The sequence below is a fragment of the Lactuca saligna genome, chromosome 4, assembly GCF_052625555.1.
Source record: "Lactuca saligna cultivar CGN05327 chromosome 4, ASM5262555v1, whole genome shotgun sequence".
Lineage (NCBI taxonomy): Eukaryota > Viridiplantae > Streptophyta > Magnoliopsida > Asterales > Asteraceae > Lactuca > Lactuca saligna.
In genome coordinates, this window is record NC_136420.1 from 35,214,577 (window position 1) to 35,285,254 (window position 70,678).

Consider the following 70,678-nt stretch of genomic DNA (forward strand, 5'->3'; position numbering starts at 1 on the left):
AGAGATCACAGTCCACTGAAGAATACTACTTCTACAAGTCGTAGTGTTGCCCGATCATCTTCTGATCAAGTAAGTGTGTAGTCACTTTCTTCTAGCACATAAATATTAAGTATTTTCTATGAAATATGTGCTATGTGTATAACATATTGTTGTTTATTTGAGATGGTTGTGGAATGGATGAATTATATAAGTTTTAATTGTAACATCCCGGAATCGCAAGAGTAGAGTTGAAGGGCTGAAAGTGTAAGTTTTAGAGGATGACTCGGCGAGTCCATGGATGACTCGGTGAGTCATGTCGCGGTCATGGTCGCGTGTCAAGTGGCCTACTCGGCGAGTCCCTAGATGGACTCGGCGAGTAGGTGCTGTATGGAGAAAACCCTAATTTTCGGGGTTTAGCCCTATATAAAGAACATTATACTCCTCCACAGCCTCCCTTATTCCCCCCTTGAGTTCCAGAAACCCTAAATTCATGGAGAGATCATTTGTGGAGCAAATTAGAGGTTGGAGAGGTGTTGTTTGAAGAGATCTTGAAGGAGAAGTGGCTTGGATCAAAGGGCTTTACTTGGATTCGAGTTTGGCTACTATTGAGGTATCTTTTGGAGGTAATATCTTCGTCCTTAGGCTGTGCATTCCTAGTTTCTTCATTTTGGGGTTTGTGGGGAGTATGTCTTGGAATGTTTTGGAGTTTGGAGGATAGATCTGAGGTTGCTACCTCAGATCTGGAATATTGAAGGCCTAGAGTGCATTAAAGTTCCTGTGCTTGAGTGCTTAGTGGAGCCACCATGTCCCAAACCTTGGTTTTAAGGTGAATATGGCTTAAATCTCGTTAGATTCACGTAAAGTTTGCCACTTTACGTGATGGATGGATTGTAGGAGGTTGGATCTATGTTTTGGATCAATTGCATGGCCTGAGATGCTTCTGTATGGATTCAGATAGATGGCACTCGACGAGTCACATGGGTGCACTCGACGAGTTGCTTGAAGATGACCTGGGACTCGACGAGTTGGAAGAACAACTCGGCGAGTAGGTTGAAGATGGCCTTGGACTCGACGAGTCCATTTGGACTCGGCGAGTCTTGTCGAGGAAGTCCCAATATTCTGGTTGAGTCGATGAATCGGTGAGTCAAGGGATGACTCGGTGGGTTGGGTGCGAGTGGACTCAGAATTGTTGGACTCGACGAGTCTTGGGGTGACTCGGCGAGTTGGGTCACTAATTGAGGGAAGTTCTGAGCATAAGGACTCGGCGAGTCATCAGGATGACTCGGCGAGTAGGGTCAGTCAGGGGTTGACTTTGACTCGTCCAAGGTTGACCAGTTGTCTTCCAGGGGTATTTTGGTAATTAAGGGTATTTATTGAGTTGTATGTTTTGATGTTTAGTGAAGGAGTTCGTGCCGGAGTTCGGAGCAGCGGGATCTTATCTTTTCAGCCGGCAGTTTCGAGGTGAGTTATCCTCACTATATCAACAGGGTCTAAGGCACCAAGGCCGGCCCTTTATTGTATTGAGATTCGGTTATGGTTATTATGTTATTGTTTGATGTGTCTGCATCCTGGTAGCTAGGATGGTACATGCTAGGAGGCCTTGCTAAGGTCAGTGTTCCCGATATACAAAGTGATGCTATGCTAGTGACCGGTTAGGTCGGTAACCCGGTTAGGGTAATGATATGCTATGTGATCTGCTTGTTCGGTTTGTTGACTATGACTGTTATATGAGTGTATATTTTGTGCACATGGTTGTTTGGACTGGAGATGGGTTGAGGCGGGTCCTGCTTTGTGCTGTAGGCCAAGATACCCAGGGTGGATCGGTTGTTCCGAAGGCCCAGCGAGCGGTCCGGATAGGCTGTAGGCCCCACGAGGGCGGACCAGACGTGCCGAGGCTCGGAGAGTGGACCAGGCCGACTGAAGGCCCGATGCGGGCAGACCAGTCACACTGTAGACTCAGAGAGTGGACCAGGTGGGTTGAAGGCCCGATGCGGGCGGACCAACCCCACTGTAGACTCGAAGGACATGACTAGACCCGGAGGATGGATCCGTTGGACTGAAGGCCCGATACGACGGACCAGTCACACGGTAGACCCGATATGCATGGTTGTTCTATGTTTTGTTATGTTATGTATGTTTTATATGTTTTGGACCGGAAGGTCGTAGCCTGGAAGGGCGTATTCGTGGTTGGTATTTTGGGGGTATCTCACTAAGCTTTCGGGCTTACAGTTGTGGTTTAATGTTTTTCAGGTTCTTCAGGAGACTGTGGCAAGGCGAAGGCGCGATCGTACCGCTCCTCATGATTTTGTAGCAATGTGATTCTGGGAATACTCTAATGACTTGTATTGAAAACCTTTTTGTAAACATTTTAATGAAAATCAGGTTGTTTTGAAAAATTTAAATCGGTTGTATTTTTCGGATGTTACAAGTTGGTATCAGAGCCTTGGTTTGAGTGAATTGGAGGAACACTTGTGTGACTCCAGTCTCAAATCGAGGAGAGCTTTCAAAAAGAGAATTTAAAATGGTTTTCAAAATAAGTAAAGGAGGACGCGGAGGTACGATCAGCCGGAGCCGGTAAGTAACCCCAAAATACCATACATGACAATTGTTTTATTGAGCTTTGATAGAACAGCATGCTAGAGTTAGGCTAGGGATCTTCAGGATTTATTGATAAGTTGCCTGATTTATGATGCCTGCTAGCCTAGGGTTCCTTGTGAGAGATTTCTAGTGTCCCTCTAGTTGTGAGGATAGAGCGCTGTTATGTGTGTCGCTAGGGTGTTGTGGGAGTACTTCATGAAAATATGAGTTGGTGTGGAAGGTAGTATGGGCCCGTACTACTGAAAGCACGGACTCATACGCGTATCAAGGAAACCATGACCTCTAGGGTCGGGATGAGAGCTGGTTCCCGGGTTAGTGGAATATGCCTAAGATTTGGTGTTTTATTTTCAGTATGGAGATTTCAGGGCACGCTGGGAGTGGATCCGGGTCAGGATCAGGAGCCGGAGAGGGAGTTCCGGGTGGGTCTGTACAACCCGAGGTTGTCAGTCAGATGAGTACGCACGAGTTGGATGCGAGGATCCGTGAGATCCTGCATGACGAGGTTGCTGCATTGTTTCGGGCTGAGCTGCCGGAGTTGTTTGGGTCGATCAAGACCGCCATGGTGGAGTATTTTGATGAGCGCTATGCGGCTCTCATGGAGACGGCTGCCGCGGCGGCTACCGCAGCAGTAGCAGCGGCAGGGGGAGGAGCCAGTAGGGGTTTTCAGTATCGGGATTTCGATAATACGAAGCCTCCCACTTTTGATGGAGTTCAGGATCCGATCGTTGCTATGAGATGGTTATCAGATGTGGAGGGATGTTTCTACGTGTTCAGGTGAGGTGTGCTTTGAACCTGTTGAGGCTCGGAGCAAAGGATTGGTGGAGATTGACCACGGGGTCGTACTCGGATGCGCAGAGGGCTGCGATTTCATGGGATCGGTTCAGAGAGCTGTTCAGCACTCGATATGTTCCGCAGGTCGAGAGGGAGAGGTTGGCTCAGGAGTTCTTGGAGCTGAAACAGGATTCGGAATCGGTGACGGAAATCACCAGGATGTTTACTGAGAGGGCGATGTTTTGCCCTGAGTTCGCTTCGGAGCAGGCTCAGATGTCCTGATATCTGAGTATGCTAAAGAGAGACATCAGAAAGTTTGTGTCTACGCAGAGGTGCGAGACTTTGCTGGAGTTGCAGGAGGCCGCCAGGCGGCGTGAGTTAGAGATTGAGTTACAAATGCGTGAGCTGAGGCAAGCTCCGGTTCAGTCGCAGCCGGCGACGAAACGGTCTAAGACCGTTGATTCCAGGATGGGAGATCAGGGTAGCCACGTCTGTGGAAAGTGTGGAAGGGGTCACGCCGGGGTTTGTCGGTCCGGTGGAGCGTGTCGCAAGTGCGGAAAGGAGGGACACTATACGAGGGATTGTCGGCAGTCAGTGCCGATTCGGGATTTGAGGATATGCTATCATTGTCATCAGGTTGGACATTTGAAGGTCAACTGTCCACGGCTTGCTACAGGGCCGGTGCAGGCTCCAGCACCGGCTACGTTGAGGATCACAGGTGGAGATCAGGGTGGAGCTGAGCCCCCAAGGGCTTAGGGTCGTGTTTTTCAGCTTGCTGCTGCGGGTATGTTTCTTTCTGATGTTTGATTATTTATGATTGTTGTGGAGTATTGTTATCTGTTGGTTTTGTTGAATTGCGTTTCGGGTTTTCGTGTGGTATCCGTTGTTCCTTGAGGGTTTGGCGAGTTGTGATCGAGATTTCGTTCTAGTATCTTTTGTTCCCTGAAGGATCGTTATGGTTATGGATTTGTACTTCGAGCTATCGTTGATTATCTTTGTGAGGATTGGTGGCGGATGCGGCGTTGGTTTGAAGGCCAGTTAGATTCTGTAGTCTGAGGAATTGATAGTTGAAGATTGGGTTCCTTTCGAGCAGGTTGTGCAGCATGGGAACATGACTGTGTGAAAGTGGTTGGTGTTGGTGAAAAACATTTTGAGTGCATGTGTCGATTCCTGCAAGGTTGCTTGGGGAGATCGATGATGGCGACCGGTGACTAACTGTCAGTGTCTTAAGTGGGGGAGAATTGGAAATTCTCCGGATGATCGTTGGGCCTGAGAGGTTGTTTAGCTGCTTGGGAAATTCAGCGGTATTTCTATTAGTCGAGAGCAGGCTCGTATGAGTGAGTAACAGGCGTACGGGGCGGAATACAGACCTAGAGCAGTTGATTGAGGAAGGCATGGGAGCAGGACGGGTTCGAGCATGTATGATGGAGATAGAGTTCGGAACCCCTAGAGGGCTAGAACGGTATGTGCAGGAGGATTTCCCGAAGGGATGGTTCGGAGTGATGAATGCTAGTTGAGTGGTCCGGATAGACTGTAAGCCGGTAGGCGTACCAGTCAGACCGAAGGCTCGGAGGACGGTCCAGTCAGATTGGCTGAAGGTTCTGAGAGTGGTCCAGATTGACTGAAGGCCTGGGGAGGCGGTCCAGTCATGCTGAAGACTCTATGAGTATTGTTGGATAGGATTAAGGTTATGGGTTGCGTATGTTGCAGTGTGATTACATTGGGAGGTCTGGCCCCGGGTAGCAATCTTGAGCAGTGAAGGTAGTGCATGGGCTTGAGAGTCCCTGTGATGAGAGTTAGAGTAGTGGTGATGCATAGATGTTGGGTACGCTTTAAGGAGGTAATGTAGCGTGGGATGAGCACCATGGTGCCTGTCATGGTGACTGGGCGGACAAGCGGTTCCTTGGTAAGGAAAGAGGGAGGAATGAAATCCCAAAAGGGAGTGTGAATTCACGGAAGTGAAAGCGGCAGTGTAGAGTTATAATTGGAGTGGTCCGTCGATGGTCCTTGAGTAGTGTGTTGCGTCGGTGGAATAAAAGCTCATTCGACTTGATATGTTGCTTTGGGCGCGGAGGGAATACCGCGATGTAGAGCCAGGGAGAGGTATTCGGAAGGGATACAGAGAAAGAGTCTTGGACTCTCAGTGTGATTCTGATCAGGGCTTTGGCTACGTTTTAGCGGTTCATCCTGGAAGGATGTTCGAGGATATCGTCAGTGTATCAGTTTTTCCAAACCTGAGGGTGCTAGAGCTAGATCAGCATGAGTGTGTGATTGCGAGAGGAGAACTCGGGGGAGTTGCTCCGAAATGGAAGAATGGGTCTTTCGGTCGTCATGGGATGGATAGAGTGGAATTCGGATCGGGGATCCGATGGTTCGAGGCATTATAGCCACACGAGTCAAGTGAAGGATGAGAATTGGAGCAGTAAGGCATCATGGGTAATTCTCGGTTGTTGGGTGTGGTTATCGGAGGGTGCAGTTGGTGCCCGGTTTGAGTAGGTGGTGGGGACACCGTAGGGGAAGAGAAGTGAGCTTCTGGTTCTATGGTTGTACCTTGAGGGACTTGGTTCGGTCAAGGTCAAGTGGTGCGTCGTGGGAAGTAATTTGAAGATGAGATGCCGAAGGCTTCGAGGACGAAGCCCAATTTAAGTGGGGGAGAATTGTAACATCCCGGAATCGCAAGAGTAGAGTTGAAGGGCTGAAAGTGTAAGTTTTAGAGGATGACTCGGCGAGTCCATGGATGACTCGGCGAGTCAGGTCGCGGTCATGGTCGCGTGTCAAGTGGCCTACTCGGCGAGTCCCTAGATGGACTCGGCGAGTAGGTGCTGTATGGAGAAAACCCTAATTTTCGGGGTTGAGCCCTATATAAAGAACATTATACTCCTCCACAGCCTCCCTTATTCCCCCCTTGAGTTCCAGAAACCCTAAATTCGTGGAGAGATCATTTGTGGAGCAAATTAGAGCTTGGAGAGGTGTTGTTTGAAGAGATCTTGAAGGAGAAGTGGCTTGGATCAAAGGGCTTTGCTTGGATTCGAGTTTGGTTGCTATTGAGGCATCTTTTGGAGGTAATATCTTCGTCCTTAGGCTGTGCATTCCTAGTTTCTTCATTTTGGGGTTTGTGGGGAGTATGTCTTGGAATGTTTTGGAGTTTGGAGGATAGATCTGAGGTTGCTACCTCAGATCTGGAATATTGAAGGCCTAGAGTGCATTAAAGTTCCTGTGCTTGAGTGCTTAGTGGAGCGACCATGTCCCAAACCTTGGTTTTAAGGTGAATATGGCTTAAATCTCGTTAGATTCACGTAAAGTTTGCCACTTTATGTGATGGATGGATTGTAGGAGGTTGGATCTATGTTTTGGATCAATTGCATGGCCTGAGATGCTTCTGTATGGATTCAGATAGATGGCACTCGACGAGTCACATGGGTGCACTCGACGAGTTGCTTGAAGATGACCTGGGACTCGACGAGTTGGAAGAACAACTCGACGAGTAGGTTGAAGATGGCCTTGGACTCGACGAGTCCATTTGGACTCGGCGAGTCTTGTCGAGGAAGTCCCAATATTCTGGTTGAGTCGATGAATCGGTGAGTCAAGGGATGACTCGGTGGGTTGGGTGCGAGTGGACTCAGAATTGTTGGACTCGACGAGTCTTAGGGTGACTCGGCGAGTTGGGTCACTAATTGAGGGAAGTTCTGAGCATAAGGACTCGGCGAGTCATCGGGATGACTCGGCGAGTAGGGTCAGTCAGGGGTTGACTTTGACTCGTCCAAGGTTGACCAGTTGTCTTCCAGGGGTATTTTGGTAATTAAGGGTATTTATTGAGTTGTATGTTTTGATGTTTAGTGAAGGAGTTCGTGCCGGAGTTCGGAGCAGCGGGATCTTATCTTTTCAGCCGGCAGTTTCGAGGTGAGTTATCCTCACTATATCAACAGGGTCTAAGGCACCAAGGCCGGCCCTTTATTGTATTGAGATTCGGTTATGGTTATTATGTTATTGTTTGATGTGTCTGCATCCTGGTAGCTAGGATGGTACATGCTAGGAGGCCTTGCTAAGGTCAGTGTTCCCGATATACAAAGTGATGCTATGCTAGTGACCGGTTAGGTCGGTAACCCGGTTAGGGTAATGATATGCTATGTGATCTGCGTGTTCGGTTTGTTGACTATGACTGTTATATGAGTGTATGTTTTGTGCACATGGTTGTTTGGACTGGAGATGGGTTGAGGCGGGTCCTGCTTTGTGCTGTAGGCCAAGATACCCAGGGCGGACCGGTTGTTCCGAAGGCCCAGCGAGCGGTCCGGATAGGCTGTAGGCCCCACGAGGGCGGACCAGACGTGCCGAGGCTCGGAGAGTGGACCAGGCCGACTGAAGTCCCGATGCGGGCGGACCAGTCACACTGTAGACTCAGAGAGTGGACCAGGTGGGTTGAAGGCCCGATGCGGGCGGACCAACCCCACTGTAGACTCGAAGGACATGACTAGACCCGGAGGATGGATCCGTTGGACTGAAGGCCCGATACGGCGGACCAGTCACACGGTAGACCCGATATGCATGGTTGTTCTATGTTCTGTTATGTTATGTATGTTTTATATGTTTTGGACCGGAAGGTCGTAGCCTGGAAGGGCGTATTCGTGGTTGGTATTTTGGGGGTATCTCACTAAGCTTTCGGGCTTACAGTTGTGGTTTAATGTTTTTCAGGTTCTTCAGGAGACTGTGGCAAGGCGAAGGCGCGATCGTACCGCTCCTCATGATTTTGTAGCAATGTGATTCTGGGAATACTCTAATGACTTGTATTGAAAACCTTTTTGTAAACATTTTAATGAAAATCAGGTTGTTTTGAAAAATTTAAATCGGTTGTATTTTTCGGATGTTACATTAATGAGTTAAACTGTATATTTATTTTGTATCTACAAATATGTTGGGTGGATAAGGTTGTTGGTAGGTGATAAAAGATGGGTTGGACCATAAGATAAAAGGATAAAGATATAAACTTGTTTTAGATCCGGAAGTACGGATCAAATAAGGAGGTTAGTTTTAGATCCGGGAGTATGGATCATATCAGGAGGTTAGTTTTAGATCCGAGAGTACGGATTATGTATTTTTGAACTATGTGTTCATCCGATAAGGTATCATGTGCATAGTCCCTTTCATGGACATGATGTTAATACAAGTATTGGTTAAAGTATTATATATATATATATATGAAGTATTTGTTATTGCCCGAAATACGTGTTAGATATATTTGATGATATGCAACGTGCGAATCAATTATGGTTCAATATGTGTTAAGATGTGAATACATGATATTATTCCTTAAAACTCTGTGTTAAGTATACACTAGTTAGCATCGCCTAAATGGAGTTAGTATCGAAAATTGACTATAAGCATTGTAGGTTTGCCTAGTGATGGGTTAAGACTTAAAAAGGGATGTTTAGTTCAATTAAGTTTGGACATTGGGTAGCCTCTTATTAAGAGTACGTGTGTTGTGAGATTGATGATCGATGGAGTACATCCTACGTACAGAAGTACATTTTATGTACGAAGTCCTTTTCAAAGCTATGTGTCTTGGGTGCTGCTTGTGCCAGGGTACTATTATGTTCTCGGGTACGAGTCTTTCGCATATCAGAGTACTATAATGTGACAGAAGTACTATCATGTACAAAGTCTTTTTGACAATTTTGTGTGTCGGTTACGGGAGCATACGGGAGTACTCTAGTAGTATTTCCCCATACTTTTATTTTGAGAGAGCTTTGGAGTCAGCGTTTCTTTTATGAAGTGATCGACCGAACTTCATATTTCAGCATTTTCTTTCTCGAAGTAATTAAGGGAACTTCTTAGACTTCCTAATAAAGTGTGTCGGTAATAGACCACTGCTAGGTATCTCTGGTGTTATATTGCTATATAGGGTGCGTCTAGGGGGTGAAATACCTCATGATATTCAGGACACTGCTAGGCAAAGTTCGATGTTGGGATAGGTAGAGTCTGGGGGTATAATACATCATGATAGTCGGACCACGCCTAGGCATTGTTATCTAGATAACTACCCCTGACTTAAAATGTCTTGTGGTTCTTTCTTTTACGAACAAAGGTTCATGGTGAAACTTATTCCATTCCCCTCATTTGATGTCTTTATTGATTCTCGTTTTCTGCCAGGGAATTTCCGAAGCAGCTTCGTCAGTTTGTGGTTCATATTGATTCCTTAGGCTAGACCTCGTAAGATCATTTTATAGGGTCAGTATGTGGGGATCAACAGGATGGGATATATTGTTTTAGAAATATGATTTATATGTGTTTATAATATTAGTGGTTTTGCATGATCGAGATATACTTTATTATCACATTGTTTTAGCTAAGATCTTTCGGAATCTGTGTTCCTTAGGTGTTTAGGTTCACCAGGGATATTCGAACTAAGTGTTCATTAGATATTTGAACTTAGTCTTCATCAGGGATATTTAAACTAAGTGTTCATTATGTGTTTGTGAACTAGGTGTTCATTGGGTAATATTGGAACTAAGTGTTCATTAGGTGTTCTTGAACTAGGTGTTCATTAATTATTGTGAACTGCATCTTCACCAGAGGTAATCTAAGAACCTTGGCAGCATTAGACTTTGTGCCAGTTCCTTAGGGCAATCCTTAGGAATGAATGAGAGAAGGGTAATCGGTTCTTAAGATAAATCTTTAAGAAATAAATGGAGATAATAGGGGTGGGTAATTGAATTGATTGTTTGATAATTGAATATAATAATTATATTATTCTGGGTTGAAAACCCTATATGCTCACCAGGCTCCCAAGCCTGACCCTCTCAGTTTTCTTTGTATTACAGGTTATGGTACGAGAGCATAAGTTGGCTGACATAACGAGAGATTGTGGATTATAGGCCAATAGTTATGAATAACTGTTGTAAGGTCTATTTTTGTTCTGTTTATGCTTTTGGTCTGTATTGAACATGACATCCCGAGATTTTGCTATATAACGAAAATACATTTCTTTAAAGAAATGCTTTGATAAATTCTTATCATATTTTGTTTTGGAAACAAATTCCGCAACTGTTTTCTTTAAAAGATTACTCTGATTTTAAAAACAAAGCATAAACAAATCGGTATTTTCTGGCCGTGAAATTGGGGATGTCACAATATGAACTCACAGTTGGTTGCATGAATGTGTCGGACTGTGAAACTAGAATGAGGACCCTCGAGTTGTTGTACACAGAATTAACAAAATCCTAATAATAATTAAACACATATATGTATCTTATTAGCGAAACCATTAATTATAGTTTTGGAAAACACTTGCTTTTGGTTTAGGAATGTTACCGAGACTCGTTTGTATCGGAAAAAGCGGGTTTTCAGCTAAGTTCACGGTTTAGGGTGATTGCGGCCGTGAACTGTTCTCGGCCATGAACAAATTTCGACCCTTGAATGGTTTATGACCCTTGAAGGGTTTGCGGCCGTGAACTGATTTTGGTCTTTGAAGATTTTAAGATTTGAAGGTTCACGGTCGTGAACTCAAGAATAAGGGTTGTTTGATTTGATGAAATGATGAATGTTTGATGCTCCAAAACGAGTTCCAAGGTGGATTGGATGATTTGTGAGAGAAAACTTGAGTGTCCGATTGGTGTTTTAGAGAGAGAAAGTAGTGTTTTTAGTCAGCCTTGTAGAAATGAGGGTAAGAACATATATATAGGTTGGGTTCACTACCGGGGGTGGGTCCTCGACCTTGAACGATTTACGGCCGTGATCGGGTTCACGACCGTGAACACCAAACTGACAGGATTTTGCTGATTTTCGAAGAAAAACTCGGGTTTTCGCGTGATTTTGGTTCCGACTCTATATATAAAATTTAATTATGTAAATAAAACGATTTTCTAAACCAAGAATTTAACTAACAAATAAAATTCAAAATTTTATTTAAAGGAATTTGACTAACGTTGACGGAAAAAGGTTCGGGTTGCCACACTTGGTGGATGTAGGTATTGAGTAGAGAGCTGAGATTCAGAGTCGGGCCTTATCATTTCTGTTCGGCTTGTGAGGTGACTTTTCCTCACTGTACTTTCGGGTCGAAGGCACCAAGGCCGGCCCATTGGTTTGATAACCTGATATTCATTTATATGCTGAGTACGGAATAGATATGCATGTTAGTTTTGATATGCTAGTCTGCAAGATCTGTAGGACTACCTGTGATATTATCTTTTTATCTGTGTATGATAATATCTGTTATATGTCAACATATTGCGCGGGTTGGGTTGATGTTGTACTGCTCCGTGTTGTAGCCAATAAACCTTGGAGCAAGCCAGATATGAGCTCGGGACGAGAGGGCATGCCAGACTCATACTCATGGCTCATAAGCATTCCAAATACAAGCTAAGGGTCGGGAAGGGCATGCCGGACTCGAACTGAGGGCTTAGTGGTATTCGGTCTGGGGATTGATCTGGTCCGGGAGCAAGCCACACATAAGTTGTGTGCCGAGAGCAAGCCAAACTTATGATATGGGCTCATGGGTAATCCAGTCTATTAGTTGTGTACCCATTGCATGTTGTTATTGTATATGTGTTATTTGTTTATGTATTGGTATTTTAGGGGAACGCACTAAGCTTTGAGCTTACAATTTTGGGTTATGTTTCAGGTACCTCAGAGGATCGCAAAAAGGCGAAGGCGTGATCGTGAACCCCCTCGTGTTTAGGTTTTGTGATTTTGGAAAAACTCTGATTTTATACATGTTTTGAAAACTATTTTGTAAATAATGATGATTTATGGGTTGTTTTAAAAGTTTAAAATTTTCATGAATTTCATGGATGTTACAATGTTGCTTAGCTTTCCTACATTGTTTCATACTAACCATTATGCCAAATTTAGTCTTTATTTCCTCTTTTATCATCCTAACATCGAATTTTTAATTCTCAAGTACTTCCCTGGTGAAAGGACTACCATTCCATCTATAATTAATAATTGACCCTAACTTAAAATTTATGGCACAATTATGCTCATTGATAAGGGACTTGATTTGGAATGAGTGCTCCTCACTCATCCATGATGCCCAAAGCCTAAATGTGCGTTCACCATCATAACACTTAATCAATTACCTTTTACTATCATTTTTTCATAGTATAGTTGATACGCATTGGCTACAACATAATTACAAAACATAAATTTCAATTGTTTAGGGTTGGTGAACCTCATACCTAGAATTGGAAACCGCTTCTTCCAAGGTATGTCTTCATTAAATATTGGGTTTCCTTTCACATATGGGACATTGTTATCTTCAACATCTAGGACATTTTCATCTTCATCATCTTTTTGGATTTTCACCTTCTGTGGCATCCTCATTTTCATTTGCCAGACTTACTCCTTCATAGGTTACTCCTTCCATGTTATTCTGTTGTGGACTCATGAACTCAGTTAGATCAATACCTTCTTCCCTTTCAATTGACATGTTTGACATAACATAACAATTGTCTTCAATTTCATTTTCCTTAGTTGCGTGCATAGTAGTACCAAAATGGTCCATGTAAACATGCAGTTGTACTCCACACTGATAATTAATGTCTATAAACTCTTAATATTGAAGTTCATTAGAAATTCAGGTTAAACCACAAAGCTTCTTACACTTTTCTTGTGTGAATCGTTCAATAAAACCTACAAATTTAGTATAAGACATACTAGCAAAATCAATATTCTCGAACACATGATGAATACCATCAGAGTAGAGAAAAGGTTTGTTGATGTACACACCTTGGAAATGAACTTTGATTGAGACGAATATAACCATCGATCTATAGTAACTATGGTGAGAGCAAGGTTTTCTTCAATGAGGACAAGGGAATTGAAGAACGCAATCAACTTATTTAAAACAATTCAAGATAAAGGTAATACATATGATCATTTGATTAAATGACTTGATACTGACATTTTCTTTCATGACACATATATTACCTTTGAAGTCGATATCAAGTCACATATTGTTATTTTAAAATAGAAAAATATAAATTCATTCCCTTAACGTGCAAAAATAAAAATTGTAACCTTTTAAAACAAACACAACAAATTTGATGGGCTAGTATGATATTTGTCCTATAATAAATTAGGAGATGTGGGGTGGGTAAGTTTTTTTTTTTTTTTTTTTTGGGGGGGGGGGACGGGTGGTAGGGAGGGAGTGTGGGGTTTGATTTACAATAAAAATAGAAATTAAAAGAAATTAATAATCTAATAAAGTAATATTTTTAATAAATAAATATTATATATTTATTAATATATAACAATCCAATAAAAAACAATCTATTGAAAAATAAATAATTAAACATAATTAATAATCCAATAAAATAATATTCATTAATCTATAAATATTATATATTAAAAATAATATTTTTTAATATATAATTATATAATAAAAAGTAATCTAAGATAAAAAAAAAAGTTAAAAAGAATTATATATAATAATTAAATAAAATTAAAAAAAGATATTCAAAAATATCTTTAAAGTTAACGGTCACTGTTGAAGTTAATATTTATATACCAAAAATACACAAACTATTCAAAATTAGATAAGTTTTGCACCACAAAATATTTTTGTACTAGAACCATATTATTTTGACAACCAAAGAATTATTTTTGCAATTTTATAGCTTATGTAATTTAGGATTTACCTTTTTATAAGCTATTAAATATTAATATTATTGCCAATTGGAAGCATCCTATCAAATCAAATAGGCGATGATTGCAAGTTCCAAGTACCAACAATGGTAATGGTGTCGAGTCAACTCTATTGTTAGTTGTTACCAACCAAAGCACGATTTAAATACTCCCGGCCATTGGCATCAGCCGCCGTCCCCTCCATTTTCATACGCCAGTTTGAAGGTTTTGTTGTTTCTCCTTTGTCTTTCCCTCAGCCCTCAGGTCACGTCATTCGGAAGCTTCTCCTCATTCTTTCTTTATGGTTATACCTTTTTCTTTCATCTTCAACGCAACAAGTTGGAAAATGAACCCCGAAGACGAAGTCAACCTCCACTCATCTCCTTTTTCCTTCCTTCAATCCTCTGTCAAACAGCCAAACTTTGTATTTCACGTCTGGGAGACCCGACAAAACACCAACAATTCAAGATTTTTTTGGGTTCCAACCATCATCGTTCGTTGCTCACCAACTGTTCGCCGAATTGTCTAAAAGAAATGGAACACTTTCATGATTCCAATATTGGATAATTCCGATACAGTCATCTCTTATCGCAGGTCTTCTCTTCACTTTGTGTGTGTGTAAGCGTTCTTTACTTGTGATTGCTAGTTTTCGTCAGTCGGTTTCTTCAAATGGAGGGTAAAAGCCTCTCTGTTATTGTTCCCGACGCTGATGAGGCAACTAGCAGTGTAACAAAAGATTCCGAAACTCTGTCAGAACTCTCTCACTCTACACGTAAATTAGGTGTAATTCTCAATGAATTTAAAGAAAACAAGATCATGGAGACTTCTCCCATTAGAAAAGCTGTTGACTCTCTTGAAACAGAGTTACAAAGGGCTAAGGCTTTGGTTGCAAGTCCCCTTTATTCATCTTCACCAAACAAGCGAATTGAAGAGATCACAGAAAATCTTGGCAGATCAATAGGCCTTGTGCTGTTTGCTAGTCATGATGTTTCATTGACTGGTAAAGAAAAACTTGAAACTTTAAGGAGAGAGATGATGAGTGTTGCACAGTTCAGTGCTGCAAGTTCTGATAGTAAATCAGACTTTCTTGATGATGTTGAAACAGAAGAAAAGGAGGAAGATGATGAAGATGATGATGAAGAGGAGGAGGAGGAGAATGTTGTTGGAGAGATAGTTGAAGAGGAAAAAGTTGTTTCATGTTCTACTGTTGAAGATATCGTTTTGTACCTCAAGTGTGGAGATGATGAACAGCTAAAACTTGCACTTTTTGCTTTGGACACGTTGATAAAGGATCATAAAGCTACAAACGAATGGATTGATTCTGAAGGAATTGTCCCAATTCTTTTCAATAGGTTAACTTCAGCAAAACCACTTAATCGCTTGAGTATCATTCAAAATCTGAGATCCCTTGTTGCACAAAATGATGGTATTAAGGTATGTATCTTCTTTCTTTCACTTCTAGTGTGTGTGTGTGTGTGTGTAACTGTGTGTTTTACCGATCAAATAACGTGCAGAGCAAGATGACAGAGGTAGAGTATTTGTCAGCACTGGTCAAATCTTTGACTCGTGAAGAGGAAGAACAGAAAGAAGCAGTAAGCTTGTTATCATCTCTTTCTGATGTTTCTGATGTGAGAAGAAGAATTGGAAGAATTCAAGGATGCATAGTTATGTTAGTTGCTATATTCAATGGTGAAGATCAAACAGCTTCACAAGATGCAGGAAGATTGTTAGCTGCTTTATCGAGTAATACCCAGAATGCCCTTCATATGGCAGAAGCTGGTTACTTTAAGCCTTTAATTAAGTATTTAACAGAAGGTAACTTCATCAAAGATTCAAAGCCTTTTACTTGATGTGTTATTTACTTATTTATTTCCAAGATTTCAAACCCATTAATAAAAATGATTAATTTGATAAATTCTTGCAGGATCCGACATGAGTAAAATTCTCATGGCAACTGCAATTTCAAGAATGGAACTTAGAGATCAAACCATGGCTTCAATTGGAGAAGATGGTGCAATTCCACCTTTAGTTAAAATGTTCAAAGAAGGAAAACTCGAATCAAAACTCTCATCTTTAAGTGCCTTACAAAACTTATCCACATTAAAAGAAAACACACGAAGATTAATAAATTCCGGAATTGTCCCTTCATTACTTCAACTCATGTTTTCTGTAACATCTGTTCTCATGACACTTCGCGAACCAGCTTCAGCCATTCTTGCAAGAATTGCAAAGTCAGACTCCATGTTAGTCAACCATGGAATTGCCCTTCAAATGTTCTCACTTTTGAATCTTTCAAGTCCCATTATCCAACACCACCTTCTAGAAGCTCTAAACAGCATTGCTTCTCATTCTACTGCTTCAAAAGTTAGAAGAAAAATGAAGGAAAACGGATCAATTCAACTTCTTTTACCTTTTCTTGATCAAACTAATCCCAAAACAAGAACAGGTGCCTTCAATTTGATTTACACTTTATCTAAGGAATTATCCGATGAACTTACAGAACAATTAGGAGAAACTCATCTTCTAATCATTGTAAACATTCTATCATCTTCAACATCCGAATCCGAAAAAGCTACAGCTGCTGGAATCCTGAGTAATCTTCCTGTTAATGACAAAAAAGCTACAGAGATACTCAAAAAAGCTAACTTACTACCTGTTCTTGTGTCTATTTGTTCAAAGCAAACAACTTTATCATCCCATTTGTTTGAAAACATTGCGGGTATACTCATAAGATTTACAATCACATCTGATGTGAAATTACAACTTTACTCAGCTGAAAATAAAGTAATCCCAGTTCTGATAAAGCTCTTATCAGAAGGGTCGATAGTTTCCAAAAGTAGAGCTGCAATCTCACTAGCACAGTTATCAAGAAACAGTTTAAATCTGAGAAGGGTAAAAACGTCAAGATGGTTATGTGTTCCTCCATCTGTGGAATCCTTCTGTGAAGTTCATAATGGTTACTGTTTTGTGAAGAGCAGTTTTTGTTTAGTGAAAGCAGGTGGTGTTCCTTTATTGATACAAGTATTGAAAGGTAATGAAAGGGAAGGTGATGAAAATGTACTTGATGCTTTATCGAATCTTTTGCAAGAAGAGATATGGGAAAATGGGTGTGGGTTTATTGAGAAATTGGGTGGGATTGAAGCTGTTATAAAAGTTATGGAATTGGGGAGTTTAAAAACAAAAGAAAAAGCAGTTTGGATTTTGGAGAGAGTTTTTAGGGTTGAAGAGTATAGAGTTAAGTATGGGGAATCTGCTCAAGTGGTGTTGATTGATGTTGCACAAAATGGAGATTTGCAGTTGAAACCAATAGTGGCAAAGTTGTTGGCTCAACTTGAACTCTTGCAAGTTCAATCTAGTTATTTTTGATTTTTGGAATATTTTGTTTTGTGAAAATCATTTTTTTGGTTCTTGATTTTATATAAAAAGGATGTGTTGCTATATATATTGTATTATTGTACAAATATATGAAAGTGAAAATTGTGTTGATTCGGAAGTTTGGTAATAGAAAGATGTTGGATTTTTTGTAGCTTAATTTTCTATCTAGTTATAGAAATATTGTTCAAATACAAAGCGTTTTGTTTTTCACTGTTAAAGATGGGTAAAATTTTGAAAGTTTAATGCCTGATAAGAAAAAAAAAAGTAAAGGGATAATGTCATAATTGGGTAGATTTTTAAAAGTACAATGCCTTGATAAGAAAAAAAAATTGAAAGTATAATGCTACGATAGGAAAAAATGAAAGTAGGATGCTATTAAAAGTCTTGCATTTAGCCTTGAAGTATATGACAACGAACTGAAATAAATATCCCACATGGATAAAAAAATAAGAAGTTTGAATACCTTATAACTTAAAAGTCTTTAAGTTTTGTGCTATTAATAACTTCTATCTATATTCAAATTCCAAGATTCCTGTTTATTGTTTAAATATGTTGATGTTGAATTTAAATTTGTGTATAATGTTAATACATCGAAAGCAAATGTTGGAAGTCGATATTTGAATTCAAATCCCTTGAACACTACTTTAATTTGAATAAGATATAGAATGGCATACGAGAATCTTTTTGAAGTTGAATTTGATACTTATGCTTTCCATGACATAATAAAGCTTGATCTGATTGGATTAAAAAAGTCAAGCTACTTAAATCCGATGTCAACAAGTTGAACAACCTATTAGGCTATTACACCTGAATATTGTACAACTCAATGATAATATAATATGTAAATGTCCTTCAAGTTCATAAAGTCAATTCAAACCATAAAAATAATGCACATATCATATTAGCCAAAATAAAATCATAACTAATATGTCATCTAGTCCTAACCCTAAGCATTTGCTTGAATATGTAATGTGATGTGAGTTATATTCAAATAGTCTTTATCTTTTTCTTTCTGATTCCACAAGATCTTCAATAAATCTACTAATCACACAGAAAGTTGTTGACAGATTCACCATTTCATTCTAATTCTAGCTACTAGCTACATGGGTACTTTAAGGGCCTTCTGATCCAAAATACAACAATGGATAAATGCCCTTTCAATACACCAACATGGATTAAAAATTAAAAAAAAAAAAACAAAAAACAAAAAACAGAGAATTTAGAGTAAAACATTTATAAGAAAAGAACATATGGAAACTTCGGTATTTTACCAATTATTCTTCATCATAATCTTCATCTTCCTCATCCAACCTTGAGTTGATTTGTCCCAGATTTCCAGTGTCAATCACCATCCTGTCCATTTCCGAAAGCGATGTCCCAAGATAATCTTCGTTTTTAATTTCAGCCGCCTCTGAGCCGCCAACACCACCACCAGGAACTGACTCTGGCGGCAGCGGTGGTGGTGGTGCTCCTCCGTCTAACCCATCGGATGCTTTCTCCATGTTCTCATCAACCCCAGCATTCAAATCAAAGTCCCGACCACCATCACTGATCGTGGTGGTGGCAGCAGTGGCGGTAGCGGTGGTGGTGGTGGTGGAGGTTGGTGGAATCAATGGCGTGCAGGATTCGAGTTCAATATCTGTTTGGGGAGCCTCTCTATCTGCTGAGCTTCTCCCCCGGCCCCTACCCCTTCCTCTACCCCGCCCTCTGCCCCTACCATTGCTGCCCGTTTGCCTTGCTTCATTCTAAAGCAAAATGAGTAAAACATTTCAAATTAAATATTAAATAAACAGATACAAAAAGAAGATATACAATTACAAATTATGGAAAAAAGAGAGGGTTTTAGTTTTACCATCCTGTTTCTTTTCAACTCTTCATCACTTTCATTTGTTTCATCAGCAGCGATTTTCCTGTGAAAAGAAGAATCAAATCAAATCAAACTTCATATTTAATTATTTAACAGTTTAGTAATCAGTATTTCCATTGGCAATTTGGCACTGAATAAATAATCTGAAAATGGATTTAAGAAAGTGACTTACTTCCTTTTTACCATGGTACGATCATCACCAGAACCAACAGCACCACCAGCAGCAGCATCAGAATGGCCATAGTCAGGGACCTTGCTCACAACTTCCCTCAGAAAATCAAACACATTGTAGCTTTGTACACAGTGCTTTCTGAACTCAACAAATTCATGTGTTTTAAGTTTAACAAGTTAACAAAAAGATCAATGAATTTTCAGAAATGGTTTTGTTGGAAGGAGGACTTACAAATGCAGTGAGTTGACAGTTTTTGCACCTCTGCGTAGAGTTATATCATATGTTCTATCACAAAGATCTTGCAGAAACAATTCCAAAGCTTTGGCTAAATCAATAATATTACAAAACAATAACAAGTAAGAAGCAAGAACAAAGTGTGTGGTTAATATTGAAGCGCTAATAAAAGGTTATACTAGAAGCTTACAAACTAAAACTGGAACAGCCATGGCGATTTTTCCCACATCTTCATCAGCTTGCATTATCTTTTTGATCCGAGCCTGCACCATATAATATAATCACTCTAAAATATCAGATTACATCCTGCAAATTACTTAACGAAACCAATTGATTTTCAGATGTTAATTTACACCAACAACAATATTCCCTTCGTGCTAGGTCAATTTTTTTTCTTAAGAAGACTGTGAATCCATATCAAATTTTAAGTTAAAAACATGTCAAAAGCACCATTTTATGATTAGGATATCAGTAATCCCAAAGCGAAGTAAAGATCTAAGATCTTCCATAGGAATAAGCTACGATTATAGCATCTTCAATACCACACATACTACGAACACCGGACACCTAAAGCGTATGCTTATCATGTGTAATGGCATAAAACCTGGAAAGAGGAAAACTTACAGCAGGGAAACGCGTATCGAGCTTCTTCTTCATGGCGTTGATACACCAACAAACACAAATTGAACAATTAATTTAAGAGGAGATTCAACAAAAGAGCGCGTGAGATGAGATCTGATCTCTAAGAATCACAGTGGCCGAGAAGTCTCGGCGTTGCAGATCTGGTTCGTAGTTTGGATCAGATTCGAGTTACCACATCCAGTAATTTCACAGATCCGTAAAGGCTCGAGCTTGGAGAACATCAGAAAAAGGTTGAGAAAAGATATGAAATAAAAGAAAGAAAAGGATGATAATGTTTTTAATTATATTAGTTTTTATTTTTATTTTAGAATTTATTTATATTTCTAAAAATAACTTTTTTTTATGTTATAATTTTTTATCATAACAAAAAATTGATTACAAGTTACCAATAAATTAATTTATTTTTAAGTACCTAATAAGTTACTTGATTAAGAGTTACCAACAAATTCATCTATTTTTAAGTACCTAATAAATCTATTCTTTTTGTTATAATATTATTATTACATATGTACTTGATATATAACTTTTATACATTTCAATTTGTTTTCTTTTTCATGTTAATTTAATTTCTTACTACTCACTAACTATTTATTAAAAGATTGATGGTATGACAATTGTTTATTTATTTGTAAAATAGGCAAATATCAAGGTTGTCATGCTCATAATCATTAAGAAAACAATATATTTGGATTGAAAGATTTTATCAAAATGAATTAGTCTTCAAATTTGCTTGTAAGATCACTACCATTTATAACTTGATGTTGGTTAAGACATTAATTGTGAAATCAACTTTAGCTTCTTTAACATTGATCATATATTTGTAGATGCAAACCACAACAATTAGGGTTTAGAAGACTAATGACTTGAATATAGAATAAAGACTAAAAAGATAAGATTTGGTTTGGGGTATGATCTTAAGATCCTAAGATCTTAGTGTCGATCTTGTTTCATAGATTGTTATTTTGTAAATGAGATCATTTTATTTTTTTTCTTCTTGGTTTATCCCACCTATTTTCCTAGAATTTAAACTCATAGCGTGCTGTAAACTTCTTAACTGGATACAAATAGTCTTTGTTCAGGATATTTTTGGTATTGAAATGATGATATGAAATTTTTTTGTTCATGATGCTTAAGTAGTTAAGAGGCACTTTAATCATCAATAAAGTGTAAATATTTTTTTTCACAAAAACATTTCAATCTTCTACTCTATCGATGCCAAGCTTTATAATTCACCTACATTAATCGAAATGGTTAAATGATTAAGTGTTTTATGGTGTTGTTGTGAAATGTTTGGTTGCATGGACCATGGACAACACATGAAGCGGATTTATGAGTTGTCCTGATTTTTAGGTAAAATGTGCATTCAATTGATACATTTAAGAGTTAAAATTAAATGTTTAATTTTATTATTATTATTATTATTATTATTATTATTATTATTATTATTATTATTATTATTATTTTGTTTATTTTAATGATTTATACAAAAGATTATGGTTTCTTCAAGTGGATTGACCCACCCTTTCCAGCTCAATCGAACAAAAATATGGTTCATGAAATATAGGCTAAATTGAAGAAGAAAAACAAATTCTAAATCCAGTTGTAGGAACAAAGTGGTGTTGTTACTAAGAATTATATTAATGCTGATGTTAGTACTTCTAATAATCACTTTTGGAGGTTGTTTTGTTATTAAGATGCATATATTTCCTTACCATATAAAGTATCTATTATTATGTTTTGTTAATGTTCCTCTAATGTACTTTCCTATTATGTTATTGAACTTGTTCAATGGTAATATTAATTTTGATCCTAACATTCATTTTGGTAATGATAGTGTACTTGTAATGTTCACCAACGGCAACATAATGTAATTTCTTTTATTGTATGGTAATATACTTGTAATAGCGTAATCTATTTTCCTTAACATGCACTTAGCATGGTAATGTACTTGTAACATTTATTTACTTTCCATACTTCCACTATATTCCATATAGTCATACACTACACATTTATGCATGCATACATACATACGCTAGATTTTATACATATACTTCATTCCATATGTATATATACCAAACCATTAATATTACCGAAGGATTGTTAGAAATATGGTTTAGTGGCACTTGGAAATCTGAGAATCATGATAATCACTTTCAAATCGAAGTATTTTGGTGGTACTCTCAAATCCTCAGTTGGATAAGATTCAGATAAAATCAGAGAGAATGAAAAATGGTGTAATTTCGTGAGTACCAGAAAAAATAATTAAAATTGGTTATAAACCTTCCTTATCTGAAAAACTGTCAAAACTGTCATATAACAGTTTTTCTCAACAGTAAAAACTGTCATAAATCCAGGCTGCTGCCCCCTGGACCCCGCTCCCAAGGGCGCTGCCCCCAGACCCTCGTTCGTTCAGGGGCTTCACCCCTAAATGACAGTATACTTTAATACTTGATCAAACTTAAACAAGTGTGTACTCCACACCTTCCTTACTTGTTTAATATTTATCAAGATCAATTTTAGTCAACAAAGTAATCCATATTACACTTAAATAACATTGATGATAACAAATCACCAACAAGGATTCCATCCATTTGTATATAACAAAGGAATGATCATGTTTGTCGGCATTTTGATGTAAATAGAAAGTCATTAGCAACCTATTTAATCTAAACAAAATAAATGGAAATGTAGACAACAACATGTTGATAACATAAAAAGCATTAAATCTTAGAAAAAGATCATATATTTATTAAAAAAAAAACGACAAGATCATACACATTAATTACAAGAATACGGTAATCACAACCTCTATGTTTTTCTTTTTTTCTTTTTTTTTTCACCAAGGATCGGTGTTGTTGTATAGAGAGCTTGCAATGGATGAAGGTCTGGTGATTTTGTCCTCCATTAATATAAGGTTAAGACGTATGATTATTATTATTATTATTATTATTATTATTATTATTATTATTATTATATATACACACACACACACATACACACAACGTTGTAAAAGTCGCCGAGTTGACCGATTACTCCTCCGAGCACTCGCTACTCGTCCTCTTACCGACGAGTTATAAAATCCCGAGTACTCATCGATTGGCTCATTACTGAACTGAGCAGTGTTGTAAAACCCAGTCAACTCGGTGATTAATACCTATAATATACTTAACGATTTATTATTTTACACACACACATGTGATTGTTACTACATATACATCTTAAATTTTCAATAATTGTTCATGAAGTGAGACCGTTATGTGTTTTTCAGTTTTTGTGTATTCATATGTATCCAATTTTGTAATATATTTCAATCAAAATAAAATTTTAACTTATGATTTTGACATATAAAAGTTTCTTAAAAATATTTCTACATGAATTACCAAATCCGAGTACTCTCCGAGTACTCGTTACTCGGTAGTCGGCCGAACAAGTACCGAGTATCGAGTTCTACAACCTTGTGTGTGTGTGTGTGTGTATATATATATATATATATATATATATATATGTTTTATGAAAAACAAGAAACCCAAAAAATCATAAAAATGCATAAAAAATACTTAGACATCACAAATCTTTTTTTTTATTATTTTATATTATGAAATTTCACATCTTTTTATGTATTTTCGCTGAAATCTTTTTTGAAAAAAAAACAACAAAAAAAATCGATTTTTTTCAGCGAATTTCTAAAAAAAACCTGCGATTTTTTTGTATATAAATTCAAAAAAAAAAATTGTGATGTCTAAGTATTTTTTTATGCATTTGTAGGGGTTTTTTGTTTGCCATATAACCCTTCCTTATATATATATATATATATATATATATATATATATATATATATATATATATATATATATATATATATATATATATATATATATATATATATATAGTCAAGGAATCTGGTAATTGCTTCATCATGCTACATTTCTGCTACTGCAGCCAACTTTATTGTAATCAAAATCCCAAAATACACAAAATAACAATGTACTTTTATTATTTTAATGGTTTAATCACTACATAAAAACTTACATGGCTAAATTGATAAAATGATGAAAGTAAAAGTGTTTGTATGTATTTCACTCTAACTAAAATATGGAAAAGACATTGTTGGTGGGGGTGGTGGGGTTAACTTAGAAACAATTTTTTAGGTAAAGTTAACTAAAGAATGGTTATCAGTGACTAATCATGCAAGATTTTGAAACTATAAGGGTTATTTTTATAAAAAAAAATGGTTATGGGCTTCAGTAATGACTTTTTGTAAATTATAGAGACCATTGACGTAATTTTGTGGGAAAATGACACTATAGCACAACGAACTTCGTGTTTTTTCTAACCATGAATATTTTTTTTGCGCAATAGATCATTAAAGTTGACTTTTCTTAGCCATTTACACCACTTTGATAAGTGTGAAGCGGTCAGCTCGTGACTTGGCATTTAATAATTAAGATATTAATACGAAATCCATATAAGTAATGACACATATCATTCATATTAAATGAAGGTTCTTTAATATAGCGGTCATTCTTCTTTCTCGTTCCATAAACCAAATACCATAACAAAAAAATAAGGCTAAAAGTTAGGGTTTTCTGGAAGTTCTTTGGTGATCGAACTCAAGAAGCATAAAAATGCAGAAGAAATGTCAACTTCGAATCCTGAAGACTATATCCGTTAGTGAAACTCATCTATCAATGTGTATTTATTTCAAATCCTTTCTCTTATAATGATGGTGTAAAATTTACCTATAATGATCATAATTTTGTTGGTATGACCTACTCTAAGTGTGTTACATGTCTAGTTGTTCGGTTGTTGTTTCAAAGACCAAAGCTTGCACCATCCTTCTTCCTTGGTTTTTGTTTCAAAGACCAAAGGTTTTCCTTATAATACACATCGTACATTTCCTAACCTTCCATTCAAAAACTCGCTGAAGAGAAAGGATTTTGAAAAACAAGGTAATCTACCATTAGGGTTTCTAAATTTAAGGTTTTGTACATAAAACTTTAATTTAACCGATACAAATTAGGGCTTTCTACAAAAATGTTTAAATTAACCGATGCATATCAATGTTAATTAGTTTACCATCGAGTTAGGGCAAATCCATAAACGTCTTGGTGGATTTGAGAAGCTTCATGATGTTCGTTCAAAACGTTTGAACCCACATCCACATCTGGCATCCATAGCATTATTCTGAATTTGAAGTATCGAGATTGAAGACGACATTGTAGTATTTTACGATTGGCGCTGAACAAGGTTTACCTTATGACTCATTTTGGACTTCATAAATAATACTCTATAAATGTGGAGTTCACGCACACCATGTTGCTCCACGTCATCTATGTCATGTAATCTAAGAAACTTGATATCTGGTTTATATCTGGATGGTTCCATTATTTAATGACCTATTGTGCAAAAAAAAAAAAATAATAACATTGATGACCAAATTGGGACAAATCACATAGTTTGTTGTGCTACAATGTTATTTTCCCAAAGATGCTACTACATATCCAAGGTAATCACATGACTGCATTCGAGATAAATCACACAGCTAACAGTTACAAGACATATCATTGTTTCATCATGGTACTGGAGCTCACTTGCATTATCCAAGACGACACCGTTTTAGTAAAGAATCTGAAAATTAAATTTGTTTGAATATGCAATGTGAGTTATATTCAAAAGGCCTTTTATCTTCTTCTCTTTGATTCCAAAAGGTCTTCGATAAATCTACTAACAACACAGAAACGTTGACAGATTTACCATTTCAGTTTGTTCCAAGATATCTGAATGCTTCAAGCAATCAATCATTCATATAATACTAGCTACTAGCTACAAGCTACATGGGTACTGTAAGGGCCTTCAGATTCAAAATACAACAACGCATAAATGCCCTTTCAATACACCAACATGGATTTTTTTTTTTTAGAAGCCCGAGAATTAAGGGTAAACATTTATATAAAAAACATATGTAAATTTTGGTATTCTACCAGTTATTCTTCATCATAGTCTTCATCTTCCTCATCCAACCTTGAGTTGATTTGTCCCAGATTTCCAGTGTCAATCACCATCCTGTCCATTTCCGAAAGCGAACCCACAAGATAACCTTCATTTTTAACTTCAACCGCCTCTGAACCACCATCTCCACCGCCACCAGTAACTGACTCTGGCGGCGGCGGTGGCGGTGGCGGTGGTGGTGCTCCTCCGTCTAACCCATCGGATGTTTTCTCCATGTTCTCATCAACCCCAGCATTCAAATCAAAGTCCCGACCACCATCACTGATCGCGGGGGTGGCGGCAGTGGCGGCGGCAGTGGTGCTGGTGGTGGTTGGTTGAATAGATGAAGTGGAGGATTCGAGTTCTATATCTGTTTGGAGAGCCTCTCTTTCTGCTGACCCTCTGCCCCTCCCTCTGCCCCTTCCTCTACCCCGCCCTCTGCCCCTCCCATTGCTGCCCGTTTGCCCGGCTTCATTCTAAAACAAAATGAAAAAATTGTTTCAGCTTCAAATAAATAGATACAAAAAGGGTATACAATTACAAATTATGGGACAAAAAAAAGAGAGAGTTATAGTTTTACCATTCTGTTTCTTTTCAACTCTTCATCACTTTCATTTGTTTCACCAGCAGCTTTCCTATAACAACAAAAACAAAACAAAATTGAATTTTACATTTTACATTTTTTATTGGCATTGAATAAATAATCTGAAAATGGATTTATGAAAGTAACTTACTTCCTCTTTACCATGGTACGATCATCACCAGAACCAACAGCACCACCAGCAGCAGCATCAGAATGGCCATAGTCAGGGACCTTGCTCACAACTTCCCTCAGAAAATCAAACACATTGTAGCTTTGTACACAGTGCTTTCTGAACTCAACAAATTCATGTGTTTTAAGTTTAACAAGTTAACAAAAAGATCAATGAATTTTCAGAAATGGTTTTGTTGGAAGGAGGACTTACAAATGCAGTGAGTTAACAGTTTTTGCACCTCTGCGTAGAGTTATATCATATGTTCTATCACAAAGATCTTGCAGAAACAATTCCAAAGCTTTGGCTAAATCAATAATATTACAAAACAATAACGAGTAAGAAGCAAGAACAAAGTGTGTGGTTAATATTGAAGCGCTAATAAAAGGTTATACTAGAAACTTACAAACTAAAACTGGAACAGCCATGGCGATTTTTCCAACATCTTCATCAGCTTGCATTATCTTTTTGATCCGAGCCTGCACCATATAATATAATCACTCAAAAATATCAGATTACATCCTGCAAATTACTTAACGAAACCAATTGATTTTCAGATGTTAATTTACACCAACAACAATATTCCCTTCGTGCTAGGTCTTTTTTTCTTAAGAAGACTGTGAATCCATATCAATTTTGAAGTTAAAAACATGTCAAAAGAAACAATTATGATTAGGATATCAGTAATCCCAAAGCGAAGTAAAGATCTTCCATAGGAATAAGCTACGATTATAGCATCTTCAAAACCACACACACTACAAATACCGGACACCTAATTACCTAAACCGTATGCTTATCATTTGTAATGGCATAAAACATGGAAAGAGGAAAACTTACAGCAGGGAAACGCGTATCGAGCTTCTTCTTCATGGCGTTGATACACCAACAAATACAATTTGAAGAATTAACTTAAGAGGAAAATCAACAAAAGAGGGCGTCAGACGAGATCTGATCTCTAATAATCACAGCGGCGGAGAACTATCGGCGTTGCGGATCTGCTTCGTAGTTTGGATCAGATTCGAGTAAACACATCAAGTAATTTCACAAATCCGTAAAGGCTCGACTTTGGAGAACATCAGAAAAAGGTATAGAGAAAAAGATGTTTTAAGGGGTGTCTTTGGGTGTTTGAACTCTAAAATATTTTTGGGTAAAAGTGTTTGGTATTTGGATTTTATTTTGACAAAATAATTTGTTGATCTATGATGCGAAAAAAAAAAAAAAAATGAGTTTTTTAAAAAACGTTTTAATTAGTTTTTATAATGAAAAAAATCAATAAGTCAAAAAATTAATAAGTTGTTTCTTAAAAAATATTTATCTTAATTTATACTACGTTTTAAAGGGTATTTATCTTTTTTTCATTCAAAACTATTTTAAAAATCATTTTTTATATTGTCAAATACTTTTTTGACTTTTTAATTTTTCAAAAACCCAATAAATTAATAAGTTGTTTTTTAATGAAATCTCAAACATGATAGTAAAATGAGTTTTTTTTTTTTTTTTTTTTAAATGGTTTAGATTAGTTTTTGTGGTGACAAAAATATTCAATAAGTCAAAATCTTGTTTTGAAGTTATGATAATTAAAAAGCTAATACAAAAGTTACTTTGAGAAATATTTTTGAGATTGCAAAACAATTTTTTTATTATTATTTATTGGCTTTTAAAAAACCAATAAATTAATAAGTTATTTTGAAAAACAATACCAAACACCTTGCATTAAATTTTATTTTTATTTTTAAAGGTATTTAAATTTCTAATCTAAAAATAACTTTTGAACTTTATGTTATATTTCATAATAAAAAATCGATTACAATTACAATCTAATTAATTTTATTATAATCTTATTACACATTTAGATATAATTTTATTATAATCTCCTTAGATATATCTCCTAAAATACAAATTGACTTGATATACAATTTTCCTACATTCAATTTGCTTTTTTGCATGTTAATTTGATTTCTCACTACTTATACAAAGATTGAGAGCATGACAATTGCATTTTTATTTGTAAGATAAGGCAAATATTAAGATTGTCATGATCGAAGTCATGATTATTTTACGTTTTGCAAAATCATTAATGTAATATTATATTAGGATTGGAAGATCCTATAAAAATGAACTAGTTTTCAAATTTGCTCGCAATGTCACTACAATTTATAACTTGATATTGATTAAGACGTCAATAATGAAATCAATGATTAAGACATCAGTGTAATATTATATCAGATGAAGTTTTGATGCTTTGTGAGGTTTCTTCGATCTACAATATACGATTTTCAAGTTGAATGCACAAAATTTTAAGTTTCAAAAAAGAACATTTTTTACACACTTCATGAGTTTTTATATCACAAAATGGTGAATTTTATAGGGTTTAGAAGACTAATGACTTGAATATTTAATAAATAAATACTAAGATGTGAGGTTAGATTGGGTATGATCCTATATCCTAAAATACATACAAATCTTTTTCATAGATGGTTGTCCTGTAAATCGGGTCATTTTTTTCTTCTCGATTTATCACAACTATTTTTGTTGTATTTAAACTCATAATGTGTCGTAAACTTGTTACATGAACACAAATTGTCTTTTGTTTAGGATATTTTTATTGAAATGATGACATGTCATTTTTTTTGCTCAATGTGATGCTTTAAGATTTTTATATTAACAGCAAAAAAAACATATTATTTCTTTTTTATTTTCTTTCTTATTTCTGAAATCAAGTAGTTAAGTGTCACTTTAATCATCAATATAGTCAAAATTATAATTTTTTTACACAAAAAACATTTCAATCTTTTTCTCCATAAGCTTTATAAATTCAACTAACATTAATTGAAATGCTCAAGTGATTAAGTGTTTTGTGGTGATGTTGTGAAATTTCCTATTGGATGACCATGGACCACACATGAAACGGATCTATAAGTCGTCCTAGTTTTTAGGTAAAATGTATATTCAATACATTTAAGAGTTAAGATTAATTGTTTAATATTTTTTTGTTTATTTGCATGATCCATGCAAAAAGTTGTAATTTCTTCAAGTGGATTGACCCACCCCTTCAAACTCAACGATACAAAGACATAGTTCATGAAATATATGCTAAGTTGAAGAAAAAAACAATTTCCAAAACCAGTTTAATGAACGGAAGACTACATTATGATGGTGTTGTTACCAAGACTTATATTAGTGTTGATGTTAATGCTTCTAACGATTGCCTTTGGATGTTGTTTGGTTGTTAAAGGTGCATATGTTTCCTTGCCATAGATCCAATATTATGTTTTGTTAATATTCTTTTAATGTACTTTCCTACTATGCCAATGGTAATATTAATTTTGATCCTAACATTCATTTTGGTAATGATAATGGACTTGTAATGTTCACCAACAACAATGATAATTTACTTTCTTGTATTATATGATAATGTAACGTACTTCCTTAACAGGTATGGTAATGTACTTGTAACAATTATGTACTTTCCATACATGCACTATATTCCATATAGTCATACAAACATACATACATACATACATACATACATCCATACATACCCTAGATCATGTTGTTCGTAAAGAGAAAGTCATTAGCAATCTACTTAATCTAAACAAAATAAATGAAAAGTAAACATCAAAATGTTGACAATAGATACAAAATAAACATTAAATCTTAGAGAAGAACACAATTCCAATAACTCGTTTCAACGCCTTTGTAAATCCTTCACGAACACTAGAATGCATGTAATTGTTGTTTCTTTTGGTATCAAATATAAATATATAACAGTGTAAAATCATGGTAATCAACATCATACAACTTTGACAACGAATTGATAAAAGGCTCTTATGTATGAACAACATCAAACAAAATAAGAGCTGATAAGAGACTATATCATATACATTATTTACAAGAATACAATAATCATATCTTCTTTTTTTTTTTTTTTTTTTTTTTTTTTTTTTACCAAGGATCAGTGTTGTTATATAGAGAGCTTGCAATGGATGAAGGTCTAGTAGCCATTTTGTCCTCCATTAATATAAGGTTAAGACGTATGATTAACTTCTCTAAAGCTTCTTCCTCTAGTTTTTTTGTCAAGGAATCTGGTAATTGCTTCATCTGCTTCTGCAACCAACTTTCTTGTAATTAAAACCCCAAAATAACAATCTACTTTCTTTATTTTAGTGGTTTAATCAGTCTACAAAAACACTAAAATACAGAAAACGCTATGAAAGCCCTCATATTTTCCTCCTTTTTCCAAAAAAAAGCCATTATTGTAAAAAGTTTTCCATGATATGGCACCAATAAAAGGCTTTAAATGAACTGTTAAACTTTCCATAGATTTTTCAATGAAAGTTGTTTGAGATTTATGAACATTATTTAAAATCTCAAGTGGCTTTCATGGTTTTATTTTTTTTTGGAAAGATGAGGGAAAATATAAGGGGTTTTTTAGCAATTTGATTTGGTGTAGGGTGTACCTGTGAATCCTTATATAAGTTTAGGTATTGTAAGGATTCCTTGTAAAATCCACAGTGATAAAGGAGAGCACCATAATCTCTTAGTTCCATACAATCAGCTTCAAGAATAATAAGCCTCTCACATGCTGTTCAAAAAAAAAAAAAAAAAAAAAAACTTTTTTTTTATTTATGACGCAAATCCTTTCTAAGAATTTTATGATTTTAAATATAAGTTACAAGTTTAGCTTCTAAAAAATAAATAGAAAGTGTTTTTTATTATAATATTATTTGGGTTTTAATGAGCTTTTATTATGTTTGATTTTTTAGTTTTGGAGATCATAAGTCATAATAGCTATGCCATCCATTTGGTTAACCTTTTTTATAGCTTACTATTTTTGCCACATAAATTTCCACCAAATTTATTTAAAAAAAGCCTATCGTTACATTTCAATTCCAACACAAAAGTTTTTTCAAACGTTGCTTTTAACAATTACATATTTAGCTCCATCTATTTTAAAAAAAAAAAAATTATAAAGACACCTCATCTAATTTATCATTTTAATAAACAGAAGACAATAAAAATTGTTGAAATTCATTTGTCTATATTTAAAGAAAACAAACCAAGTAGTGAAATATAACAAAGTAAAATATGAATATAGTGGTCAAAAAGGAAATTATATTGAGATGAGGGGGTAACATGTAATAACACAGTAGAAGATTAAGAAGTTGAAGAAAATACCAAAATATGCTTTATGCTTTAACTCCAATGGTATTAAGCTCAACAAAGACTTATTGAAATAGTAATAACTAATAAGCTACTCCAGTTAGAGATGCTGTAATAAATAAAATATAGAATAGTGTTATAATTCTTGAATCTATATATCTATATATAATTTAAAAAGCTATATGAAACTTCACTCTACTCCTACAAGCCAACCAAACATGATAATGGAATGTAATGACTCATTCCATTCCATTCCATATAGTTGAAATTTTAGAATTGGAATTTGACATGAATTCATCAAAAAAATACATACCAGAGAGTGCACGCCTTATATCCCCAAACCTAACACTTGTCCAAACACCACGTTCTAACCTATGCCTTGCAGCCTTTGCAGATGCAACCTCCAATCCACTGTAAAATGTATAATACACCCAAAAAAAACATTGTTGAGGATTCATGATGAAATATTTGTTCATCTATTATCTATGAGAAAGAGTAACATGACTTAAAAAGGGACCTTTTGTCAATATATGTGGATCTATCAGAGCAGTTAGCAGCCTCTGCTGCTCTTAGAAATGGGCTTTTACTTTGGTCAACTTGAAAAGGCCAAAAAGCATGCTTCAAGTCTCTCAAAATCTGCATAAAAGATTATAACTTATATCAATAATAGATAATAGTATGGCTGACTTCCCAAATCAACAAAAACACTGCTGTACTAATACTCTAATATGCAATATGATAAATAAGTTTAGAAAAAAAAAAAGCAGTGAAAAAGTCAGAGTTCCATACAGTAATTATACCATTGATATACGTGGTTACTAGCATTAGAAAGAACTGAAAATTAGTAGATGAACCTGCAAGTGAATATCTCAACAAAAAAGACAGAAGCCACCTTCAGTAACAGTGATTCAGTTGTCATGATATGTTGATGATCAGACTCTGTACTTCTCTGTTTGAGATAGCCTCTAGGAGAACCATAAGAATCATTTGGTGAAGATATTTCAACATCAAAAGTCACAAGACCCCACATTCGAAGCATCTTCAAGATCTCAGAATATATCAATGAAAGCATACACATTGACCCCACACGATGAGTCAAAACCTGATCACACAACAATACTTTAGTCTTCCTGTAGATATAAATAGTAGAAAGTATAATACAAGTCTTCTTACTGAATGAAGATAAACTGCTCGTTGCTCCAATCGATTCCTTGAGTTGCTCCTACGAAAGCCCTAAATAAAAATCAAAAATTGAAGGAACCATATTGTACTGTAAGTTGAATTTATAAGGAAAAATATATAATTTACTTTCAGCAAGAATTGAGAGATATACCTTGTCAACATACATGTATCTCTCTAGGCACTCGAGGAAATTATCAGGAGATGATCTGAATGATGAACTGTAGCGTGAGCAGTAATCCAAAGAAAGATCATCTAATCTGTCAATAAAAGCATCCACAGGAAGTGGTACAGAAGAGTGAGAGATGAGTGAATCATCCTCTGCTGCTATGTAAAGAGCTGTTTTCCCTAAGTCTACTCCTCTATTGATGATTATGCTTGTTTCCCTCTCTATTCCAGACAATTTCTGAATTTGTGAGCAGAAACCCTCTCTTGCTTCCTGTTGGATATATATCACATTCAGACAATTCTCTATCCCCGAGTAACCAAATGAATGTAACAGATCCTCATTAATACTCATCACATCATAAAATCAATCATATATTTGATTTTGACTATGGAAAATCCAACCTAGAACATCTCAAACCCTTATGAACTTAGTTAAGACATTAACAGTTTGTATCGAATGAATGAAAGTTTGTAAAAAATGACTTTTGATCGAAAATTGCTACCTATCAGGGTACAGAGCACTGTTAACGATTAACAGAGCTTATACGAACAGATTTTTCAAACGTATAATAACAAAAGGAAAAGAAATTCAAGCCAAATGATGTGAAGGAGTATTATATAGTATAAGAAAACAATGGGAATAAAAATTGAATTGATGGAAAAGAAATACCCTAGCATAAGTAGTGTTGAATCCAGCAAAATCGAGCGCCTCATGGAGAACAAATTTAAGGTCTTTTGGTGCTCTGAAGTGAGATCGACACACACAAGTAGCCGGAGAAGGCGACGATGTTGAGAATTCCGATGAGGAAGGAAGAAAAGTACCCAGAATCCATGGAGAAACTAATCCTCCAGTCATTTGTTACTGTGCTATGAAACTGTTAGAATACAAAATACTACCGTAGTTTTATCACATTGGTTGATTGGTTCCCAGGATACTAGCATTCAATGTCATCACAACAAATATTAAAATCAAACCAATTAAAAATATCACAGATCAATTTTTTTTTATAAAGAAATATATAATAATTTTTAAAAATAATTATGACATTCAATTACTTAAAACCATATATATATATATATATATATATATATATATATATATATATATATTTAAGGTTTTAATCTTATTGCGGACAAAACATATAGATTTAACCATAGAATAATGTGTATGTATAAGGCCGCTCTAAAAAAAATACTTAAAAAAACTTTAGCTTGTTAAGAACTTTTTTTATTTAAACATATACTTATTATTCCTGATGTTCACAAAAAATATTATCTTTAACTGTTTATTTGATTTACATGAGTTTACAAAACAAAGAGGAAGAAAGAAAGTGACAAGAAGAAAGAAATGATAAGTATAATTAGATTGAGTGGCACCATGACAAAGAAGAAGAAAGAAAGTGACAAAGAAATGATTAGTACAAGGGAGTCATGAAGGATCGGTATCACAACCCCATGTCCTCATTCATGGCAAGGGAAAATGACGCGGTTGCTATGTGAGGCAAGCTACATTTCATTTTGAAACTCAAAACTTTTAGGCAAAATGATTTATTGAGTCATGGTGAGTAGGAAATGATTTTTTCTAAAAAAATGTTTTGATTAACTTTTTGGTAGAAATGTCCTAATAAATTTTTTTTAAAGTGTTTGTTTTAACTTATACATTTTTAAAGGGTATTTTGAGTTCACATTGTCAAACATTTTTTTGACTTATGACTTTTCTAAAAAACAATAAATCAATAAATTGTTTTTAAATGAAATCTCAAACACCCTCTTAACTTTGTCGAACTTCGTGCTCCCTTTACCCTTAGATATAATCATGTAATTAAGTACTTTTATGTTTCTTTTTAATAATAGTTTTTGTTGTAGTGGCTAGGGATGACAAATGATGACACAACATGACAAAAATACATGACATGAAATGAAAATGTGACTAAACTGAAATTCAAATTCATGGTCGTGTCAATTGTAAAAACATGATGTCGTGTGTATGCCAAGTTTATGGTATGTTTTAAGAAATTAATGTTTAAAGTTCGGAATTTTTGGTGGTCACAACATGAGGAATGAGTTCCCTCGGTGTGGCCATGGTCTGAGTATGCTCGCATCTTTAATGAGTGTCACGGTGTGTCAACATTGTGGCTACTGCATGGCAACTATTTAATGATAACCCTAATTTTGGGGTTTGCGCCCCTATTTAAGGGATGTGATAGCTAGGCTTTGCACACCCTTGGCATCCATCACTCCCTTCATCCCTCACTAAAACCTTAACTCCATTCTTGAAGTCTTTGATTTCGTGTGTGATTTCTAGCCAAGAAGAAGATAATAAATCTTAGTGCATCATCTCAACTTGCAAGCCTCACCATCCTCCTTGTGCACGTTTTCTGGTCTTTTGTAAGTCCTCAAGTTCCAAGCTTTATGACCCCATGTGCTTATATCTAGGTATTCTTGTGTTATCCTTCATGTTTAGGCTAGTTGGAAGGTTGGGGTTCCATAAAGTTGCAAACTTTATGGATCCACGTAGTCCTTTTATGGTTTAGAGTGATGGAGATGAACTTTTATAGAGTTTTAAACTCTTTCATGAGATCTTGGCCCCATTTTTTACACTTGTTGACCTAGCTTCAGCTCAAGACATGCATGTCTATAAAGCTATGATTTTTATGATCTTTTGGGGGTTTCGTATCATTCTGGAAAGTTTGAATGAGGAGGCAAAAAGGATTAAGAGCTTAATGGATTTAGTTGGTCTGGAAGATTCCCATGACACGAGGGATTAGTCACCACATCATGGCGTTTAGCAAATTTACAACCATTTTATCTTATTATCTCCACGATGTGGCATATGCTTGTCCACATCGTGGCGACCGGATGTTGACTTTTTGACCGTTAATTGTTGACTTAGACCAAGTTTGACTTTAGGTCTAATTAAGTATTTTGAGCAGTAGTTTGATACTTACCCCCTGTTTGTTTAATAGGTGACCTGTAGATCTGGTTATCGGATTGGGATCATTATTGTTATATTCTAAACCGGGATGTGAGTTTTTCCTCACTATAGTTGTGGGTTGAAGGCACCAATGTCAACCCACTAGATTGTGTTATGTATCCTTGTGTATTGTGTGTTGTTATGTCATAGTGATCTGTAGATTGGAAGACTTATATGTGTAACACCCGGGTCTTGGAGGTACTTATTTATTGAATTATAGCTTTTGGGATGAGGGTCATGATGTGAGACATGGTGGTCACGTCGTGAGTGACCATTGACCAGTTGACCCATGATTTTGAGTCTCACGACGTGAGACTTTGAGTGTCCACGACGTAAGAACGGTCTGATGACCAAAACCCTAATATTTTGTGTATTTAATGGAATGAGAGGGCTAGGTTTGCCCATCCTTATCCTCCCTCGCTCTCTTGCCTCCTGTAAACCCTAATCTTGACCTAATTGAAGTCCTTAGCCATTTTTCTGATCTTTGAAGCCTTATTTGGTGGTTTTTGACTCATTGAATTGGAATAAGACCTTGGTGGAGCAACCTCTTAGCATTCCAGCTTCTACCTTACCTTCTTATTGAGCTTTTGGACCATTGCAAGTCATAAAGTTGTAACCTTTTTACCTATTGCATGCTAGATCTAAGTTCTAAGCTCCTTTTCGCATGATTGTGATGGATTGCATGCATGGGATCCATAAAGTTGGCAACTCTATGTATCATTAAGTCATTTTCTGTGATAAAGTCCTTGGATCTGAGTTTTGGTATAGTTTGAGACTCCAAGCATAAGTCTAGATCTCATTATTCCCTTTTTTGACCTTGTAAGTGTTTAAGTCATGCATGACTAAGAAGCTATGATTTTTATCATCCTTTAAGTGAGGGAAAACCCTCTAGAAAGTCTCAAGTTATGCCTATAATGAATAAGAGCTTAACATTCAAATTTGGTCAGTGCAGCAACACTCACGACGTGAGGATTAAGCATGCCACGTCGTGAGGATGCTTGCCATCCCAACTGTTTTTTCCAGATTAGGTCACAATGTGATCTAAGGAAGAGTTCATGACATGACGATGGGCTGAGTTGACCAGCTGAGTTGGGATCAGGTAGAGTTGATGCTCACAACGTGACCATGAGCTAGTCACGTTATGAGGATCATATGTTGGAGTTTGGACCGTTGACTTGAGACCATTTTGGAACACTTAGGCCTTGGGGTTCTCTATATGAGTTAGGCCATTAGCAGGCCTAACTTGGAATTATTGGACCTCATGATTATGGGCTTAACCGTAGAAAGTACATCAAACGATTGGAGCAAGGCGAAGGTGTGACTGTTGGATTAATGTCTAAGTCCATAACTATAATTGGTAAGACTTGACCCGACCCGACATGATCCATTTGGGTTGCATGGCATCATGCACTTGGATAGACTATAATGAGAGAAATAAGACAATTATGGTTATTAATATATTATAAGTTCTAGTATATTAATAATAAGAATAATAAGATTATTTAATTAGTATTGATCAAGAATTAATCTAGGATTAATTAAGTGATCAAAAGAAGACTAATTAAATATATGGGTTGATTGTACAAATCATCCATACTTATATAGTGGGATAATGCTCCATGGATTATCTAGTTGGGCTAAAACCCATATGATGCTCCATGGTGTTTTTGTACCCATGGATCATGAAAATGAAAGGCCATGTCAATTAGGGTTTACATGGTGTAACCCTAACTATATAAGCATCTTATTCTTGACCAAAATCGGCCACTAGAGAGAGTAAGAGAGGGCTAGCCGATTTCATGAAGTGTAGAATTCTCTCAAGTTATTCCAAGTGTATTTGGTGTTGTGTGAACCATTTGAGGTGTCACACTTGGGGCACTAGGCACTCAAGCTTCATGAAGACTTTCTACATGAAAAAGGTATGTATTCTATCTTGTTATATCCATTGTTTTGTATGCTAGATTAGGATAATACCTTGGATGTTCATATTTGAATGTATAATAGAGAAAACATAGATCCAAGGTATTTAGGATTGCATGTACACTTAGGAGTGTTAGAATGCTCATAACCCAACAATGGTATCAGAGCCTAGGCTTGTTTTCTTGTTATACTTGCAAATGGAGCTGAAAAATCGAGTTTTGATGATGTCTGCCCAGCAGACTCGCCGAGTCCAAGGCAAAAAGCATCCAACTCGCCGAGTTGGTTTGTGCACTCGACGAGTTGGACCCCCAGACAGCATAAATTCGACTTTTTTTGGCTGGAATTAGACTAGGAACATTACCCTAAGATGTTTTTGAACTTATAAGCTTATTTTTGATGTGGTAATGTTATGCTAATCCAATTTCAAAGATAATTGTCAATAGATTCATGTTTTGTATTAGTTTAAGGTTTAGACTAATTACATGAAAAAGTTTGATTTGAATTATCTTGTTCTTATGAGTTGCTTAGATTAATAGAAAAGTTGAGTGAAATAGTTGTTTTCAATCCAAATTAATCTAAGAGTTGATTCTAAAATGTGTTTTTGTAACTTGTCCTCAAGTTATATGAAAAGTCACATTTAAGTTTCATAAAACTCATAAAAGTTGGCAAAGGTTACAAAATGAAGAGTCTAGGTCTAAATAATTGGTGTTATGACTCCATAATTTGTCCTCAAGTTATGGAGGACCAAGAGTCTCTTCATTAAATAATAAATAAAGTCACATTTAAGTTTCATAAAACTCATAATTTGTCCCAGTCACAAAACCTGAAGGGCACACTTGAGATTGAAACATGCCATTGAACAGTTCAATGAATCTCAAAGATCTAGGAGTTTCAAAACCAATTAAAACCTAATTATTATTTCGTTTTTCATGGTGGAAATTGGTGAATCGTCATTCACCTACCTTCAAATATTTTATAGCTTGGATTACGGCATCCCTCTTCTAAGTTATAAAATAGTTTGTTGGGTCCTAGCCTTAATATTTCAGATTGGGTGTCATATTAAGGACTTTAGATCAACTATCTTGAATATCTCCCAAAACGTGTATGGTTTAGACATTTATGATCTTCCCAAATCTCTTGAAACAAGCTTTCCTAAATGAAGATGATGTCCCTTGGAAATCATACTTCTTTCACCTCCTCAAATTATTCTCCCTAACCCACAAGTTCAAAGTCACTCAAGCCCTATTGGCAAGGCAAGGTCTAGGTGTGATCACATCATGGAGATGTAGTCACATATTGACAAGCCGAGAGAGAAGGGTGTCAAAGTCTTGAGAAAGTTGGTGGTTCAACTACTTTCTAAGTCACATAGTGAGTTCTTTTGGAACACCTATGAAACAGACTATGACAAGACCCTTAATGATCTTATCTATTTGCTAAGATCAACTTCTTAAAACTTTATGGACATTGACAATGATGACATTGGATATCTAGTAAATCTCTCTCTTCCCAGTGGAAAGGGATCGGTCATAGTCAACTCGGTTGACCAAATGGTAAAGAGAAAAGCTAAGTCTATGATAGTCCCGTGTACCATTATCAAAGGGTCCATATGTTTATATTGCCAAAGGAAGGGTCATTAGTTGCAAAGCTGCCAAATTTACTTAAGGATGTTAAAGTCAATAAGTTTGACTCTACTTCAGGTAAAGTCCACTATCTAACTCTGCTAAGTTTCTATTATGAGATTCTTGATACATGATGTGACTGGGTCACATGGTGATGTGTTAAGAATCAAAGAAAAGTGAAGAAACTTAAAGAAAGAATATGTTGAATCTGATCGCGTAGATGGATTTCTATCGCGTAGTTTGAAGATCGGATTCTTGAGCTACTTCTTAGGAGTTATGAGATGTTGCTTAGGAATAGGTAACAACAAGTTTTTCATATGGATTGTAAGGATAAGTTTTTCCACTTAGTTTTTAAAATAAAATGAAAAATGATGATTTTATTTATTTTAAAATATCCTTACAATGGCATGTGAGGAAAAATTGTTGCTTATATGATTCCATTAATAGCAAGAGTGGAAATATGAAATTGATTCTTTCATTTGTGGTAATGTCTAAATTTACCAAATAAGGAAAGATTCTCATCACCCAAGTTTCAATTGGACCGGTACTTGGAATCATGCAAGTTGTATAGCATGATGAATGAGAACTTTCAAGTATTGGAAAAATTAAGACTAATTACTTGTTCACATGGATGTGTGAGTCAAGTGAAGGACTAAGGGATCAAGTACACATTCTTGTGCACTGGTCAAGTCTACCACAAAAGATCGATAAGACTATGTCATAATTTACTATAGCTCAGTAAATATGGTTATACTTACAAGCTTAAGTGTAATTCTGAGACATTGGAAAGTGGTTCCAACGTATGGCAGAGGGAATAAGAAGAATCAACTTAGGCAGAAAGATAAAAGTTTCTCAAATCTGAAAAGATAGGAGAGTACTTTAGTATCAGTTTTATGATCATCTTAATGATTTAGAGACCTTATCACAATTCATCCTCTAAGTGCATTCTGATAGTTAAGAAGAGGAGTGATGAATTGTTGAAGTGGTTAAATCAAGAATATGAGTCATACTTCGTTCCAATACAAGTCTTGGAGTTATACTCTAAAATTGTAACTTGAGTGACATGTCTTAAAGAAGGTTTAAAACACTTGTCAAATGTAAGAGTAAAAGTTTTCTAGTCTTGTACATTTGAAATTGGTAAGTTGTGATGTTTTGGATAAAACAAAGACCAACTAAGGCCAACTGTGTGAAGTGTTTGTCTTGATTAGAATCCGCACTATCTCTTAGATGTTTGACAAGGGAGTCCTATAGGTCAAGAGGACAGTGGGAGTCTTAAAGGTCTTGAAAGTCTCAAGAACTAATCAAGAATAAAACCTAAAGTTCTTCACTAGCACACGACTTAAGGTTTATAACCTATCGTGTTGACATATTCTGTGCCCATTCCAATTAAAGTTGGCTTTGCATATGAGTTCTTAGAGTTCTCAATTGGTTGCACAACAACTTGGAAGCAATGACAGGCCCTTGAGCTGCCAAGTGGTAAGAAATTAAGATTGAGTTCAGTCCATATGAGTTTGGATTTGTCATTATCCTTGTCTTGTGACTATGGTTTTGATAATTCACATGGATAAGAACACATACACCATTAAATCTAAGTGTCATAAGGTTTCTCTCCGATTCATGAAAATGATGGTGAGGAAACACTTTCACTAAGTAGATTTTAGCTAAATAGCAATTGTGATATTTGCATTCTCAAAGTCGTTAGTGGAGCATGTATGGTTTACCGGCACACTGACCTGGACTTGTAAGAAGTGGCAAAAAGGTCTAACCATTATGATTACGGTATCCCTCTCCATAATTGTTTAGACACACAAGTGTGCTATCTAAGGGAAGGTGTATGTTTTTGATAAAGTTTTATCAAAACAATCTAGTATTAGAAATCTGAACTTTGGTAAGAAAGTCAGCTGATTTCTGAGTACATGTCAAAGCTAGTGGGAGCATAAGTGTTATGCTAATAATCATCATGTTAGTGGGAGCATGATAATTATGATAAGTATTGCAAGTTAGCAATGTTAATTATAGAAAACAAAAGGTTTCAATTGGGAAAAGTTGTTTTGCTATAATTAAGGGAGAGGAAATTATACTTCATCTCAAATCTATAAGCTTAGATCGTGAGGTTTTAATCATTTAGTCAAGGAAATATATATGAATTTCATGTTGGAATGGATCAACATTAGGAAATTTTGTATATGGGTCCATTATTTGCGTTCTTAAATTCGATTATGATTACGGCATCCCTTTTCATAATCTAAACTTGGCAAATAGAAATGGAAATGTTATAGCAAAAGACTGGTTTAGTCTTTATGTGAGACATCATGAATCGTGTCCCATATGCTTCGGATATAGGATCGATTACATGTGCTATATTCATCCTTTCTAAAATTTTTTAAATGCCTGGGGCATTAAGAAAGGAAAAGGTTTAGAACTAGATATGACTAAAAGGATTAAACGATTATCGAGGACAATCTAAGGTTTACCAAAGATTGGTTGCTCAATGACAGTTGGAAGTATAGTGATAATTCTGGAAGGACCATATTGACATAATCTGTAAGGAGGCAACTCTTGTTCATAAGTGATAGTCAAAATGGAATCTGGAAATGTTTCAAAGTTAGAATTTTCAATCTGTTTAAGATTAGGAAACTTAATGCAAGAAGGATGTTTCTAAGGAGCTGATCTCCTTTGGAATGCTCTGTAATGGTTGTTGTCAAGTCTTTCTGACTTTGTGCATAATCATTACAAGAGGATCGATGCATATAAGTTTAGAATCTAACAAATTTCAGTAAATGACATGAATTTGGAATTCTTGTATTTGCAGTAAGGATTTGGGAGTGTGAAAAGAGAATCATTGAAGTTATGTTCAATGGATCTAGTTCACAAAGTAAAGATCATAGACAAACATAGTATGCATACTTGGTGTATGACATGACTAGTGTTTAGAAAACATAGTGTACATGCTTGGAGCATGGGAAAACTATTGTTTTAAATTCAAGAATAAAGTTGATAGCTGAAACAGTATACAATGAATAATGTGTAATCATATGGTGATAAATAAAAGGTGTTTTATTTATGTTCATAGGTTTTGATACCATATTGGATTCAATTATTATTGTGTTTCACTTTGCATGTTTTGACTTCCCGAATAAACTAGTTTATTCTTCCAGAATGAGTAAGTTATTCAAACCATCCACAGTCGGTCATATGTTGGAAGTAGATATGAATTAAGACTGTCATGGGTTGGCTTGTATAGGTCTAAGGTGTTGGACAAAGGGCTACAACACTCATGAGTGCTCATAAGTTCTGAGTATTGGATTCAACCCGCACTCATTGGAATCACTTCATGGCTTTATCACGAGTGATCATGAGACGATAATATCTTATATTCTTCAAACCTAGAGATATGAGTTGTTACTATGAGTTGGTTGTACATTGATTGCACGAAAACGCATTCGGTAACTCGGTGCTATAAAACGTGTCTTTGTGTATGATTCAACAAGTAGTAGAACAAGCCATATGAGTCGAAGTTTATCCATTCCTTTTACCTTCGGGATAAAAGTGATATCTGTGGGCCCCTCGATGATTTGATGATGACAAATGGAAGTGCTCGGTCGGGCCAGGACTGATTTGATTTGTTCAATTAATCAGTCGTCATAAATCGGAAATCGGGAAACAGCAAATGGATAGAGAGAATGATTATAATCCATGTCTCGGTCCATATGATATCTAGAATGGAGGAATATATGATCCCTTATCTAATGGACAAGTCATTGACAAAGGTTAGAGTTCATCTACAAGGTCAAAGTTCGACAGAAACTTTTGAGAGCTACAATTGCCGGTCGGTTCTTGAAGTCATACGCAATAATAGTTTTAGAATTATCCAAGTGGGAGACTGTTGGATTAATGTTTAAGTCCATAACTATAATTGGTAAGACTTGACCCAACCCGGCATGGTCCATTTGGGTTGCATGGCATCATGCACTTGGATAGACTATAATGAGAGAAATAAGACACTTATGGTTATTAATATATTATAAGTTCTAGTATATTAATAATAAGAATAATAAGATTATTTAATTAGTAATTGTCAATAATTAATCTAGGATTAATTAAGTGATCAAAAGAAGACTAATTAAATATATGGGTTGATTGTACAAATCATCCATACTTATTTAGTGGGCTAATGCTCCATGGATTATCTAGTTGGGCTAAAACCCATATGATGCTCCATGGTGTTTTTGTACCCATGGATCATGAAAATGAAAGGCCATGTCAATTAGGGTTTACATGGTGTAACCCTAACTATATAAGCATCTTATTCTTGACCAAAATCGGCCACTAGAGAAAGTAAGAGAGGCCTAGCCGATTTCATGAAGTGTAGAATTCTCTCAAGTTATTCCAAGTGTATTTGGTGTTGTGTGAACCATTTGATGTGTCACACTTGGGGCACTAGGCACTCAAGCTTCATGAAGACTTTCTACATGAAAAATTTATGTATTCTATCTTGTTATATCCATTGTTTTGTATGCTAGATTAGGATAATACCTTGGATGTTCATATTTGCATGTATAATAGAGAAAACATAGATTCAAGGTATTTAGGGTTGCATGTACACTAAGGAGTGTTAGAATGCTCATAACCCAACAGTGACATCCCCAAAATCACGGCCAGAAAAGACCAATTTCATTTATGCTTTTAAAATAATTTCAGAGTAAATCATTTTGATTTAAAAGAGTTGCGGAATTTGTTTCCAAAAACAAAATATGATAAAATAATATTTACCAATGCATTTCATAAAGAAATGTATTTTCATTATATAATCAAAACTTGAGATGTCATGTTCCGATACAGACCAAAAAGCATAAACAACATATTACAAGCCATACAACAGTTATATACAACTACAAGCTTATAAACAAAACAACTTGATGATTCATCCATCTTATGTCATCGCACCACTTCCTGTAATACAAATAAAACTGAGTGGGTCAGGCTTGGGAGTTTGGTGAGCATATAGGGTTTTCAACCCACAATAAATAATTATATTTAATTTCATCAACCAACAATAACCCGATTACCCATTCCCATTATCCTCACTTTATGTCCCTAAAACAACATCTATTACAAGGGACCTAATCTAGGATTTTCATCGGGACGGACATTACTGCAAGGGGTTTCCTCAACAATAGATGTCCTAAAAGCAACCATGAGGGGGATAGAGTACACCAGTGAACACATCATTCACAACACCTACAGGTTATGAACCTGCTAGCATTCCACAGGACTTTCTAGAAAGAGTCCGTGGTCGTCATCCATACTCCGCTAGATGACTAGGTCAACAACAACAACATCGAGACCTCTCATCAGTTTATCACACATCAACTATCTACTCAAGTTCTACCCAACATTTTGTATATAACAATATACATATGCAACTTAAAAACTGATAAGATATTCATTTAATACTCGTTCCAAATATACAAATTCATTCCAAGTAACAGATAATATATATTTATATACACATAGCACGTATTCACTCGGAGATACTTTATATCTATGTGTTAGAAGAAAAGGAATATATACTCACACAAAACATATACTTAATACATTCAAACAATACTTGTATTAAAATCGTGTTTATGAAAGGGACTATACACTCACTTGATCAGAAGATGATCGGACAGCACTACGGCTCTAAAAGTAGTATTCTTTGGTAAATCTAGAAGATCTTCACACACCGGGCTTCTCGCAGGCAGAGCTTCGGCTCGAAAACTCTTTTCTTCTCGAGATCTTCAGGCTTCGGTACTCGCTTCGGGTCTCGGGATGATACCAGGGCTTCGGGGGGGGGGGGGGTAGATAGGGCTTAGAGAGGGTATTAGGAGTGGGAGAGTAAGGGAGGAATACATACACTTTTTCACTTCATAAAATACACTCACACACAGCCACCCTTCACGGTGGCTGGTGGCGGCAAAAACCGGTAGCAAGGGGTGATAGTAAGGTAATGGCCATCATGGTGGGCTGCCATGGTGGTTCCCACGCTTTTCCAGCCGACAAAAAATACACACGCACACACACAGACACCAACTAGGCACTAGAAACTCACCCAATCAAAGTCGCCATCGCGGTTACGCATGGCAGTCGGAAGGAAGGCGTCGACTGCAACCGCTGCTTGGAGTGGTTGTGCTTAACGATCCTAGCAACACCGACGACCATGGCTGAAGGCAAAACAGGAGAAGAAGAAGAAAGGGAACGTCCGAGAGAGAGAGAGAGAGAGAGAGAGAGAGAGAGAGAGAGAAAGCGACATTGGCCCGATGTTGGACTTCAGCAAACCCGTTGTCGTCGACAGGCGATGCGGTGGTTTGCGACCTTGACTGGCGAACGACAACAACAAAAAATCGCGTTCTTCTAATCGCCTATTGCCCCGATTTCCAAAAGCATCCTTCGTCTCCAACAGAGTGAACGCAATGATGGTTCTCAGCTTCGACGTCGATGGTGGAACGGTGGTATCCGGGGATCACGGTGGCAACACGAAGGCTGGAGGAGTGGAGGGATAAGGGTGGAGGCTAGTGTGTTATGGATAGGGTTAGGGTTTGCAAACGTTTAAATATGGAGCTGCACATGAGGGTGACGGGTTCACCCGTACTCCTTCAAACTTCTATCCATTTTACCAATATTGCCCCCTCCCTTCCAAATCTTTTCCAATTTAAACCCACGACTTAACTTTTAGCCCCTGCCTCCGTTAAATCTTTTCAACTTTACTCCAATACTTACCAAACACTCCCTTTCTTCTAAAAATCTTTACAAATAAATCACGAGATTACACTTTAACCCCCGAATAATCCAATTTATAACATTTGGCTCCCTAAAACCAACACCCCACTAAATATTATGGATTTTAAGGTTACTTTTCTTTTATAAATATTTATCTATTTATTTATCCACTAAACGGGGTGTTACACAGAGCAACAACAAAAAGAGGCTACGCCGTTGACGGTAACCAAAGCAACGATATATAGGGTTCGGTAAACAGGGCGGTTATAGGTTTCAAACCTGTGATGTTTTTTCTGAAGTAATGGTGAGGTTTGATTTGGGTTTAATTTCACGGGGATACTTCATCTTCATTTCATACCCAAGATAAAAAAAATTATTTCATTTATTTTAGAAAGAAAACCAGTTAGGGTGGCAGAAGGGAATGAGATGATCTGAAGAAGGAAATAAGGGAAGAAGGTGGTGGGGACCAATATTTGTTGGCTAGGACCAATATATAGGTATATAATTACAAATTAACATATTATTTCTTATGTGGCACCCTTCTTGACATCAGTAACCTAGTATTTACAGGTAACTTGGCCAAACTAGCCAGTAAGAGTTGAATTCGTTCCCTTATAATGCAAAAAATATCACAAGGGACCATTTAAACCAAAACCCGAAAGTTCGTTGGGTTATAGTGACAATAACCCTTTATAAAATGACATAACTTTCGTAGAGAGAGACTCTGCGGAAGTCCTTACACTCTGAGGAACAAGAAAACTCTTTGAGGAAATGATGTGGCATAGGTAAAAGACAAAAAACAATTATAAAATTTTAATTCCGCTGAGGGTGAATCGTTCCACAGAGATACCCTCTGCTGATCTGTTCTTCAGAGGAGTATCTCTGAGGAATTGTTCTTTGCTAAAAACTTCAAAAATGTCATGGAAGCACAACTTGGAAGTACGAGCCGTACCTCCCCCAAAAAACCGATGGCTTCGTGCTCCCTTAGGGTTTGTTGCTCTTGAGGCTTAAGGATGAAAGGGAAGAAGTGAGATGATTTCCTTTGTGTGAATTAAGATGGATAAATCTCTAAATTTGGATTAGGAATCAAGAATGGTTGCTTAATCCATTTTATATGTACACACAGTGGTATGATTTATTTTGCCTGGTATGATTTTTATAGTTAAAGTTGAGAAGTTGAAGAACACTTAATTTTATAGCAACTTAAACTACTTCACAAATAAGCATGAAACAGTCAAAAGCTAATACAAACATATAATTTGGATAAAATGTTTTACTTTTTACTAAATACAAAAAATATGTTTTTGTGGATGTACTATCGAGTATCTTACTCCAAGTTTTAGTTAATTTAGCAGCTAAAAAAGAGCCAAGAAGAAAGAAAATTATTTTTACATGGTATTTTCCATTCAGTGTCCATCACAAAAGAATATATTGGCAAGCTAGCTTTAAGCAACCCAGATCTAGTACCAAAAACAAAAACATTTAAGTGGATGAGAAATCCACGATATAAGTGTTCAGTTCATATGTGCATATAAAGGGAAGGGTTTGAAAGAAGAAACTAATAGGTAATTGTAATTATTCGGCTCATTCGTAAGGATTTCTGAAATTTTTTAGGAGGTGTGGAATGTCGTATCTAATCATGTCATCTGCGGCCTCAATCATCTTTGGGTTCAGTTTCTCAAACTTATCAAAGTTATATGCACCGAGAACTTGCCTAAATTGCTCCACGTCTGGAAAATCACATGTTGGCACATGAAACTCCTTTTCAACCTGTATCGTACATATGTTTTGTTTACCAAATTATCATTATCATGTGGCTCACGTTTTTTATTATTTATTTATAAATAAATCAGGATATGGTGTTACCATTCCACACCACAGACTAAATTATATTTTTGGTCCCTCAATATATATATATATATATATATATATATATATATATATATATATATATATATATATATATATATATATGATTTTGAAATTTCATTTTAAAAAGTTTTATTTTGCAATTTTGGTCCTTAACTTAGGTTTTGTAACGTTTTTTGGTCCTTGTTCTAAGACATTCAGGACCAAAATTAATTGGGATCAAAAAATCAGCTATAGTCAGAAACCAAAAAATGTAACATATTATAAAAACTATCAAATTACAGTTTTGGACCCTGAGTATAGCTGATTTTTCTAATCTTGTCCCCAAAAGTTTTTCTTGCAATTTTGGTCCTTATCTGATTTTTTTAACGTGTTTGGTACCTCTTCCAAGAAAATGACTAGATGTTTGGGACCAAAATCAGCTATACTCTTGACAAAATAAAGTAATCTTTCTTGCAACATGGACAAAACACCTTACAAGAACCTCAATTGAGGACCAAAATTGCAGGAGATAACTTTTGGGACCAAAAAATGCAAAATTCAGCTATATCCAGGGGCCAAAAATGTAATTTACTCGAAAAATGAGTAATTTACGTTTTAACCCCTGAGTATAGCTGATTTTTTTCTTTCAATTTTGGGTCCTTGTTTGATTTTTTTACTTATGTTGGTCCCTATCCCAAGAAAAAGACTACGGTTGGGACCAAAATTGCAAAAAAACAACAAAAAACAAAAATAGTGATTTTGTTGTGGAACATGGACCAAAAACCGTTAAATGAACCTCAAATGAGGACCAAAATTGCAAAAATAAGCTAAACTCGGGGACCAAATATGTAATTTACTCTAATATTATCACTATCATGTGATGTGTTGGTAGTTTTATGTATTACCTTTGTAAAAACATCTTGAAGATTCTTCATAAGTCTCTGCTTAGCTTTAGATTTACCCAGAATGGGCATCTCTTTTCTCAACTGGCTGATTATGTAGGCATGTATCTTGGCGCCTCGAGTACGATTAACAAATTCATTAATCTGAAACAAAAATATATACATACATACATATATATATATATATATATATATATATATATATATATATATATATATATATATATTTATTTATTTATTTTTAGATTTCAATCAAAGACCATATAAATTTTATTTGATACCATACCCGACGATCACAAGCCTTCTTTGGAATGTCTTTCAAGTCTACAAGGATATCATCCTGTTCTTTCTCAAAAAGCTCCTTGCTCTTGGGATCCACCAATTCTTCATTAATTGGTTTGTCATTAAATGACCTGTTGACATAACTTTTTATTAGAAATTGATTTTTTTTTCTTTAATAAAAAGGTGGAAAACATACGTACCCAATGTAAACACGTGCAACTTCAGGTGCTTTGAGCACTTTTCCAAGTGACCACATCAATGCGCCATAAACTCGCATCAACTTCAATACAAAAACAAAAAGGAAGCACGTTGATATTTATGAATATTGTTAAAATTGTTTGTTAGAATGTAAGGGCAAGATGGTCATTTAGTACTTACTTGTGGAGTATCAACTTGATCTGCCTTGTTGAGAACAACTCGGATCTTATCATCTTGACCACGTAAAGACCAAATCACACGTTTGAATTCATCACTGATATCAAGTTTTGTAGGGTCAAACAAAAGAAGAATAATATCACATCTGTGTGAAAACCACTTTATCGCCCCAGCATAGTCATAGCTTCTTTGTGTGAGTTGCTTTTCTCCAGATAAAACTCCAGGGGTGTCAACAAAGGTCATGTGCTCCAGGAGCTACAGGTACAGGGGTAAATTCGTAAATACACTTAAAACGCAATTAGTGAAAATTAAATGTGTATAGTAAACTTAGCTTACAGGGTGTGGCATTTGAGCACATTCAAATTTGGATAGAAATGTGCCTCCAAATGTAGCAAGGGCAGTGAAAGGCATATCTGCGTGTACAGCAATTGTGTTTCCAGGTATGGTTACCTCATGGGGTCCACCCTACAAACAGTTATTATTCAAAAAAACATAAAAAAGAAAATGGAAATAAACAGAAATAAATGATGATAAGATGTGTAATATCACCATCACAACAATGAATTTATCGGTTGTAGGTTCTGGTCCAATGTGAGCTCCTGTTCATGTAAAAGAAAGATTATAAAGAAATGTTATAGTTATTTTGACAATGTAAATAAATTAACTCACCTGGGTAGTTGCATTTAAGAATATGCTTAATAAATGTTGTCTTCCCAGTTGAGTACTGACCGAGAAGCATTACCATAGGTTTTGCATCAAAGTCGGTATCTGACTGCATTTGATGATGATGATGATGATGATCAAAACACTTTTAAACAGATTTGTATGAAAGACAAAAAGATACTTTTTAATTTCTTACCAATAATGAAGATCCAAAATCATTGTAATGGTAAGCAAGTTCCAGTGGCTTTAGCTTTTCATTGTACAATCTTTTCAACCCATCAATTATAGATGTGACTTTGTCACGAGGTGTGTGAAGAGGTGTCTGAAAAGGAAAGGAAATAGAATAGAATAGAATAGAATGTTTAACTATTATCAGTGATAAGAATATGGAAATATTAACTGGATGTGTGAAAACCTACCTTCCTTGGTGACACGTACTCAAATGACATAATGCCTACATCAAATCGAAGCAAAATGCAAATAACAGAATAAGAAAAGGTTTATAAATTTTTGACATCAAAATGAGAGGTGTGCTAACCATTTGTTTCGGAGGGATGATTGGTTAGTGAACCACTATGATTCTGGGGATGAAGAAGGGTAAAGCATCAATACAAGAAAAAGGATTTATAATATGAATGATAGATATCAAAACAGAAATGGATGCTTACGTCCAGAAGTAAACCCAAGCCTTCCATTAATGGAGGCTGCAGAAGCTCCAGATCAACTGTCAAACACGAAACAAGGATGATATAGAATATCAATAGCAAACATCCATAAGGTATTTGCCCATAAGAAAGAAGTAGTCTAATCTCAAGAGTTGCTATGAAATGAGTAAAAGTAATTCGTATAGATAGATTCACATACCATCAGTTCTCATTAAATCTGCATTTATTTCATGTCCTGTTTGTGCTAGATAGATCAACTGTCAAGCAAAAGAACAACATTGAATTCAAGTAAGATGATAGTGTGAATATTGCAAGAACAAAAAAGAAGAAAGAAGACATACCTGCATGGCAGTGATGAACTCTGTAAAACCTAAAAATCCTTGACGCTTGGAATCTGCAATTGTCCAAATCTTCAAAAAGCACAATAACAGTGATCAAAGAACAAAACCTTCGAATGCAAAAAAGAACTATCTTTTTTTGGGATGGCATATCTTAAGGGGGCATTCATTCAATCAAATTTGAGAGCACAATAATACACTGGTCCCTTGTGCAAATAGGCATATACAGAGATCAATATCATGATTAGATTCATATTTATACCATACACTTTAAGGAGCATAGGAATATTCCCAACAATTAATTACATTATCTTCCGAATTCAGCATAGTTACAGCATAAGAACGACTATATAGTAGCAAATTTTACTAAACCTCATAAAACCCTAAGATAAAGCAACATGTAGGATGAATACAGTTAGCAAATAGACTATAGAGTATGCGTCAACAGCTACAGTCCGTTTCAGCATCAATCATATGAATGTTATACGCTCAAAAACAGATAAAAGACCAGCAAACTTAACCCCCATCCAAAACTATGTAAATTACAGGATCAAAATTCAACGCATCAAACCAAGTCCATGATTTGTGAGCAATAGTAGTGTCTTCACCTGTTTAAGATCAGGTTTTTCAATATTCGACATAGCAAAAAACTTCGTTGCATCATCTCCAGTTATCCGACCATCACCATCTACACATTAAAACACACAATCATATGCTTACTATAGAACGAAATCTGTTCTTCTGATTAAATCATATACAGCGAATTCAGTAGCAATTTCAACATAGATGCACGGATTAAACGGCTACGTATATCGCTCATTTATATGTAGCCAAACAAACGCAAATGAGGCCAATTAACCAAAGCTATAGATTTGAGTGAGTTAGTTACGTAGATATATACAAGCATAAACAAAATCAAATGAAATTAGAACCTGAATCAACATAGTCGAACCATTTTTGATAGATTTTTTGATGCTCCTTCGAACAAGAAGCGATCGAACCTGATACGTTCACCATTTTCTTCTATAAACTGCAAAACCTCCAATTCATTGATGGAAAATGATCTACTCTTGTAGTTGAGGGTTTTTAGTTACAACATTTGGGGTTTGGAAATTTGAATACGCATATTTGCGCTTTCTGTGTTGTTGGTTCAGTTATTGGACATCGTCGTCAACCGCTCGGTCTTTTCTATTTCTTGGTCCGTAAGAGTGAATAATTTCAGTTATGCCATTTTGTTTTAAATTTTAAAAATCGGAGTACAATATATTATACACTTTATTAATTACTTTTCTGGTAAAATGTATACGAACTACATATATGTTTTTTTTTCCTTTAAAATATTATGATTTAATTTAGATCATTTGGTGAGTGAATTTAATTTAGTTTTCTTAAAAATTAGATTATACTTGGCATGCTTTTCACATAGTGTAAAGTATATAATAGACTTTGTGTATTGTAATAATGTAAAGTATAGACTATATATGATGTTATATTAATTTTTATATACAACATTAAAATTTTAAGTATCTCAATATCATGCTTATAAATAATACAATTAATTGTATATTATATCGATTTAAATCAATGGTTTTTCAATAATAAAAGATCGAACTATCCATTGAAGCTTTAGAAACATTATATTAAATTCGAATCACTAGCATGTCATTAATTTCAAAAGTGAATTGGAGAGATATAAATTTGTCATACTTGGATAGTATATAACTAAAAAGTTGAATTAAAGGTGAACATGATAGATATGTAGTAAGTATGTGTATATTACGAATTGATAGAGTTGATAGATATATCATATATAGTACTATAAGTGTTAGACTCTATATTGACGGAATATTGGCCATTTAATAAAAATTGTTTTTTTTTTTTTTTTTTAAATATACATAAAATTGACATTTAATTCCTAGCTTTTTTAACATATAAGATATGTCACCTTAGTTATCATCGTACAACGAATGAGAAGGCAAACGAACGATAAGTTGCGCCGTTAAGCTTTTTTGTATAGTAAAGTCAATTCTTTTGAAAACTACATCCATATACCTACGGGATATAACATTGTTATGCATGATCCGTTGTATTCTAGTAAGAAGCTCTACTACATTCGGCGCAGTAAAACAAAACATATCAAATGCAAATGGTATGAACACATGTTGATTTTTCATGCACGGTTTCTCATATTTGATGACCTTGCATGTAGTAGTTTTTAATGAAGCCTGTCTCGCCGTAAAACCCTCAGTCATCAAGCCTACGAGAGGGGATACCCCCGTAAGGTCCACACATGCGTGTTTCCCTCCAACCCATCCAAAAATCAGCACGTCAGCCGATCTAAGAATTGACCTTCCTTCTGTTGGACTAGTTAGGAAATTCACAGCAGACGGTCTAAGGGTTGAAATCCGTCAAATATGCAAGATTTTGATGAAATTGAATTTTGGTTTATTTAACATCAAACACACTAAAAAATGGGAGTTGATCCGTCTACAACAAATTTTTTCCATACACAACAATCAATGCTTTAAAATATTGTATTGTATAACTATATAATGTATAAATTGTTGTGTATGGTAAAAAACTGTTGTGTACGAATCACTTCCCCTAAAAAAATCTTAAATCTAAATTTCATTGATTTAGGGGGTGTTTGGAAGTGCTTTTTGAACTTTAAAAGTGTTTTTAGATAAAAGTGTTTATTGACTTGTAGTGGTGGTGAAATGATTTTTTAAAGTGTTTGGATTAGCTTTTATGATGAAAAAAAAAACCATAAATCAATAAGTTAAAAAATGTTTTTTGATGTTATTTTGGTTAAAAAGCCAAAAGTAGTCAATTTTTACATGTTTTTTAAAAACTATTTTTTTGAAACTTATGGAAAAGTTATTTAAAATAATGTTTTTGAGTTTGTCAAATATTTTTTTTGACTTATTAGTTTTTCAAAAAACCAATAAGCTAATAAGCTGTTTTAAAAAACAATCCCAAACACCCCCTTATTATAAAATTACACAAATTAAACATGGAATTAACTTTATACAAAATAGTCATTAAAAACTACTTACATTTTGAATTACACATTTATTTATGCAACTATTTGTTTCGATCACCTGAACATAAGAAGCAATATTTTTTTTATACTATTATAGAACATTTTTTTTTGTTGGTTTTCTTTTAATAACTCGAAACCTATGATTAATTGGAGTGATTGGTTGAAAAATCCAAATATACCTTATTTTTGTATTTTATAGCTCCTTGCTAGTTTTGCTTTTTTATATATGAAATTTTGTTTTTCAAAAAAAAATATTATGTAACTATTTATAATAATATATACAAAGATATTCATTTCATATTAATCTACCAGGTTATTGCCTAGGTTGTTGCCTCAGAGCCATTATTTATATGGCTTTGTTATGTTTTAAGCCTAACTTTTTTTTTTTTTTTTTTTTTTTTTTTTTTTTTGTGTCATTATTGGAAAACCTTTTATTTTTTTGACCCTTATCTAGTCATCAATTACAATGACATGGTGGTGAAATATTGTTTTAGTTTGTATTTATCCCTCTCATTTACGTCTCAATATATATTTAGTTATAATATTTTTTTATTCACCTTTTGCCATTATCTTTTAGGGAAAAAACAATTTTAACCATTAATCAATCACCCATAAGTATTTTAAAATATAATAACTTAAAATAAAATAGGAAAAGACGTTGAAAATAATAATTGAACTCAAGACTCCTCTTTAAGTATCAGTGCATATTGGTTGGTGAGCCAAATGGCTCTCTTTGTTATGTCATAAAAACATGTTAATGTGTTTCATATCATCATAATTCGAATCAACATGTTATCTATTGCACTAATCATTATATTTATCAAAGTATAATATCCTAATAAAAAATAATTTTGAAGTACATGTTGTAATAAGAAAAATATAAAAGTATAATGGTATAATAAAAAAATATATAATGTTAATTATTGCATTTAACAATTAAAGTTATGTGTGTTTCTCATAAGTTTTTAACCAAAATTTTAAAATACATGTTGGTGACATGTAAGTTCAAATGTTTTTTTTTTTCTCAAAAAATAATAACAAACGGAGGACAAAAAAAGTAGTGGGGTTAGAATGCAATTAAAGACGTAAATGTTGTGACTAAATGAAAAAAAAAATCACATTAGCCAAACCAACACACCATCTTAAACTATCAATGAATGTTTTTTTTACTAAATGTCATACTATCATTCAATTTGTTAAATGTCATTTTATAGTTATTTTGATTTTTTTTTCTTCATATGTTATTTTATGGGGTTTTCCATTTTAATTAATTTCACAAAATATTTAAATGTAATAATTATAATAAGTATAGTAATAAATATATATATCAGTTTCATTAATAGACTTATCTTTTTAATTTTTAAAATTTCAAATTATAGCTCATTTAATATGGCAAATGTCATTTTGTGATTATATTGAATTCTATATATCATTTTATGAGTTTCTCTATTTTATTAAATTTCATATAATATTTTAATATAATAATTATAGTAAATATAGTAATAAATTGACATCAATTTCATTAATAAAATTACCTTTTAATTTTAAAATTTCCAAAATTAAAGCTCATTAATTTTTTTATTTATTTAAATTTAAAAGATAAAAAACATTTCCATTATAATAATTAATTGTTTTTCTTCTTTTCATATAAAGTCAATGTTTTCAAATATTTTGACATTTATATTTAATTTATTTTAATTAACACATATAATGCATGGGTCTAACAACTAGACAACCAATAATTTTATACTAATAAAAGAGTAGTTCTTTTGTCATGTGTCATTATTTTAGGCATTGTAATTAATATCATATCACTTGTCAATTTATTGATTGTCCATTTCAAATTTCAAATTTTAAAATTTCAATTTCTCATTTTAATTACATTAAATTAATAACATTAGAATAAAAAATAAAATAAAATTTACACAAATTATAATAAAATAAAGTTTATAAAAATTATAAGATGATATAATTTTATGTATTTATTTGAATAAACGATTATAATTTTATATATAACTAAAAAAGTATCTCTTAATTAATAAGTTATTTAAAATAATTAATTAATAGTTTTGAGTTTTATTTAAAAAGTTTAATTAATTTTGTAACCATGTTTCTCACGGGTTATAAACTAGTTTTATATAAATTGCTTAAAAGCCATTTCCTACATAAATCGATTTAAACACCTACAAATATGATTGCATCCAACTTACCATAAACATAAACATAAAATTAACCATTATAATAATTTATTATTTTTCCATTATAATAAGCATACAACTGCATTTAAATTATTTGTTTAAATTTAAAATATAAAAACTATTTCTATTATAATAATTTATTATTTTTTTTATTTTCTTATAAACTCAAAATTCTTAAATATTTTGATTTTTATATTTAATTTTTAATTTTTAAATTAACCCATATAATAAATAAGTCTCACAAATTAAAAGAGAGTAATTTTATAAAAATTGCTCAAAAAGCCACCTCCAACATAAATCGATTTAAACACCTACATATACACTTGCATTTAACTTACCATAAACATAAAAAGTCGATATAAATAGGAAACTTGGGCTATTGCACCCCCTGAGCTTCAATACATGCGTCTCTCTTCCTTCATCTTTCTCCAATCCTTTCTGTCGCCCCCCTCAGAGTGTAGCCCTACCTGCAATTGCAAATCTCCAAGGGCAGATCAGAAAATATTTAGTGTTTCGTACTTCCACTACACACAGGTATTTCGTATTTATCTTTCCCTCCCCTTTCGATCATTCAATTCCCTTTATTTAACTGTAATCTCTGTACGGAGTACGGACCCTATTTCCGAAATTGGTTTCCCATCCTCAATCATGATTAGTCGACTATACTCAAGATCAGCTCCAACGGTGTTTGATCTTCAACAATCGAGGCCGTCTCCCATCTGTGTTTTGTTTTTGCATCACCGATTTCTAGGGTTTGACTTTTTATGATTTCGACCGCTTCTTATTATTATCTGTTACTATGTTTCGTTTTTGATATTACTATCTTGTTTCATATTGTATGTCGTGAATGTGGCATTGAACTTTTAAAATTTAATCGTGAGGATGGGGTTTAACTTTCAAGTTTTAAGGTTTAATTAATCGTTTGATACTGTAAACGATTGAATTTTTTTTCTTTGACTTCTGATTCTGAATTAGGTCAGTTCTGTATATCCGTTCAGTAAAAACGAATCAGATTGACTTATTACAATTACAGAGATGGCAATCGTGCCATCAAAGAAGACGATAGCTATTTGCCACTACGGAGGTGAATTTGAAACGAATGAAGATGGATCAATGTCATATATTGGTGGGGAAGCGTATGCTGTTGACCTAGATGAGAACATGCAGTTCAGTGGTTTCAAACAAGAGATCGCTGAAACTATCGATTCTTCTGTAGATGGGATGCTAGTGAAGTACTTCTTACCAGGGAACAACAAGAATCTCATTACTGTATCAAAAGACAAGGATTTTCATCGAATGGTCAACTACTACAAGGAATCTGATCAGCTAGAGGTCTTTATAATGAAAGAAGCCCCACCCGCTAAAACTCCCAAGAAGAAGCAGCCTGCTCGCAGGTAATTTCATTATCCAATATTTTAAAGAGTTTCATGAGCATGCTTATTATTTGTATATGACAATGTGTAGTGTTTAAGGTAGTGTTATGTGCCTTTAAATTAGTCTTGGAAACACAGCTAGTATATTGCTAACCATTTGTTACCTTTTTTAATGAAATTTTATTATTGGACATGTGAAGACCACAAAAGAAACCGGTTGAAACAGACATGGGAGCTCTCGTGCCATCCGTTGACCTTGGTCAAAGTCAAACCAATTTAGTCCCTCTAAACGAAGTCATCGACATAGAAACAACAAACGACATGACTCCAATTCCCATCAACCCTTTCCCCATGTCCACAACCGACAACGAACCCCCAATAGCTGCAAAACAATGGGAGAATCTCATAACCGGAGTTGGTCAACGATTCCATTCCTTAGCTGAATTCCGGGAAGCCCTAAGAAAGTATTCAATCGCACACGGATTCAACTATGTCTACAAAAAGAACGAAAACCAACGTGTCACTGTTAAATGCAAATCAGAAAGCTGCCCGTGGCGTATCCATGCATCAAGACTTTCAACAACACAATTAGTTTGCATCAAAACCATGAGACCAACTCATACTTGCCAAGGTGGCACAATAAAACCCGCGTTTCGAGCTACAAGAAGTTGGGTTGGAAATTTAATAAAAGAAAAAGTAAAAGATTCTCCCAAAATTAAACCAAAAGACATTGCTAATGATCTCAAACGCGATTATGGAATCGAGCTTAATTATTCTCAAGCAAGACGCGCGAAAGAATATGCACGTGAACAGCTTTTAGGATCTTATAAAGACGCGTATAATGAATTACCTTTTTTTTGTGAGAAAATAATGGAAACAAATCCCGGGAGTCTTGCTACATTTACTACTAAGGAAAATTCGAGTTTTCATCGTCTTTTTGTTTCTTTTCACGCCTCGGTGTCCGGTTTCGTACAAGGTTGTCGGCCGCTTCTGTTCCTTGACAGCACGCCGTTGAATTCGAGGTACCAAGGGATGTTGCTGGCGGCCACGGCGGCAGATGGTGATGACGGGGTTTTTCCGGTGGCTTTCGCGGTGGTTGATGAGGAAACCGACGATAACTGGCGGTGGTTTTTAACGGAATTGAAACTCGCGGTGGCGGCACACGGGCATATCCAGATTACATTCGTGGCGGATTTCCAGAAGGGTTTGCGGGAATCTTTACCGGAGATATTCGGTGGGGATTGTTATCATGCGTATTGTTTAGGTTATTTAGCTGAGAAATTAAATAAAGATTTAAAAGGACATTTTTCACATGATGCAAGAAGGTTAATGGTTGAAGATTTATATGCAGCTGCACACGCGACAAAACTTGAAGGTTTTGAGAAATGTACACAAGACATCAAAGCGATATCTCCGGAAGCTTATAATTGGATTATTTGTAGTGAACCGGAACATTGGGCAAACGCGTTTTTTGGAGGTTTAAGGTATAATCATATGACATCGAATTTCGGTCATGTTTTTTACGCGTGGGTCTCAGAAGCAAACGAGTTACCAATAACCCAAATGATTGACGAGTTGAGGGGTAAAATGATGCAGTTGATATACACGAGAAGAGTGGAGTCGACTCAGTGGATGACCCGGTTGACTCCTTCGATGGAGGAGAAGTTAAAGAATGAGATTATGAAAGCTCATTCGGTTCAAATCTTGAGGTCACATGGAAGCAAATTTGAGGTTCGGTTTTGTGACAGTATTGATGTTGTTGATATTGAGAATTGGGATTGTAGTTGTAAAGGGTGGTTGCTTACTGGCTTGCCTTGTTGTCATGCGATTGCGGTTCTTGAATCGTATGGGAGGAGCGCGTATGATCATTGCTCCAGGTATTTTCATGTTGAGACGTATCAGTTGGCGTATGCGGATTCAATTCATCCTGTGCCAAATGTCGAAAGGTTATTGGATATTGAGTTTGATGATGGGACGATTGTGGTTACGCCTCCACCCACGATTCGGACACCTGGCAGGACAAAGATCCGGAAGGTTGCGCCGGGTCGGGTTGGGCCCGCGGATTTTCTTAAACGTCAACTTCAATGTGGGAAGTGTAAAGGCCTTGGTCACAATAAGAGATCATGCAAGTACGTCTTTCTTCCTTTTGGCCTCATTTATTATAAACTACATCTACTGTTATACTTTATTAATGGATTTGTTTTGGTTTCAGAGAGGATCATGAAGGTCACTTGCAGGTGAGTGGGTTGACTTCGCTCGATATTGGTCAGAATTTATAGCGTAATTTTTATTTGATGGCTGGTTAAATGTAAATGTCAGATAGTAATTTCATAGACACCTGGTTTTTTTGAGGTAAAATTTTTAGGATAGATTAGTTTATGATCTTTGAAGGAGTTGATAAGAGGCTTTTGATAGCATTTTATTGCACATTTGGTGGCCTAGATTATACTTTTACACCTTTAAAGGGTGTTTCTTTTTTCCATTCTTTTTGAAATAATATGGAAATTGCAATAGTTTCTTTTTATACTTGTTTGTGTTTTTGGGAATTTCAAGATAAAATCTTACATATGTAATTGTTGTTATCACAGTTTATTTTTGCAATTGGTTTAATCATGGCTATGAGTGAATAGCAACCTACTTTACTCTTGCTACCAATCTAGGCAATGTCTTTTTTATTTATTTTATATATAATAACAACATACTTACATTTCTTTATTGATATAGCAGTGGACTTTATTATTTTCCTATAATAGCAATGTACTTTATTATTTATCTATAATAGCAATGTATTTACATTTTGCTACCAGAATGGGCATTAACATCATTTTTTACATATTTCTATAACTGATAAAGAAATATAAGTATGTTGCTATTATGAGTAAAGTATTGTTAGTGCATTGCTATTATGTGTAAAGAAAATGTAAGTATGTTACTATTATGAGTTACACATTGCTACTACCAGTAAAACAATGCAAATACATTGCTATTATGGGTAAATAAATATAAATATATTGCTAATATGTATACAATAATATTATAAGTATCAAATGTTTTTATAAGTTTACTGAAATAGACAAAAGTCTTGGCAAACTATGTTTTTATAAATTTATATTTATTGATGTATACAATAATAGTATATGCATCAAATGTATCAATTTTTATTTATATATAATATATATTAAGAACCTATATCATTATCCATGTAAGATATTTTTACTTAAGTAGTTCATGAATTAAAATTTTCATATAAGAACCATCATCTATTTACATGGAATGTCTACGACCTTGGCCTTCTTAGTATTTGCTAAACTACATAGTTGTCGCTCATAAGGTTTTAGTTATTTTATCTCGGTGGTTTTCAAAACTTAGAACTTTTCGATATGTATTTGTTATTTAGACAAAATTACATTTTTGGTCCATGTGATTATATGATTTTTTTGGATCAAGTACACTTTTTTCCAATCTTAACATTTATGGTCCGTGAAAAAGTTTTATGTCACGTTGTTGGTCCCTGGGCTGTTAAAATCATTCCAACTGACGGTTTTGCTCTTATCCTCTTCATTTCTTAGTGTTCATTCTTAAGAATCTTTTATCTTTATATCCAATATAATTACAACACAAATAATACCAAGATCTTTTAAAATCAAACCTTATTATAGAAAAATATAATCAAACAAAAAACATAATCATGTACGTTTTTTCTTTTGCTCATTGAAGCATCAATTTGGGGTTGCATCCCTAAAAATTACAAAACCAAAGTTCCAGAACACAATACCTATCTACGATTTTGAGTATCCTTTAGTTAACATAACACAGATGATTAAAATACAAGTGGATCAACTTTGACTCCAATTCATCAGTAATACTATTGTTTTTTCGACTTTAAAAGAAACTTCCCTATGATTAAATTTAAGAAAGAACCGAAGACTGTAATGAAGAAAATCGGAAAGAATTTAAGACGCATACAGTTGTCAATTTCGACTGATCAAACAAAGCGAATTGTCTAAAAGAAGATTCTAAAAAAGTTTAAAGATGCGTTAATTCCAGATGGGTATTTCTAAAGTAGCTTGAAAAGAACGAAAAGACGCTAATAAATTTGAATTGACTTCATGGTTTCTTCTATAAGTAATGAAGAAGACAAGGGCAAAAATGTAATTCTGTCTAATATTTAAGGGCTTGCTTAGCAAAACTAGCTAGCTAGTAGCTGTAGCTATTCACGAGTAACAGAATACATTTGGGTAAAAATAATAAAACGCATTGCTCTTCAGCATAATTTCCCCTTTATTTTAATTTAGAAATTCATCAAAATATAAATTGTAATCATATTTAGGGGTTCTTCTTTCTTATCTGGGGGAAACAAGCAATTGAGCTCTAACATGAAAAAAAAAACTCCTGATTGATGATTGATGGCATGACATGCATCTCTCATTTCTCTATTTCATACAAATGTTCATTCAATCATCTTCAAAACAAAGGATTACAACTTATGTCAAAGGAACAAACACAGTAGCACCAAAAAAAAACTCATTCCCTAAAGACTCTCTCTCAGATACAGAGTTTGTTTGTTTGGTTGCTTAAATCAGAGAAACATGCAGAGCATAATACCCGTCTCTCTCTTACTTCTTCCCACCACCAGAGACATTAAATTTGAAAAATATAATATCACCATCCTGAACCACATAAGTCTTTCCCTCTTGCTTGTACTTCCCAGCAGCCTGCAATTAAGTGCTTAACTCATCATTAACTCAAAAATAAATAAATAAATACCCCCTTCCCCTTAATTAATCAACCACATATCATCTGGATAATACCTTAACAGCAGACTCGCTTCCCAACTCCTTAAGATCCTCAAACTTCATTACCTACAAAATATCAAAACATACAGATTCTCATCCTCATCCTCAAAATCAAACTGTACATTATTATATAAGATTGAAGACAAGTAATAACCTCTGCACAGATAAACCCTCTTTCAAAATCAGTATGAATTGCTCCTGCAGCTTGAGGTGCCTTGGTTTGTCTCCGAATTTGCCAGCATTTCACCTGCATCCCAATTGCCACATCATCTTTAATTTAAACTATATATACAACAATCTGGAAAGTAAAGGTTTTTTTTTTTACTTACCTCATCAGGTCCAGCAGTGAAGAAGTAGATAAGGTTAATAGCAGAAAATCCAGTCTTTATTATCTTTGGAAGAGCACTGTGCCACATTCCATATTTGATTAATAATACTTTTTAAATAATAATACCAAAACCCAACAAAAAATAAGCATCTGATTTTCAAGAAAACATCATCTCATTCTCAACTGACCTTTGGATCTTGTTCTCCTCACAGTATTTTGCTGCTTCATCATCTGGAAGATCAGCAAGATTCCGTTCCAAAGAACAACTGAAAGGAATAATTGTCTCGCCCCCATGCTCTTGCACCCTAGTACAAAATAAAAATTAAAAGTTAAATCACCAACAAATTCGATAATTCTATATGATGTTTTAAGTGTCTTTTATGATGATTAAAAATAAGCATACCAAGCATGAATCTTGGGAAGAAACTTGTTCTTTTTTCTCTGATAATCTTTTTCATTCATATTCACCTGCACAAATGTGTAAAGGGTATTCAAGGTTTCAATATTATCAGCATAACAATAGATATTCAAGAACAAATGAATTTACCAGATAAACAACAGGTTTTGCAGTGAGCAACTGAAAGGTATTCAGTATTTCAATTTCAGCAGCTTTCCACTCCCCCAAACGGATGTCTTTTTCACTCTCCAGCCATGTTTTCACCTTAACAAAACAAAGTCGAGTCAATGTGCGTACATTTGACTCTTAATAAAGTAAATATACATTAAAAGATACTTAGTAAATCTATGAAGATAGGTACATACCTTCAAACACAATTCAAGTTCTATCTTTAACTGCTTGTCGTTGCTCCTCTTCATGCTCTTTTCAAGATCTTCAATAGTTCTTTTTATGAACTCAATGTCCTTTACAATATAAGAGCATACTAATGTTAATTGTTAAGAATCTAATCATACAACAAATAAACATCCAAAAAGAAATTAGAACACACCTTCAGCCGTAACTCTGCAGTTATAACTTCTAAATCTCTTACAGGATCCACAATGTCATCAACATGTATAATATCAGGGTCTTCAAATGCACCTGTTTTACAAAAATATACCACAAGAAACATTCTCACACTTTGAAAATGAATAAGCAAATCCACAATACAAAAAACAAGTTTGCAATCTTACGTAAAACATGGAATATCCCATCAACTGCACGAATGTGAGATAAGAAATTGTTTCCAAGCCCTTGTCCTTCATGAGCACCTTTAACCAATCCAGCAATGTCATGTATCTCTAAGAATGCAGAGATCTAACAAGCAAACAAAAAGTAGACATCAATACAAGCCAACATTTTGGTTAATTTTGTTGGAAGCTAAGAGTAGATCATCAAATAAAAACCCTTTCAGCATTCAAATGAACAGTTTATATGTTGATGTTTCCATATATAATATATATATTACCTCGCTCTTTGGCTTGAATAGCTGACAAAGCCATTCAAAACGCTCATCAGGAATATTGACACGAGCTTCATTAGGTTCAATGGTACAAAATGGAAAGTTCTCAGCAGGAATCGAAAGCTTAGTGAGAGTGTTGAATAGAGTGGATTTCCCTACATTCGGCAATCCCACCTGAAAACAGTTTACATTGTAACAAATCCCAGATCAGGCAATTTAACGACAACCTGGAGTCCCGACGCACAAAAATGAAGATGTAATCTCCTTTATTAGTAGCAAGGAAGCAAAGATCCTTATTTCATCATCTAGGATTACTATTTAGGACACCAATAGTCAAAGCTTGAAGTTTACTACTACTCCCTATCATGTACTTGTCGTAAAAACGAATAAATCATACTGAATTACACTGAATTGGATTAGAAACTGTATAAAAATAAGCATGAATCAAATAATGATTGCGATTCATGACAGTGAGAGTTATCAGGAACTAACGATCCCAATCTTCAGATGCGATGAAAAACGACCAAGGATTGGCCTTTCTGCGGGTGCTTCCTTCGATTTCGCAGCCTTTGGAGGCATATTTCCTTTTACAAACAGAAACGAGAGAAGCACGGGAGCAGGAGCGAGGCTGCAGGAACGAGAGTGCGTTCAAGATTTCTTTAGGGTTTATACAAGACATTTGCATCTAGCCTCTTATACGAACGGACGGAATAAAGAGGCGATTCTATTTTTCTTATTTTTTTAATGGATAGAACACAAAAACACATATTTTTATCATTTTATTGTATATTTTTCATTTTTTTAATAATATTTTTCTAGCTAAATTATAGATTTCAACTCATTTATATATGTGAAATGATGAATGCCAACGATATTATCCATTCGGATCAAGTTTGTCAATATATGAATTCCATATACGGTCGTTTTCCGTTTTAAAATATCATAATTGTAAGATTGAATTAAAATCGTAAGATCCTATAAAAAAACAGTTTCAAACATACATAAAAAAATCAATAAACTATTTTTTAACATTAAATAGTTTAAAACATGAAAAATACACCACCAATACATCATTATTTAGACTTGATAATTTCATGTGATTATACTATATGATTTGAGTATGATTATATTATAATTAAATGTTGCATCCATAAAATCTATTTTGAAATGACTATATTTATTGGAAAACTATTGTTTTGATCTGAAAACTATTTTGAGCACCATGATTGTGCATTTAGATACGACAGATTGACTTGTACATGACAGTCTGTCTTTGGGATCCTTAAGCTTAGTTTTCCCTATCAAAAGCATATTTTATGAGTAGCATTCCAGTAGGCTCTCATATGTATATATGGTATTTTCTAATTCCGATATGATCTAGTTTAATAGTACCTAGCTTTAGATTAATGCAAAAGTTGTGTGATTTTATTATGTGCTAACTATACATGAACCCGGAGTCCATACTGCTATTTTGAGTTTGTACATGAGATTAACATGGGTTATTGAGTAGATGTGGAGTCCTTACCACTATTTTGAGTTTGCACATGAGATTAACATGGATTATTGAGTAGTTGTGTGTGTATTGCATACTTCTTACTAAATGTTTAAAGCTTATGATATTGTTTTATGACATAAATTTGAATGTTATTATCAAATGTTTAAAGGTAAGGTAGGTTGTGTGATAAAAGAGTTCGGTTTGTGCTAAAGGCATTGGTTTGGGCTTTTCATAAATTTTGGATTGGAGTTTGAGTGGGCTTCAGGAGGAATAAAGTTGATAGAAGTGTAGGGCTTCTCGTTACCTTTTCGTGGATATAAGAATCGTCGGAAACGAATTTATAACGAAGAAGTTATGGCCTTCCGAAGTTTTGTGGTTTCAGGCTTAGCCGAGTACGCTGGGTGTACACTAAGCATACGCTGGGCGTACTAGTGAAGAAGGAAGTACGATGGGCGTACTTTGGAGTACGTTGGGCTTACTAACCAGGGGTTGCTGTAAATGTTTTTCGGAGTACGCTGGGCGTACGCTGATCAGACCTGAACCCTATTTTAGGGTCTTGGACCTTATTTAAGCTCCTTATCTCATAACCTAACCCTAATATCCTCAGCCTCCATTCCTCTAAGCCCTAGAAATTGACCCTAAGCCTCCATTTGAGTGATTCTTGAGCATTTTGGTGATTTAGTGAGTTTTTGGTGCATATTGTGGAAGAAGGAGTTCCTTGAGGAAGCATTGCTTGGCTTGGAGCTTGTGGATCCAAGCCCTAATCAGGTTGATCTAGCTCCAGAAAGCATAAAGTTTGAATCTTGGTGGCTTTCTCATGTGGATCTAGTGGGGTTATGACTTGTTATGTTTGGCTTTTGAAGAAGAAGGAGTTTTGAAAGAGAATAGCTTGAGCATCTAGCTTTTGGATCTATGTTCTTATCTTGTTGGTGCATCTTCCAGAGGTATCAAGTTTGAAACTTGCTTATTGTTGTGCTAGTTTTTGTTTTTGGTCCATTTTAGGGTTTTTGGTCCCAAAGCTTGAAGCTTTTATGAGTTGTTGAACTCCAGAGCCTAATATATTGTCCCTTTAATTGTTTCTAGTGGAGAGGATTCATAAAAATGAGGCCTTGGACGTTGGAACCACCTCATGCATAAGATATGAGCATTTTTCGGAGTAAAGAGTAAGAGTGTTTGTGTTTGGGACTTGATCTGCCATGCAAAGGCTTAAAGTCACGAGCTTTATCGTGTATGAGCCTTTATGGAGACCATATCTAAGAGTATAGCTATGGTCTTAACGGATTAAGACCAATGGAGTGGAGATAACAATCCTGGACGTACGCTGAGCGTAATTCCAGTACGCCCCGCGTACTGACCAAGTGTCTCGAATGGCCACTTTGAATTCGTTAGTACGCTGAGCTTACCAAGGGAGGTACGCCCCGCGTAACCTCACTGTGGAATTTTGGGCTAAGTCTCATTTTGGGCCTTGAGTGTTTAGCCTGGAGTTTGGACTGGTTGCAATAGAGTTTTGGACAAGAGGACTATATATATATATATATATATATATATATATATATATATATATATATATATGTATATATATATATGTATGTATGTATGTGTGTGTGCTTTGGGCCCTTGAATGAGCTTGCCATTTAGATTTGAGAATTTGGGCCTCGGGAGAGTCCATTTATTATTGGGCCTTGGTGGCCCAATGGGTTTAGATTATTGATGGGCTGGTTAGTGGGCTACCTTTATACCTAATGAGTGAGAGTTTGGAATTAGTTCCTAATTGGGTGAATTGTGGGTTTGGCTCATAAATAGAGGCCGGTGCGCAACAGCAGCTTTTTTAGGGGTTGTTCATCATCCGAGGTGAGTCTTCTGACTATACTTTACCTAGAGTGGTATTTATGTGTGACCAGAGGGTCGTATGTGCTTACTTGAGTTATGTATTTGTCTGTGTGATATATATATGCTATATTATGTGTTACTGAGACCGGACCGGAGGGTCCAACGAGCTGTGAGACCGGACCGGAGGGTCCAACTGTTGGGTTATGAGCATTCTAACACTCCTAAGTGTACATGCAACCCTAAATACCTTGGATCTATGTTTTCTCTATTATACATGCCAATAAGAACTTCCAAGGTATTATCCTAATCTAGCATAGAAAACAATGAATGTAACAAGATAGAATACATACCTTTTCATGTAGAAAGTCTTCATGAAGCTTGAGTGCCTAGTGCCCCAAGTGTGACACCTCAAATGGTTCACACAACACTAAATACACTTGGAATAACTTGAGAGAATTCTACACTTCATGAAAATCGGCTAGCCCTTTCTTACTCTCTCTCGTGGCCGATTTTGGTCAAGAATAGGATGCTTATATAGTTATGGTTACACCATGTAAACCCTAATTGACATGGCCTTTCATTTCCATGATCCATGGGTACAAAAACACCATGGAGCATCCATGGAGCATCATATGGCTTTTAGCCCAACTAGATAATCCATGGAGCATTGGCCCACTATATAAGTATGGATGATTTGTACAATCAACCCATATATTTAAATAATCTTCTTTTGATCACTTAATTAATCCTAGATTAATTCTTGATCAATACTAATTAAATAATCTTATTATTCTTATTATTAATATACTAGAACTTATAATATATTAATAACCATAAGTGTCTTATTTCTCTCATTATAGTCTATCCAAATGCATGATGCCATACAACCCAAATGGACCATGCCGGGTCGGGTCAAGTCTTACCAATTATAGTTATGGACTTAGACATTAATCCAACAGTCTCCCACTTGGATAAGTCTAAAACTATTATTGCGTATGACTTCGAGAACCGACCAGCAATCGTAGCTCTCAAAAGCTTCTGTCGAACTTTGACCTTGTAGATGAACTGTGACCTTTGTCAATGACTTGTCCATTAGATAAGGGATCATATATTCCTCCATTCTAGATATCATATGGACTGAGACATTGATTATAATCATTCTCTCTGTCCATTTGTTGTTTCCCGATTTCCGATTTATGACGACTAACTAATTGAACCAATCAAATCAGTCCTGGCCCAACCGAGCACTTCCATTTGTCATCATCAAATCATCGAGGGGCCCACAGATATCGCTTTTATCCCAAAGGTAAAAGGAATGGATAAACTTCGACTTATATGGCTTGTTCTACTACTTGTTGAATCATAAACAAAGGCACGTTTTATAGCACCGAGTTACCGAATGCGTTTTCGTGCAATCAATGTACAACCAACTCATAGTAACAACTCATATCTCTAGGTTTGAAGAATATAAGATATTATCGTCTCATGATCACTCGTGATAAAGCCATGAAGTGATTCCAATGAGTGCGGGTTGAATCCAATACTCAGAACTTATGAGCACTCATGAGTGTTGTAGCCCTTTGTCCAACACCTTAGACCTCTACAAGCCAACCCATGACAGTCTTAATTCATATCTACTTCCAACATATGACCGACTGTGGATGGTTTGAATAACTTAATCATTCTGGAAGAATAACCTAGTTTATTCGGGAAGTCAAAACATGCAAAGTGAAACACAATAATAATTGAATCCAATATGGTATCAAAACCTATGAACATAAATAAAACACCTTTTATTTATCACCATATGATTACACATTATTCATTGTATACTGTTTCAGCTATCAACTTTATTCTTGAATTTAAAACAATAGTTGTCCCATGCTCCAAGCATGTACACTATGTTTTCTAAACACTAGTCATGCCATACACCAAGTATGCATACTATGTTTGTCTATGATCTTTACTTTGTGAACTAGATCAATTGAACATAACTTCAATGATTCTCTTTTCACACTACTAAATCCTTACTGAAAATACAAGAATTCCAAATTCATGCCATTTACTGAAATCTGTTAGATTCTAAACTTATATGCATTGATCCTCTTGTAATGATTATGCACAAATTCACAAAGACTTGGCAACAATCATTACAGAGTATTCCAAAGGAGATCAACTCCTTGGAAACATCCTTCTTGCATTAAGTTTCCTTAATCTTACACAGATTGAAATTTCTGACTTTGAAACATTTCCAGATTCATTTTGACTATCACTTCTGAACAAGAGTTGCCTCCTTATAGATTATGTCAATATGGTCCTTTCAGAATTATCACTATACTTCCAACTGTCCTTGAGCAAC

General features: G+C 35.2%; 7 protein-coding genes across 12 annotated transcripts; 2 read left to right on the forward strand and 5 right to left on the reverse strand.

Annotated features, from left to right (window-relative positions):
* Positions 1–14,076: 14,076 nt before the first annotated feature.
* On the forward strand, positions 14,077–17,458 carry LOC145041585 (U-box domain-containing protein 44-like). The gene is made up of 3 exons (XM_078989722.1): positions 14,077–15,399; positions 15,480–15,780; positions 15,890–17,458. The coding sequence occupies exons 1-3, from the start codon at positions 14,635–14,637 to the stop codon at positions 17,329–17,331; spliced, it is 2,508 nt and encodes an 835-aa protein (XP_078845848.1). The 5' UTR covers positions 14,077–14,634; the 3' UTR covers positions 17,332–17,458.
* An 863-nt stretch (positions 17,459–18,321) lies between these two features.
* Positions 18,322–20,510, reverse strand: LOC145041587 (uncharacterized). The gene is made up of 6 exons (XM_078989724.1): positions 20,238–20,510; positions 19,804–19,876; positions 19,611–19,704; positions 19,380–19,517; positions 19,193–19,250; positions 18,322–19,085 (listed from the first exon to the last, which is right to left on the reverse strand). The coding sequence occupies exons 1-6, from the start codon at positions 20,268–20,270 to the stop codon at positions 18,615–18,617; spliced, it is 867 nt and encodes a 288-aa protein (XP_078845850.1). The 5' UTR covers positions 20,271–20,510; the 3' UTR covers positions 18,322–18,614.
* A 5,507-nt stretch (positions 20,511–26,017) lies between these two features.
* LOC145041586 (uncharacterized) lies at positions 26,018–28,143 on the reverse strand. The gene is made up of 6 exons (XM_078989723.1): positions 27,833–28,143; positions 27,402–27,474; positions 27,209–27,302; positions 26,978–27,115; positions 26,824–26,878; positions 26,018–26,719 (listed from the first exon to the last, which is right to left on the reverse strand). Exons 1-6 carry the CDS (start codon positions 27,863–27,865, stop codon positions 26,240–26,242), a joined length of 873 nt encoding a protein of 290 aa, XP_078845849.1. The 5' UTR covers positions 27,866–28,143; the 3' UTR covers positions 26,018–26,239.
* A 2,575-nt stretch (positions 28,144–30,718) lies between these two features.
* LOC145041588 (uncharacterized) lies at positions 30,719–34,461 on the reverse strand. 3 transcript variants are annotated; one of them, XM_078989726.1, is made up of 8 exons: positions 34,176–34,461; positions 33,492–33,776; positions 33,332–33,391; positions 33,051–33,260; positions 32,676–32,794; positions 32,472–32,569; positions 31,456–31,580; positions 30,719–31,096 (listed from the first exon to the last, which is right to left on the reverse strand). In XM_078989726.1, exons 1-8 carry the CDS (start codon positions 34,359–34,361, stop codon positions 30,941–30,943), a joined length of 1,239 nt encoding a protein of 412 aa, XP_078845852.1. In that variant the 5' UTR covers positions 34,362–34,461; the 3' UTR covers positions 30,719–30,940. The 3 variants fall into 3 exon arrangements, 2 of the variants coding, with proteins under 2 accessions (XP_078845852.1, XP_078845851.1); XM_078989725.1 differs by having other exon boundaries at positions 30,719–31,102; positions 34,176–34,458; XR_013680295.1 differs by lacking the exon at positions 30,719–31,096 and adding an exon at positions 32,174–32,267 and having other exon boundaries at positions 34,176–34,458.
* A 13,780-nt stretch (positions 34,462–48,241) lies between these two features.
* On the reverse strand, positions 48,242–53,045 carry LOC145038416 (EH domain-containing protein 1-like). Its single transcript, XM_078986786.1, has 16 exons — positions 52,789–53,045; positions 52,465–52,544; positions 51,860–51,928; positions 51,718–51,775; positions 51,522–51,577; positions 51,392–51,434; positions 51,273–51,307; positions 51,050–51,175; positions 50,860–50,962; positions 50,740–50,789; positions 50,527–50,655; positions 50,194–50,445; positions 50,016–50,095; positions 49,820–49,946; positions 49,537–49,677; positions 48,242–48,550 (listed from the first exon to the last, which is right to left on the reverse strand). Exons 1-16 carry the CDS (start codon positions 52,871–52,873, stop codon positions 48,365–48,367), a joined length of 1,620 nt encoding a protein of 539 aa, XP_078842912.1. The 5' UTR covers positions 52,874–53,045; the 3' UTR covers positions 48,242–48,364.
* Positions 53,046–57,469: 4,424 nt separating this feature from the next.
* On the forward strand, positions 57,470–60,996 carry LOC145041589 (uncharacterized). 4 transcript variants are annotated; one of them, XM_078989728.1, is made up of 4 exons: positions 57,470–57,849; positions 58,073–58,491; positions 58,671–60,599; positions 60,683–60,996. In XM_078989728.1, exons 2-4 carry the CDS (start codon positions 58,133–58,135, stop codon positions 60,747–60,749), a joined length of 2,355 nt encoding a protein of 784 aa, XP_078845854.1. In that variant the 5' UTR covers positions 57,470–57,849; positions 58,073–58,132; the 3' UTR covers positions 60,750–60,996. The 4 variants fall into 4 exon arrangements, with proteins under 4 accessions (XP_078845854.1, XP_078845855.1, XP_078845853.1 ...); XM_078989729.1 differs by having other exon boundaries at positions 58,078–58,491; XM_078989727.1 differs by having other exon boundaries at positions 57,470–57,631.
* A 1,851-nt stretch (positions 60,997–62,847) lies between these two features.
* LOC145041591 (obg-like ATPase 1) lies at positions 62,848–65,675 on the reverse strand. Its single transcript, XM_078989731.1, has 12 exons — positions 65,487–65,675; positions 65,001–65,168; positions 64,726–64,849; positions 64,542–64,633; positions 64,357–64,455; positions 64,142–64,255; positions 63,998–64,062; positions 63,783–63,899; positions 63,596–63,671; positions 63,421–63,513; positions 63,282–63,332; positions 62,848–63,185 (listed from the first exon to the last, which is right to left on the reverse strand). The coding sequence occupies exons 1-12, from the start codon at positions 65,571–65,573 to the stop codon at positions 63,087–63,089; spliced, it is 1,185 nt and encodes a 394-aa protein (XP_078845857.1). The 5' UTR covers positions 65,574–65,675; the 3' UTR covers positions 62,848–63,086.
* Between the last annotated feature and the right edge of the window lie 5,003 nt (positions 65,676–70,678).

Excerpts from the sequence above, each read along its gene's own strand:
- LOC145041588 (XM_078989725.1), bottom strand. The coding sequence starts at position 34,361 with ATGACTGGAGGATTAGTTTCTCCATGGATTCTGGGTACTTTTCTTCCT. Across the intron at positions 33,392-33,491 it reads GATACATGTATGTTGACAAG|GGCTTTCGTAGGAGCAACTC; the intron begins GTATATCTCTCA and ends ATTTTTATTTAG. Across the intron at positions 31,103-31,455 it reads ACTTATATAAGGATTCACAG|AAGCAGATGAAGCAATTACC; the intron begins GTACACCCTACA and ends AGTTGGTTGCAG.
- LOC145041586 (XM_078989723.1), bottom strand. The coding sequence starts at position 27,865 with ATGAAGAAGAAGCTCGATACGCGTTTCCCTGCT. Across the intron at positions 27,116-27,208 it reads ACTGTTAACTCACTGCATTT|AAAGCACTGTGTACAAAGCT; the intron begins GTAAGTCCTCCT and ends TGTTGAGTTCAG. Across the intron at positions 26,879-26,977 it reads CGTACCATGGTAAAGAGGAA|GAAAGCTGCTGGTGAAACAA; the intron begins GTAAGTTACTTT and ends TTGTTGTTATAG.
- LOC145041589 (XM_078989728.1), top strand. The coding sequence starts at position 58,133 with ATGGCAATCGTGCCATCAAAGAAGACGATAGCTATTTGCCACTACGGA. Across the intron at positions 58,492-58,670 it reads AAGAAGCAGCCTGCTCGCAG|ACCACAAAAGAAACCGGTTG; the intron begins GTAATTTCATTA and ends GGACATGTGAAG. Across the intron at positions 60,600-60,682 it reads CACAATAAGAGATCATGCAA|AGAGGATCATGAAGGTCACT; the intron begins GTACGTCTTTCT and ends TTTTGGTTTCAG.
- LOC145038416 (XM_078986786.1), bottom strand. The coding sequence starts at position 52,873 with ATGGTGAACGTATCAGGTTCGATCGCTTCTTGTTCGAAGGAGCATCAA. Across the intron at positions 51,176-51,272 it reads AGTACGTGTCACCAAGGAAG|ACACCTCTTCACACACCTCG; the intron begins GTAGGTTTTCAC and ends TTTCCTTTTCAG. Across the intron at positions 49,947-50,015 it reads GTTGCACGTGTTTACATTGG|GTCATTTAATGACAAACCAA; the intron begins GTACGTATGTTT and ends TTATGTCAACAG.
- LOC145041591 (XM_078989731.1), bottom strand. The coding sequence starts at position 65,573 with ATGCCTCCAAAGGCTGCGAAATCGAAGGAAGCACCCGCAGAAAGGCCA. Across the intron at positions 63,672-63,782 it reads GAGGAGAACAAGATCCAAAG|TGCTCTTCCAAAGATAATAA; the intron begins GTCAGTTGAGAA and ends AATGTGGCACAG. Across the intron at positions 63,514-63,595 it reads TCACTGCTGGACCTGATGAG|GTGAAATGCTGGCAAATTCG; the intron begins GTAAGTAAAAAA and ends ATTGGGATGCAG.
- LOC145041585 (XM_078989722.1), top strand. The coding sequence starts at position 14,635 with ATGGAGGGTAAAAGCCTCTCTGTTATTGTTCCCGACGCTGATGAGGCA. Across the intron at positions 15,400-15,479 it reads CACAAAATGATGGTATTAAG|AGCAAGATGACAGAGGTAGA; the intron begins GTATGTATCTTC and ends AATAACGTGCAG. Across the intron at positions 15,781-15,889 it reads AATTAAGTATTTAACAGAAG|GATCCGACATGAGTAAAATT; the intron begins GTAACTTCATCA and ends AAATTCTTGCAG.
- LOC145041587 (XM_078989724.1), bottom strand. The coding sequence starts at position 20,270 with ATGAAGAAGAAGCTCGATACGCGTTTCCCTGCT. Across the intron at positions 19,877-20,237 it reads TCGATACGCGTTTCCCTGCT|GCTCGGATCAAAAAGATAAT; the intron begins GTAAGTTTTCCT and ends TATATGGTGCAG. Across the intron at positions 19,705-19,803 it reads GGCTGTTCCAGTTTTAGTTT|CCAAAGCTTTGGAATTGTTT; the intron begins GTAAGCTTCTAG and ends TTATTGATTTAG.